The sequence below is a fragment of the Zingiber officinale genome, chromosome 7A (assembly GCF_018446385.1).
Source record: "Zingiber officinale cultivar Zhangliang chromosome 7A, Zo_v1.1, whole genome shotgun sequence".
Lineage (NCBI taxonomy): Eukaryota > Viridiplantae > Streptophyta > Magnoliopsida > Zingiberales > Zingiberaceae > Zingiber > Zingiber officinale.
The window spans coordinates 76,397,654-76,468,508 of record NC_055998.1 but is presented as its reverse complement, the minus strand read 5'-3'; the positions used below and the strand labels follow the sequence as shown (position 1 = coordinate 76,468,508).

Below are 70,855 nucleotides of genomic sequence, written 5' to 3'. Positions count from 1 at the left end.
TCTAAATTCGATCGACGCATACTGTTCCCTCAAACGGGGGACGCGTCATCACCAAGTTACTCTCCTCAGTGACTTACCTTAACTTATCGCTTTGCCAGACATCTGGTCAGCCCGTCGACCTGTTTAGACTTCGTGCCAGCTATCTGGTCGGCCCATTGACATAGCTGGAATTCGTGCCAGATATCCAGTCAGCCCGTCGACCTGTTTAGAATTCATGCCAGCTATCCGATCAGCCCGTTGGCCTAGCTAGACTTCCCTACAACATTGAGTTAGCACAATAGATAAAATAGTAAAGTAAGACAGTGCTAATAGATTTCAAGATTCGCTGGTCCGGTTGACCGCACGGGGTCCGACTTTACTCACTAGGACTTCCATTGCCTGGCTTTACTCACTAGGGCTTCCACCACCTAGCTTCACTCATTAGGGTCCGACTTCACTCACCAGAACTTTCATCACCTAACTTCACTCACCAGGACTTCCACCACCTAGCTTCACTCACTAGGACTTCCACCACCTAGCTTCACTCATTAGGGTCCGGCTTCACTCACCAGGACTTCCACCACCTAGCTTCACTCACTAGGACTTCCACCACCTTTTACAGGGGCAACCTTGGTCAGGTCGACTGGTTGACCGACTAACGAGTGCGTGACTCGAGTTGGATGTTTGACTTGGGAAGATTGGTTGAACCCTTAGGGAGTGCCGACCTGGCTTGTGTTTGTTCGACACTGTGAGAGTTCTATTCTTGATGGGACAAGAATAGATGTTTGGGAGATTATTGGTGCAACCGTAGGTCAACTGTGACACCGAAAAGTCCAAGTATGGAGACTTACGGAAAAGTCAAGCAGGGAGCTTGGCACGGTGAAAAGTCGGTACGGGAAAAGTCCAAGTATGGAGACTGCAGGGAAAGTCTGTGAGTGAAGCAGGAAGTGGGAAAGTCCTGGGATGTTAGCAAAGTCCCGGTGAGTGAAGCTGGTGGGGAAAGTCCTAACGATGTTGGCGGTGTAAATCAGGTGAGTGAAGCCGTGGAAAGTCCCGTGAGTAAACCGGCAAGGGAAAATGGATCGTGGATGATCGACTTACGGTGTTGAAAGTCCAAGTAGGTCGAAGGTTGATGGACACTTGGCGGAGTTCTAGCAGGTCAAGTGACCGGGTGACGTGCTAGGATGATACCATAGGTCAAGGTTGACCGGATATTGGTTCGAAGTCTTGGGCTTGGTTTGGGCAAAATTCGGCTCGATCGATCACCGACCGATCCACTCTGTTTTGCTCGACGGTCGGACCACGATCGGGATGCAAACGAAACTTCTCGGATTCTTGCGATCGAGCCGCGGCTTGACCATCACGAACAGAAAGTGCTAGCGAGCGATCGGTCCGCACGCATCCGATGGTTATCTCTCGGATGCGACCGATCAGACGGACAGCAAGTGCTCAGAGTTGATCGCCACCCATCCAGAGTAGCTGACGTGCTACGGATCGATCGTGCACTGCACGACGAAGATATGGGGACGGGACCGACGCCGCAATGATCGGTGCAGAAGGTTTCTAGCTAGGCGAACGCGACGGGTTTCCATTGTCCTTCGCGGTATAAAGGGAAGGGTACCGCGGCGCGACAACTTCTTCTTCTTCTTTTGTCAAGTGCGTCTTGAGCTTTGTTGAGTTCCGAAGCTGTGAGACTCCGAGTTCCGCTTGTGCTGCTTCCGCTTCATCTCCAATAAGAGAAGCAAGTAAGTGAAGGTTTCTGATTGTATTGTATTTGCTTCTTGCTTTATACTCCTTCTTGTATTGCTTTGCAAAACTGTGGCGAGGTTTCTCCACCCGTAAGGAGTGATTATTAGCCTCTCAGGGACTCATCCACCGACGGTTGATAGGGCTCGACCTTACTTACGGACGCCGAGGAGGGTAGGAGTTTATCTCGAAACTCGTTACATCGACGCGTGGAGGTTTGATCTTCTTGTTTTCGCTTGTTTTATTTCGCGCTAACCCTAGTTTGTAGAAAGAAACGCCAACGATTTGGGCGGTATTCACACCCCTCCAGGGACCATCGATCCCAACAGTGGTATCGAGCGAGGGCCGCTTCTACGGAGATCAACACCCGGGAGCAAAGCTAGAGAATGGATCTCATGGAGAAGATGTCACCATTCCACCTTTCTACGATCTGGCGACTTCGCGTGTATTGGAAGGTAAGGATGAAGTATTTTCTTATGACTAACATAGTGAATTGGTTTTGTGTACAAGAAGGTTTTACTCCTCCGGTGGATGAAGAAGGAAAACCACTTGAGAAGAAGGAGTGGACAAGAGAACAAATTCACAAATCCGAAATCAACGAAGAGGTAACGAGAATAATTGAATTTTCATTGCCTACTAACATTTTGTGTAAGATAGGATACAACAATGTCAAGGAGTTGTGGAACAACTTGGCCAAGTACCATGAGGAGAGCTCCACCTCAAGCCATGAAGAGGAGCCTAGTGAGCCAAGTAGCTCACATCATGGAGGGAGCGAATTGGAAGTTGAGGGCTACTCAATATCCAAGGAAGAAGAGGAGGAGAGTTCCTCTTGTTCAAGTTCGGAGCAAGAAGAAGAAGTTTCCACCTCCGGAAGGGTTGAAGAAGAAAGCTCACACCCATCCCCAAACCTAGGTAACTCAAGCATCTCAATTTCAAATAAGTTACATATAATATGCTTTGAGTGTAGGGAGTGTGGACATTACAAGAGCAAATGTCCAAAGAGAGTTAGGAAGACTCCACCGGCACCAAAGGTCAAGGAAGCCGGAGTCCCAACACGCAAAGGCAAGAAGCACATGGTGTGCTTTCAACAGGGGACACTATAGGAGCCAATGTCCGAAGAGGAGGAAACCTCACAAGGACAAGGGATGCACATCGATAGGGGGAGCTAAGGCAAACCCTAAGGTAACCTCTAAGGTTCATTATTGCAATTCTAATAAAACTCATGCTAGTAGTTTTGTTGCAATTGTTAATAATGATAAGCATGTTAACTTTAGGAACCAATACATGTGCTTAGGAGCTAAACATGTTAGCCTAGATAGGGATACTACTAGGAATGCTAACCCTAGGATTAACACTTCTAAGGTTAAGGAAAACCTAGGTAGAAACCCTAAATCAACTAGACATATGCCTAGGAATACCTCAAGGAAGAGTGATAAATCAAAATTGAGGTATTAGAAAAGGAGAATCAAGTCTTGAGGTCAAGGCTTGATACCTAGAAAAGGCCCTTAAAAGTTTAGAGAAGTCAACTCTAGGGCCTAAGGGTCAAAAGTCCAAGGATAAGAAAGGTTTGAGTCACAAACCTAAGTCCCAAATGGTCAAGCCCACATATCATGATGTTCCATTCGATTATGGAACAAAACCTAGGGCTAGGAAGACCAACAAGGGGAGTCACCCTAGAGTTGATCTTGATGAGTCCCAAATGGCCAAGGCTTTAAAGCCTAAGAGGGTCATTAGAGGGTTGCTAGGGAAGTTATCCCTAGTGAATATTTAGTGAACCCAATGAGCTCAAGTAGGTACTGGGTTCCCAGGAGCATTTTCTACCCCATAGATGGGTTAGAGTCAACTCCAATAAGAAGGGTAGTTAACCCAACTTTGAATTGACACTAGGAGCATTTTCAGGTTTGATAACCTTTGAAAATGAAAAGAAATTATTACTCCTTAAAGAGTAAATTGTGCCATATTTGAAAAATATCGATTTCAATCTTATTTGGCACACTTAAGAAAACCTAGAGAAATACCATAATTGGGATTTTGGTTTTCTCTAAGGGATATATGGGCAATCTAGGGTTAGATTCTAAGTTAGCTAAGGCTAAGGATACTTAGATAGGGAATTTAGGCATTTTATTTGTGCTAACTTCCCATGATTGGTTGCCATATGCCATGCCATGACATCATACTTATTTTATTATCATTTGAAATGTCATGATAATGCTTAGGTTATCTATATGTCATGTGTTAGTTTCGTTTCAAACTTTATGCCATGACATCATGACATTGGCACATGTTTTCATTTATGTTATTTATTTATGCCATGTCATCATCTCTTGCATTAAGAATCAATGAAATTGATTTAAGGATAAAAACACATTTTGGTATTGAGATCAAAGTGTAGTTTAGAAAATGCATGAGAACTTAGCCTAAGTTGACCTTAACCCACATCTCACATCAAATTGACTTGAATGTGGTTTGATACACCTTAAATGTGTGTGAGATATTAGGATCATGAGTTAGGATCAAGGTGCATAGTTTTTGTACCTAGATGAGCCTAATTCAAGAAAAGGAGGATCATAGGGAAAGCTTGTATACAAGTCATGTACATATAGCCCTAAGATTGTGGTCCCAAATTAAAGGGTTTGAAATCATTTCAAAATTGTTTTGAAAAACCTTGATGAAGCTTTCCTAGTGATAGCATTCATCATTGAACATTGTGATACAAAGTTGACTTAACTTTGAATTATTTCAAAGTTTTTGAATTTTGTATCAAGATTTGAAAATAGAAGTTATTCTCATAGAAAACTATTTTTCCATGATAGTATATTTTATTAGGAATGTATCCTCAAAATTTCAATTTTTCAATTTTCGGAGGAATTTTTAGAGTTTCTGGCGGAAATCGAAATTCAGTGTGGATCGGTCAGGATCGATCCGTTCCTCTGATCGGAGTCCGATCCAACGTCGATGCCTGACGATCCGGATCGGTCTGGGCGTGGATCGAGGTCGAGGACCGATCCAGGGACGGTCGAAGCGCGATTGTCCGATTTTTCACCGCGTCTGTCTGAAATTTCAACGAAGTTGGGTTTGTGGATTTCTAAAGGTTCAAACTCGCCAAGACATGAAGTGCAACGTCAAGGGGGAGTTGACCTATCGAAGTTTTACCTAATTGTGGGAGAGTTGACTTTAGGGGAGTTTTACTCAAAAAGACTTTTAAGGATTAGTGATACGGGATTATCACTAAGTTGATTATTTAGTATCATATCAGAATTAAGAGTTTCAAATGAAAGGTATGGGACTTTCATTAGGAAGAAACTCGACCTTGATACTCCTTTTTCTTTTGATGTGTCAAAAGGGGAGAGTGTTCATTGGAGAATGTTGAGCCCAAGGTTATGGTTAACCTAAGCTAGGAAAGAATGTCAAGGAACGTTCAAGGAAGAACATTGGTAATCTTTTTGACGTGTGTCAAAAGGGGAGAATTAGAACCCAAGTTAGGTTATCGGGTTAACCTAAGGAGAATGTCCAGAGAATGTTCAAGGAAGAACATCGACATCGAAGATGGTTGAAAACCTAAGTTAGGTTATCGTTAACCTAACTTGATGGTTTGTCAAACATCAAAGAGATCACAGCAACCTTAGGTCAAGGTTGATCTCGAGTCTTTGGGACGGACTGAGTTGTATTGATGTTTGACTGAAGATTGGCAACCCAAAGTCCGACAAGGTTGCATGCCGAATGTTCGACACTGTGGAGAGAGTTCTATTCTCGGATGGGACAAGAATAGATGCTCGGGAGATTATCACAAGAACCGCAGGTCTGACCGACCGACCGATTCTTAAAAGTCCAAGTATGGAGACTGCGTCGAAAGTCCAAGCAGTGAGGAGCACGTAAAATCCGCGCACCGAAAAGTCCAAGTACGGAGATCAAAGACCGAAAAACGGAGACTTGGACCGGAAAAGTCCTAAGTGAAGTGCCGACTGCAAAGGGAAAGTCCTAACTGGACGTTGTGTACTGGAAAGTCCCGTGAGGAAGTGAAGGAAAGTCCTAACTGTTGGAAATGGAAAGTCCCGTGAGGGAAACTGTGATCAGACGATCGACTTCGGTGTTGGAAAGTCCAAGCAGGTCAGCGTGACCATACTGGCAGGCAGTTCTAGCAGTCGGGCGAGGCACCATGCCAGAGACGGTACCAATAGGGTCAAGTTGACCGGATATTGGTTTAAGTCTTGGGCTTGGTTCGCAAAATTGCTCGACTCCGCTTTACCGCACATCGAACGCGATACTCTGAGCTGCCTCCTCGACGGCCCTGCGACCGATCGACCCCGGTCAAACCTTCAGCCGCGCCACTGCACCCGCCCGCACCGAAAAGTAGTTTAACGAGGCGCGAAAGAGTAGCCGATTCCGGCCCACGCCGCATCGACAAAGATGTCCTCGACGGCCTGGACCATCAGAGACGCTGCTAAGCACAGCTTCAGCCGACGGCTCGACCGATCTGAAGCGAATCATCGGTCTGCAACATCGGTACGCATGTATAGTTTCACAGATCTAACCGACGCACTACCGAACAAGAGTGGGACACCGCCCAGGCCGATTGGGGAGACTTCTAGCTGCTATACCCGCTAGTTTCTTCATTCCTTCGCAGTATAAAGGGAGTCGAGGGCTGCCGCCGCGCGACAACTTTCCTCTTCTTTCACGAGCCGCCATGTTTGAGCTTTCATGGAGTTCAAGCTTCTTACCGAATCGGGTTTCGCGCACAGCGCTCATGCCTAAGAATGAAGCAAGTAAGGAAGGTTTTACGCTTGTATTGTATTTTGTCATTGATACCTTCAGACAGCTAAAACTTCGCGGGCAGCTTCCACCCGTATGAGTGATTATTAATATTCTCCTGACCCATCCACCGACCTGGATTGAGACAGGGTTCACTCCACGAACACACCGAGGAGTAGGAGTTTATCTCCCAACCGCTACATCTAGACGCCGAGGCTCGATCTTCGCTGCTTGTTCTTTTCCCGCACAACCCTAGCTCAGAAAGAACGATCGGGCGCATATTCACCTCTCTGCCGAGGACCATCGATCCCAACAAGTGGTATCGTAGCCGAGGCCGGGCTTCACGATCAACACCGTGGGAGCAAAGCTAGAGAATGGATCTCTATGGAGAAGATGTCACCATTCCACCTTTCTACGAATGCGGCGACTTCGCGTATTGGAAGGTAAGGATGAAGTATTTTCTTATGACTAACATAATGAATTGGTTTTGTGTACAAGAAGGTTTTACTCCTCCGGTGGATGAAGAAGGAAAACCACTTGAGAAGAAGGAGTGGACAAGAGAACAAATTCACAAATCCGAAATCAACGAAGAGGTAACGAGAATAATTGAATTTTCATTGCCTACTAACATTTTGTGTAAGATAGGATACAACAATGCCAAGGAGTTGTGGAACAACTTGGCCAAGTACCATGAGGAGAGCTCCACCTCAAGCCATGAAGAGGAGCCTAGTGAGCCAAGTAGCTCACATCATGGAGGGAGCGAATTGGAAGTTGAGGGCTACTCAATATCCAAGGAAGAAGAGGAGGAGAGTTCCTCTTGTTCAAGTTCGGAGCAAGAAGAAGAAGTTTCCACCTCCGGAAGGGTTGAAGAAGAAAGCTCACACCCATCCCCAAACCTAGGTAACTCAAGCATCTCAATTTCAAATAAGTTACATATAATATGCTTTGAGTGTAGGGAGTGTGGACATTACAAGAGCAAATGTCCAAAGAGAGTTAGGAAGACTCCACCGGCACCAAAGGTCAAGGAAGCCGGAGTCCCAACACGCAAAGGCAAGAAGCACATGGTGTGCTTTCAATGCAAGCAACGGGGACACTATAGGAGCCAATGTCCGAAGAGGAGGAAACCTCACAAGGACAAGGGATGCACATCGATAGGGGGAGCTAAGGCAAACCCTAAGGTAACCTCTAAGGTTCATTATTGCAATTCTAATAAAACTCATGCTAGTAGTTTTGTTGCAATTGTTAATAATGATAAGCATGTTAACTTTAGGAACCAATACATGTGCTTAGGAGCTAAACATGTTAGCCTAGATAGGGATACTACTAGGAATGCTAACCCTAGGATTAACACTTCTAAGGTTAAGAAAAACCTAGGTAGAAACCCTAAATCAACTAGACATATGCCTAGGAATACCTCAAGGAAGAGTGATAAATCAAAAATTGAGGTATTAGAAAAGGAGAATCAAGTCTTGAGGTCAAGGCTTGATACCCTAGAAAAGGCCCTTAAAAGTTTAGAGAAGTCAACTCTAGGGCCTAAGGGTCAAAAGTCCAAGGACAAGAAAGGTTTGAGTCACAAACCTAAGTCCCAAAATCTGGCCATATCATGATGTTCCATTCATGGAACAAAACCTAGGGCTAGGGAAGACCAACACCAAGGTCACAAGGAGTCACCCCTAGAGTTGATCTTGATGAGTCCCAAATGGCCAAGGCTTTAAAGCCTAAGAGGGTCATTAGGAGGGTTGCTAGGGAAGTTATCCCTAGTGAATATTTAGTGAACCCAATGAGCTCAAGTAGGTATTGGGTTCCTAGGAGCATTTTCTCTACCCCATAGATGGGTTAGAGAGTGTCAACTCCAATAAGAAGGGTAGTTAACCCAACTTTGAGGAAATTGACACTCAAGGAGCATTTTCAAGGTTTTGATAACCTTTGAAAATGAAAAAGAATTATTATTTACTCCTTAAAGAGTAAATTGTGCCATATTTGAAAAATATCGATTTCAATCTTATTTGGCACAATTTAAGAAAACCTAGAGAAATACCATAATTGGGATTTTGGTTTTCTCTAAGGGATATATGGGCAATCTAGGGTTAGATTCTAAGTTAGCTAAGGCTAAGGATACTTAGATAGGGAATTTAGGCATTTTATTTGTGCTAACTTCCCATGATTGGTTGCCATATGCCATGCCATGACATCATACTTATTTTATTATCATTTGAAATGTCATGATAATGCTTAGGTTATCTATATGTCATGTGTTAGTTTCGTTTCAAACTTTATGCCATGACATCATGACATTGGCACATGTTTTCATTTATGTTATTAATTTATGTCATGTCATCATCTCTTGCATTAAGAATCAATGAAATTGATTTAAGGATAAAAACACATTTTGGTATTGAGATCAAAGTGTAGTTTAGAAAATGCATGAGAACTTAGCCTAAGTTGACCTTAACCCACATCTCACATCAAATTGACTTGAATGTGGTTTGATACACCTTAGATGTGTGTGAGATATTAGGATCATGAGTTAGGATCAAGGTGCATAGTTTTTGTACCTAGATGAGCCTAATTCAAGAAAAGGAGGATCATAGGGAAAGCTTGTGTACAAGTCATGTACATATAGCCCTAAGATTGTGGTCCCAAATTAAAGGGTTTGAAATCATTTCAAAATTGTTTTGAAAAACCTTGATGAAGCTTTCCTAGTGATAGCATTCATCATTGAACATTGTGATACAAAGTTGACTTAACTTTGAATTATTTCAAAGTTTTAACGTTATTTGTAAAATAAAATTATTCTCATATAAAACTATTTTTCCACGATAGATACGTTATGAGGAACGATCCTCGTAAATTTCACATTTTTTCAAATCTTTCTGGAATTTTAGGAGTTTCTTGAATCTTAGTTGGAACTGTAACTTCCTCGATTTCAGAGTGTGGATCGTCACCTGACCCATCCAGAGTTCTCGACGGCCCGTGACCGATCGCTAACGCATCCAGCGCGCATCGTTGAAGCGTGGATCGTCCGGGGACCGATCTGGGGATTCTCGACGTCAGACCACTGCATGGCCTCGACGCCAGTCAGCAATGAAATTTCAGTCGAAGTCGGGTTTTGTGGATTTCAAAGGTTCGAAACTCCTCGCCAAGACATCACAGCAACGGTCAAGGGGGAGTTGGACCCATTCGGGGAAGCTAACGTAATCACAAGGAGAGTTGACTTTTGCGGGGAGTTTTCATCTAAAGACTTTTAAGATCGCGATACGATTATCACTAAGTCGATTGGTTGAAGTTTAGTATCATAGAAATTAAGAGTTTCAAACGTAAAGGTACGGGACTTTCATTAGAAGAAACTTCGACTGATACTCCTCCTTTTCTTTTCACGTGTGTCAAAAGGAGAGGTTCATCGAGAATTATCGAGAACCCAAGTTGTGTTATCGCTAACCCGCCATAGGAAAGAATGTCAAGAATGTTCAAGGAAGAATATCGCAATCTTTCATGCGTGAGGATCGAGAACGAGTTAGTTAGGGTTAAAAGGGGAGAGTAATGTTGGAAAGAACATCGCATTTGAAGATGGTCGAAACCAAGTTAAGGGTTATCAAGTTAACCTAGTTGTTTCTCATGCTTAGCTACCAAAACAAAAGGTTGTCGTCACTGCAACCCAGTCAAGATTGTCTGTTGACAGTGACCTCAGCCGTATGGGTCCGTTTGACTGAAGATTGTCAGTCACCTTAGTCAAGCACCTTAGTCCCAGTTCAGTTGTTGACCTGATGCTGATGTTCGACACTCGGAGAGAGAGTTCATTCTCATGCGGGACAAGAATAGATGTTCTGAATTATTGGTGCAATTATCGCATTGCAGCAGTCAAGGCCGAATCGGTTGACCTCGATCAGGAAAGTCGCGACGAAAGCACTCAAGTATGGAGACTTGGCGGACGCGACGGAAAATTAGCCAGCGAAGCAGTGGAGTTTGCGACCGCAAGAGTACGAAAGAGTCCAGTGACACGGCATACGAGACTATCCGCACGACTCACGCTGAAAGTCACGTCGCAGGAAGACTGTAAAGCACCAGTGACGCGCTGCGGTTGTAAAGTCCGAGGGGCAGAAGGGCTCTGAGTGGGAAAAGTCTACGGTCGGGACGTGGGAGAGGCTGGGATCCATCCGTCCCGGAAGGGATGAGATCGAAGTGAGAAAGTCCAATGCATCCTAAAAGATTTGAAGACGGGTTGGAGTCAAGGTCGCAGTTCTATGTCTGTGCGAGAGTTGCGACGACCAGTGCTTGAGTATTACTGGCTCGACGTGCCAAGCTCGGCCGCGGGCGTAGATGGCAAAATCGATCTCGAATTAGCCAGATTGCCAGATTCCGCCGATCACTCAAGCCATTCGAGTCTAAACGGCTTCATTCTTGCACGGTTCGTCAAGCGAGCGAAGGCTGAGGCAGGCACTCCCCATTTCCGTGCTCGGGAAGATCCAGGTTGAGGTATGGTTGTGGGATCTCCCGCCGTACCGCAGTGTACACACAGACGGAGATGGCGTGCGGCTAATCAGGCGTGCAGTCGACGAACTGGCCCGACCGTTCGTAGGCCGTAGTTCCGTTCGCTGTGGCATAGTGGCGGCATAGTTTCTTCGCGCGTGAAGGGCTGGCACGCACAACCGCTACGCTACCAGCTAGCCGAGAGTTCTCCAAGTTCGCGGCGCCGCTGCTCGTTTCGTTCTTTAGAATCAAGTTTGTAGTGCGCTTTATACAATATTCTTCTGAAGAGGGCGCAAGGCAAGTATGGATTGTTGGCTATCTATCGATTTCATTCCGGAAAACCACTCTGTACCGCAGAAATCGATTATTTCTGCCTCCGGACATCCCCGATCCAGTTCCACCTGCGACCAACTCTACCTACGAACCCCTGACATTGTGACCTGAGCTGCTCTTACGCGAAAGAAACGCATCCCTCGCTGCGTTTCGGCACAGGCCGCCAGGAATTCGGAAGCGCTTGATCTCTGCGGCTAGCTTCACACCTCTCAGCTCGAAGGACCCGGATCCCAACACAGCTTCACGACACTTCACTCTCACCTACCTAGCTTCTCTCACTAGGGGACTTCCTCACGGTGTCTCACAGGGCTTCCTGAAACCTTGTCGCTCACTTGCGCCTTCACATCACCAGGGGTAGCTCCATACCAAATCTACTGGCCTCGCTCGAAATCAAGACTTCCACTTTCGCTTAGTTATCTAGTCCCACTAGACTTTTTCTTCCAAACATCAAGTCTCCGCGATCAACCCTTGGTCAAATTGGTCAACCATATATTGTCAAACATCGAAACCCTAGAGGTTTTACTACACCAAACAATCTCCTCTTTTCAAGGTTTGACACTTTAAGTTAGGCTTGGGTCTTTAAGGGTTAATTCTCAAAGTTTGAGAGATTAGAAATGTTTTAACTTTTCTAACTTAAGATCACTCTCCCCCTTTGGTACACATCAAAAAGGTTACTCTCGATTTGGTTTTTGCACAAATAATAATATTTGGAAGACATAATTAAGTGTTTCAAAAAATGTAATTTTCAAAGAGGTGGTGCAAACTGATTTTTCCAAGTTTGTTGTAACTTTTGAAAGTTTAAGCAACTTTTGATAGTTAATTTTCAAATCATTTTCTAAAAGAGTATTTCTAAACAAATTTTTAAAGTAGTTTTTAAAAATAAATAGAATGTTAAATGGAGTTTCAAAGATTTGTAAAACTAATTTTTGAAAGACAAAGTTATAGTTAATCTGTAACTTGACACACTCTTAGGAATCCTTGTTAACTACAAGGAAAACTTTCTATGTGTCTAGGGTGTTGAACTAAATCAAAATAAAACTAAGTTTGAGGATGAATTTTCAAAATATTTTTTAAAATACTTGCCAAAAACAAATTTGAAAGTGATATTTGCAATAAGTAGTTTTTAAACATGGTTTTTAAAACAATTTACACAAAGACGTTTGCCAAACCTTTCAAGGAGATTTGTAAAATTAAGGAAATTTTAAAAGGAATTTTCAAAATGAACTTCAAAGGAATTTTTGCAAGAATTTGATAAATCTTTTCAAAACTTGTAAAAAGACTCTTAAATATAGCTTTAAAGATAAATTTTTTAAAAAATTATGTTTAATCTTTTAATCAAGACTCCCCCTCAACTTGACACACTCTTAGGAATCCTTGTTAACTACAAGGTAAACTGGCTATGTGTCTTGGGATTGATTAAAAGAATACCTAAGCTAAAAATATTTTAGAATAACTTTAAAAGGTTGTCAACAATATTTTTCAAGCATTTAGAAGACTTTTTAAAAAAAAAAATTACAAGGTTTTAAAAAAAACATTTTATCAAAAGTTTGAAGATACATTTCAAAATAAGGTATGTAATTAAATTTATTTTTTTCAAGTTTGCCCCTTAAACTGACACTCCCCCTTAACATAATACTTAGAATTTTTATTAACCGCAAGGATTACATACCTATGTGTCTGGAGATCTAGAATTTATAAAAGTGTATATTTTTGAAAACTATAATTTGCTTTTCCTAGCATCTCAACCATTCTAGATGTTTAAGCAAGGTGACCTTATGTGTTTAAAGAGATGCTGAGTATATATTGTCTGAGGTAGTCATTAACATGTATTGATTAAGGTAGTCATAATTCGATTGTTAGAAGCAATGTAACTTAAAAAAAGTTAATCTTGAATTTGATAGAATTTGCTTAAATTTAATTATGGATTTATTAGTTATCCTTAATTTTGAAATTTCAAGTTTAATATCAAGGTATGTTCAAATTAAGTTTAGGATTGTTTTCAGACTAAAAGATTTAGTTAAATGAATCGATTAAGTCAAAATTGAGTTAATAGTTAAATTTTGATTAACTTATTTATTATAATAATTTAATCTTAATTTGAGTTGACCAATAAGTTACAATTATTTTCAGATTAATAGGAAATATTTATTAAAAATACTCCACTTTAGTTGATAATTAGTATTAGATTGATTAATTGACCCGAATGATTAAATTTATGTTTATCAAATGGATTATTAAATTAGGATTAAATAATTAAGGTTTGAGTTAATTTTAAAAAAATGATTGATAATTTTTTTAAAAGTATTTTAAAATGGTTTTTGAAATATTTTTAAATACTTCAAATTTTAATTTATATTTTGAATTTATATTTTATTTTATTAAGTTTAAGTTTTAATATAAGTTTTAAGTTTTAAATTTTAGTTTTAATTTAAGTTTTAAGTTTTAAGTTTAATTTTTAATTTCAGTTTTAAGTTTTAATTTTAAGTTTTAAGTTTTAATTTAAGTTTTAAGTTTAAGTTTTAATTTTTAATTTTAAGCTTTAAGTTTTAAGTTTTAATTTTTAAGTTTAAGTTTTAATTTAAGTTTTAAGTTTAAATTTTAATTTAAGTTTTAATTTAATTTTTTTAATTTTAAGTTTAATTTAATTTTTAATTTTAAGTTTAAAAGAATATTTTTTAAAAAGCAAATGGTTAAGGATTTTAACCGTTTTAAAAACAAATTGATCCTCCCCTAAACTTGATACTCTTCCTTAACTTAATAGTCTCTCTTAATTTGTACTAGAGTTTGGGTATGTTTACTTTCAATACCTTAGTTCATTTTTCAACCTAAGTATTTTAAGGGAATTGGGGTTAGTAACACTCATATTCAGTATACGATTTTAATAAGTATTTCTACATACTTATTATAATTATTCATTTAAGTTTCAAGTTAGATGCAATGTTTGTTACTAACTCAATTTGATTAAAACAACTTAAAATTTATATTAATTGATTGAGTTAATTGATTTAATGAAAGTCTTAATTATAATTTAATTTTTTATTTATATTTTCCTTTTTTATTAGATTTAACTTAGATTAACTAAGTCAGTATTAATTCAGAGTTAAATTTGTTAAAATTATTAAATAAAGTTAAGGTTCAATTTAAGTTAATCTTTAATTGGGATAAATTATGATTTAATTAAAGTAAAGTTAAAATTTTGATTAACGTTTTAATGTATAATCAAGTTTGATTTAAAAATGACTTAGAGTTAATATTTTAATTAGGTTAAATTAAGATATTGATAAGTCAACTAAGTTCTTAAATAAAGTTAGACTAAATAACTAAGTTTTAATTTATTTATTATTTTTTAATTAAGTTTAAAGTTTAGGTTAATTGAATTTTGATTGATTTGATTGTTTATTAATTAGGATTTAAGTTTTAAGTTAAGTGTCTTAGTTTTAAAATGATTTTTAAAGAATTTAAAATAATTTTTTAAAGAATTTTTAAAGTTTTTTTTTAAAGAATAATTTATAAAATGATTTTTAAAGTTTTTAAAAGAATTTTTAAAATTAATTTTAATGTTTTTAAAACAATTTTTAAAATGATTTTTAATGTTATTAAAACAATATTTAAAAGAATTTTTTTAAAAGAATTTTTAAAAGGATTTTTAAAGTTTTTAAATAAATTTTTAAAAGGATTTAAAATAATTTTTAAAAATATTTTTAAAAGATTTTAAAATAATTTTTAAAAGGATTTTTAATGTTTTTAAAATAATTTTTAAAAGAATTTTTAAAGATTTTAAATAATTTTTAAAAAAATAAAAGAATTTTTAAAGTTTTAAAAAGAATTTTTAAAAGAATTATTTTTAAAAAATTAAAAGAATTTTTAAAAGGATTTTTAAAATAATCTTTAAAGTTTTTTTAACATAGTTTTAAAATAATTTTTAAATTAGTTTTAAAAATAATTTTTAAAATAGTTTTTTTTAAGTTAGTTTAATTTTAGTTTAATTTGTTTTATTTTAATTCCATTTTTAATTTAATTTAAATTTAACTCTTAATTTAAATTTAAATTTAAATTTTAATTTTTTTAAATTTAACTCTTTAGTTATCTCATCCGATCTACATTTTCATTCAGGGAATTATATAATTTTATGAGATGAATTAAGTTCAATTTCAAGGTTTGATTTAACTTTTTGTTAGATTTAAGTTTGGCTTTGGGCTCAATAAATAGATATTTTTTGGATAAATTTCTGGGCTATGGTGAGTCACCTGGACATCATTAGAGTAACCATACCTTCGAGATTTTCCAAATAGTCCTATCTACTGAACTTAGTATAAAACCTTGGTCTAACTAGTTTGGATTTGTAAGAGGTAGCTTCAGTTAGTTTCACTAAGCCAAATGCACCAGGTCGAAGTCGTATCTTTCTAGACATACATATACAGAGTTTCTCTAACCTACTATCATCCAAAACTTCACCAATACCGTAGGTCAAATTAAACTTTTATCTCCTTTTAATCTAATCTTAATTACCCTGCCAGATAAGTCATTATTTTGGAGGTGTCAACTAATTTAGAGCCTCTCCTGAATTTTTGCGTTTGATTTTTAAGTTTTGCTTTAAAATGTTTAGGTTAAATATTTTAATTGAGTTTTATGAATTTTAATTTATGTTTCTTATTTAGATTCGGTTTGTTATTACATTTGTTGATTAAGTTCATAATCAAAAGATACTTGATTATATCTTAGTTTTTTGGATTCGTAAGAGGTAGCTTCAGTTAGTTTCACTAAGCCAAATGCACCAGGTCGAAGTCGTATCTTTCTAGACATACATATACAGAGTTTCTCTAACCTACTATCATCCAAAACTTCACCAATACCATAGGTCAAATTAAACTTTTATCTCCTTTTAATCTAATCTTAATTACCCTGCCAGATAAGTCATTATTTTGGAGGTGTCAACTAATTTGGAGCCTCCCTTGAATTGTTGCGTTTGATTTTTAAGTTTTGCTTTAAAATGTTTAGGTTAAATATTTTAATTGAGTTTTATGAATTTTAATTTATGTTTCTTATTTAGATTCGGTTTGTTATTACATTTGTTGATTAAGTTCATAATCAAAAGATACTTGATTATATCTTAGTTTTTTTATTTAGATTTGGTTTAGACTTATAATTCAAGTTTAGATTTAATGATTTAATTATCTTTTCTTGTTCATGAACTTTATTTTTCAAAAGATTGATTTGTTTTTCTAATTTCCTAAACCTTGTATATGAAATTTTAAAGATTAAAGAATTGTTTTCTAAAGTATTGTTTAGATTTTGATTAGTTAATTTATTTGGTTGAGCATGCATATCTGATTGTTGAGGTAAATCCAAATTAGAGCAATAATATTTATCTAATTTACTAACATGTATAGAAAAAATTGGATTGTCATGTACTGTAAACTTACTAACATTTGCTCCCCCTGGATCATTGGGTCTTCTTTCTGGGCATTAAGGTTTGTAGTGACCCATCTTTTTGCAATTAAAGCATTGGATATGCTCCTTCCCTCTTTCACTGCATTTAAAACATATTAAATGATATTTGAATTTTGAATTTACAAATTTACCTTTGGAATCCTTGTTAGGATTTTCCTCCTTGTCTATCGTCATCTAAGATTCAAATTCTAACTTTTGTTCTAACTCTGATTCAGATCCTTTTACCTCCTCTTGTGACATTAAGGCCATAAAGCTGGTTTGGCCTGATTCTAGGGATTCGGACTCAAATTCGAGCCCTATTTCGACTTGATCCTCTAGTTCCATCGACTCCTCGTGAAGCTTAATCAACTAGGTCTAAAGCTCATATGCATTCTCGATCCTTCCTATCCTGCATGTAACTTTGTTAGGTAATAGATCTGAAATTAACTTTATTACCTTTTGGTTTACTTCTGAGTTTTGGGTTGATCGTCTCAATGGCATGCCACCATCAAAGTCATTCATAAAGATGAAACTTTCCATCTGCATCCTCCATAAATTGAATTTGTACCTCTCATATATCTCACATGGTGGTGGTTCGTGGATGCTCCTGTAGGACCGTTGCGGTCGGCTAGAAGGGGGGTTGAATAGCCCTGTAAAAATAAAACACAACCCTTCTCGATTTTTCAAACTAACACTTGCATATAAAATAGAAAAGCAATAAATTAAAATAGAAAAAGGCGAAGCGTAGGAACATTTCTTGGTTACAATAGGGAGGTTGTTAATCGAGAAAATGGTCACCTTCTTGTCTCCTTCGGTGGGCCTCTTTCGTGATGAGCACGAAGAAAAGCTAATCTAAGCAGGTGAGTGCCTGGCGTTGTTACAATTACGAGCGATTAAAAAACTTAGGACCAAGACTATATTTATAGCCTTGGTCAAAAGTTATCTGGAGGGTTCCGAACTTACAGAGAGATGAAACTTTATCCCGAATGTTCGGAGATCGAGTCGATCGCGGTAAAACCGACCCTCGTCGATGATCCGATCCCCGTCATGGCGCCGAGAATCCATGCCACCACCGCGGCGCCGACCATTAAAATCAACATTGTCGATTCGTCAGTCGTGTGCCTGCTGCCCGACTAGTCGCGGGTTTGATCTTCCGCCATCTTCTTGTGCGGGGTGATCAACTGCTTCATGTGATGCATAGGTAAGGTCACTGTCCAACTCGACTTCCGACTCTTCGTTCAGGCCTTAGACTCGCCTTCCTGTACACCGTGTCACCGACACCGCGTCACAGTCTATTTCGAGTCAGCATCTCCAACGTACTGTCTGTTTCCCGATGGATTCGCTCATCGGTTCCGGCACGTCCTCCCCTTCACTTCTTCCCGCAGCCATGCTGTCGCTTTCTTCCGAAGTCTGTTCTTACGCCCTTGCCAACATCGCTGCTAACCTAGTCTCTAGTTGAGCTACAAGGTTGTGCATAGTGTGTCTCTGATTAGCACACCGTGTTGGAGCTTGACAATGACAACCGGGGTTCACGTTTGGCGGAACCCCAAGGTGCTGGTTTACCAAAACAACCTTGTGATCTTGTTGCGGAACTCCGCCTTATGTGTCTATGGAGATGAGCAATTTGTAGTGCTGGAGTGACGCAAGCTAAGGCAGCTAGTGAGATGAAGACGCTCAAGTCATAGTTTCGGTCCGTACGGTCAGCCGAAGCAAGGTATCTTGTGTGAGGCTCTAGCCAGTAACCTTGTGAAGGAGAAGCGCGGACAGGCTTACGGTTGTGGACCCGGGAAGAGTAAGTCGAAAGCCGCTTTGAGGTCGGCGCAAAGCTAAGCAATTGGTTCCGACAGCAACGTGCTGCAGTGCCCGATGGACATACACTGGCATGGGAAGTGAGGCGTGTATGGACGAGGACGGGAGGCTGAGCCGGTCTCGGGCCGGAGTGGGCGAGAAGGTTGGAAAAAGGTCGGCCCTCTACTTCTAGCGGACGAAGATCACCCCGAGCCGGACAATTCTGATCGCGACCGCTAAGACCTGGACCTGATCGCCGGCAGAGTCCGAGACACGACGAGTCAACCTTTGACTTTTTTCGGCGGAGCGGCCGAGAGCAACCCACGGCGCGGAATCACCCTAGCTTCCTTAACGCCTTCCGGGCAGGCTGACTCGCCTCGAAAGCTTTTGACCGGACCAGAGTTTTGACGAAGATCAGTCGGTGATCCGTGATAAAGTTTATCCCCTGTAGTCAATCTTCTGGTGTGCCGGCCAAACTATAAATATATCTGGGTCCGTAAGTTTTTCAACAATCACGAGCACTTCATTTCCAAACACTCAGACGCTTTTAGTTGTAGAAAGGCTTCCTGCTTTCACAGCTCAACGTCAGAAGAGGCTTCTTCACCCGAAGAGTTTTAGTACTTAATCTTCCTGATTAACAAACTACATCTATTGTGAATCAAGTAACATCGTTGCTTCGCTCTTTATGATTTTCTATCATCGCTTTTACTTTATTTACGCAAGGTGTTTTAAAGAGTCCAGGAAGAGTTGTTTCATTTTCAGGTTTACAGACTATCCAACAACTCCCTTCCACCCTACTTCAACCATTCTACAAGTGGTGGTCAGAAAGCAAGACGCTTTCAAGAGGACTAACTGCATCGGGCAACGAGATGGTTGCAGCTACACTTCCACCAAATTCGAGGGGGAGTTCGCATTCTAGAAGCGATGAATGGAGGTTTACTTTAAAACTGATTTCAATATGTTATTACTAATGAAGTATGGTTTTGTAATGCCCAAAAGCAAAGAAGGAGAAGAACTAAAGGAGCATCAATGGACTGACGAGCAACGCGACAAATTCATGGCAAACGGTAAGGCTGAATCCAGTCTTTTGAACGTGTTACCTGCTAGGGATCTCGACAGAGTCGGAACATACAAAAGCGCAAAAGAACTTTGGGAAAGGTTCTTGAAACTCTACGAAGAACAAGTCGAGGCTGAATCCAACACCGATCCGTCATCTGAAGAGTCCGAAACCGAGATAAGTGTCGCAACAACCTCAATAGTCGAATTCCATCCCGAAGCCACTGAAAGCTCATCCCAGATGAGCATTGATGAAGGGCGAGAGACTTCGGAAGAAAGCAACTCGATAGGGGAGAATCAACAACTGGCGAGGTAAGTCAGGTATAGCCTCAACCCTCTGAACAACTGGTTCAATCAATCGAAAAATTACCCGAAGATTTTTGCGAATTAAAAATTGAATCATCGAAAAAGTTTCTCGAATTGCAAAAAGTTTTGATGAAAAATTCTTGTGAATTACAAAATATTTTGTCGACAGATTTTTGTAAATTAGAATTTATGACAAAATACTTCTATGAATTACAAAATATTCTTCTGAAAGAACTTTGCAAGTTAGAAATATTGTCGAAAATTTTCTTCGAATATTCTTTTGGATTACAAATTATATTATCGAAAGAATTTTGTGAAGTAAGAAATAGCTTGTCAATTAAAGTATCTCGACAAACTATTAATAGAAATTAACATGATACAATTTGTTGCATGTTTAATATTTGTCACTCTAAATATGAAAAAGTGTGATTTAAGAAGTCATGATATATTAAAATGGAAATTTAAAACTTTCTGATTAAAACATAAAGAATAAAATATATAAATAAATAAATGCATAGAAAATTTCTCTTTATGTTCTCTTAAATTTTCTTGCATAAAACTTTCTGTTTAGAAACTTCTTAATCTTCATGACGAAAACTTAGAAATTTTCCAAAAATTATTTTTTAACTTAGAAATTTTCTCTGATATTTTGAGATTATTTTTTGTGAAAATTATTGCAAAATTTTCAAAGTTATCAAAATTTTCTAACTTAGAAATTTTTCTTGACTTAGAAATTTTCTTTGACTTAGAAATACTTTCCAGAAAATCATAGAAATAGATCTTTATAAATTTTCTAAGTGTCAACCCTTAGATTTTTCTTGCAACCCCAATTTTTTATGTGATCAAAGGGGGAGAAGAAAAAGTATAAGTCCAGGGGGAGGTAGAAAATTGGAATTTTTTGAAATTTAATTTTTTCTATCTTGTTGCATATTATTGCAAAATATATTATTTCATTATTCATGTCTATTTTTGACCCTACCTTAACTTGGGTTGATCACATCAAAAATGGGGAGATTGTTAGAACCCCAAGACTGCTAAAAGCGATCTTTGGTTAGGCCTGTGTGTTTCTAACTCGCGCCTAAGTGTGTGAGTCGAGCATGTAGTCGAGCCAAAGACGCAATGACTGAAGTAGAAAGACTAGAATCTTGAGGGACGCAGCAAGAGCACACCAAATGGACTGGTCTGAGAGACGAAAGCCTGAGCGGAAGAAGCCTCGGGAGCAAGAGACTAGCTTAATGTAGAAGGACGCAGAGACGCAGCTATGCGTCCGAACCAAGATCACATTTAGCACACGCCGACAACAACAAGAAAACCGCCTGATTCCTAGACTCCGCCGAGTAAGCACGGAAGCCGTGGTTGGGACGGGCAGAGATCACTAGCAGCTGATCCGAGCCCAGATCTGAGGCAGACCTAAAACGAGAGGTCCTGATTAAAAAGTCAACCAGTAGTCGATTTCAGGACCCGGGCGCCCTCCGGGAGGCGCCGGGAATTTTCCTGCGCCCTGACCAACTTTTTCGACTGTGATCAGCTAAGTGACTGATCGCCGGGATAAAGTTTATCTCTAGGCCCTAACCCTTCGAGAAGCCCGACTGTTGGGCTATAACATAAATTTTAGACCAAGTTTTTCAACAATCACGAGCACTTCATTTCAAACATCACTAGACGCTTTTCGCTTTCTTTCAACGCTTACGCTTCTTGTAGTCACCGAAAAGAGTTTTTAGTACATAATCTTCCTTGGATTAACAACCACATCGGTTGTAACCAAGTAAATATTGGTGCCTCGTTCTTTATGATTTTCATTTACTGCTTTACTTTATTTATGCAAGTGTTAGCTTAAAGAATTCGAGAAGGGTTGCTTCGTTTTTGTGTTTACAGGACTATCCAACAACCCCCTTCTAGCCGGCCTCAACAGTCCTACATGAGCAACCCAAGTTAAGCTAGGATAAAAATAGACATGAAATAAACTTAACTAAATTTGCAATTAAGTGGAAAAATAAAACAAGTTAGATTTTGGTCTACCTCCCCCTAGACTTATACTTTTGCTTCTCCCCCTTTGATCACATAAAAAATGGGGTTCTAATAAAAAAAATCTAAGGGTAAAAACTTAAAAAATTTGAGATCTTTTTAAAAAAATTTGCAATAATAAATAGTCTCTGAAAAATTTAAGTAAAATTTTCTAAGTGAAAAAAAAATCTAAAAAACTTAAGCAGAAATTTTCAATTTCAGAACAACTTTTAACTTAAGCAAAAAAAAAAATCTTCTGAAAAATTTTTCTAAGAAAAAAAATATCAAAAAAAAAATTTCTAAGTAAAAAAATATATATATATATATATATATATATATATATATATATATATATGTATTTTTTAAAAAAAATTTAAGTCTTTGCAAAAATTATTAAAAAAATTCTAACTTAGGATTTTTCTAAGTAAGATTTTCTAAAAAAAATTCATGTAAAAGTATTTTTCTAAGCATAAAAGTATTTTGAAAGAAATATTTGAAAAATTTTAAAAGCATTAATTAATTCTAATTTTAATGTTTTGACAGAAAGTTAATTAAACATTTATTTCAATATTTTGGCTTCCAGGTCGTGGCGAGGCACAAGACCTTCTTGGTTATTGGAGCAACAACCACTTCCTTAGTCAAAGCCTTATAGAGAAATTCATTGTTTAATTTTCTTACTGAAAGCGCTAATTTTTATTAATATTTAGACTAAGCAAGATTTAGGAACCCAATAAAGGTTCCAGCCTACTGGATTGATTAAAAAGTTTTTAGGGACATATTTTCTAGAGATATTCCTAATTTGTCCCTAGTGATATTTAAAGTACCAATTTAAATTATTAAATCTTCTAAAATTGATTTTAGTTGAACATGAACATGCATAGTTTTTCAAGTTGTCTATTTGAATTTTCAAATTTTGATTTTCTAATTGTAATTTTTCATTTTCCAATTTTGATTTATCTAATTCTTCTAAAGGACAGGATTTAGCTAAAATTATTTTTAAATTTTTTATTTCCTTTTCTAATTTATAGCAGTCTTTAGTTAATAACTTAACAAACTTAAAAGTTCGGCGGAGGAAGAGAACGCATCGACTTACTGGCTCATTATCCTCTGCTTCTCGAACCGCCGCTGCTTCCGTGGCTCCCCTTCATCGATGCTCGATACTCATTTCGAAGAGCTCGACCGCAGCCGCCTCGACGACTTACGCCATTAGAGCAAGTCCCAGAATGCCTCGACTTCCACTCGTGACGTACGATCATCCCATCGCCGCTTAGCGCTTTTGGATAGGTTTCTTACCCTTCTCCTCGTCGTTGTTCTTCGGCGTTGTCCTTAACGCACGCTCTTCTTCGTTGGTAGCCGATGTGGCGTCCCTTTCTTCTTCTCCAGATGGTTAAGAGATCTGAATTTACAAAGTTTTCGAATCTTCACCATCATTACCATTTCCTCATCGTCGAGAAGATCCGGTTCGGACCTCGACTCTTCGAGGGCGATGTTTTTCTCGAACTCCTTCATTCTCGCATCTCGACTCACTGAATTCAAAAGAAAAGAATTCTTCTAGATTTTTTCTAAATCTTTAGAAATGTAAAAGGCACCTACTAATAATGGCCATTTGGTATTTTGAAAGAAATTCAACGCAGACTGAGTCTCTCATTTATCTTTTCTCAAATTCGAAAGTCAGGTATAATTTCTTTTATTCTCGAGTGTGACGTGATCGCTCGCCTTTTCCCAAGTCGCAGGGTGAGGCGATTAAGCGATCTCTTCTCTCGCAGCTTTAGACGTCCAGACGCCCTGAGGAACTTCTCTCAAAGTTCCTTCAGTGCCCGATCGCTGACTTCGAGATAGAAGCTTAAGTAGATGGTATTCTCGCTTGCTCGCCACGTATTCACCCCGCTCCTTTTTGTCCATCGACATTTTCCTACTGGCTACAAAGCCGCATTCCATGGTTAAACTAATTCAAAATCACAAAAAATACATGCATCAATTTTTCAGGCGAAGTCCCCTTAAGTGGATAGGATGTGGATGGTCTCGGTCATCATTGATCTTCATAGTCCTCCGGCTCTCCTGATACCACCAGTAGGACCTGTCATGACCAGTAAGGGTTGAATAGCCTCGTTACAACCGAGGTTGTTAACCCAAGGAAAATGATTGACTACTATCTCCTTCAAAGTGATAAGCCTTTCAAAGAATGTAGGGCGTAATGAAAGAAGCTAATCTAAAAAAGGAGGCGCATGCTGTTACAATTTACAACCGCGCTTAAAAGCTTCGACCAAGGCTATATTTATAGCCTTGGTCGAGGCGCTGGAGGGTTTGTGTCCTAGGAGGGATAAAACTTTATCCTCAACATTCGAGTCGAAGTCGAAACCTCATCGAGGCTCGTAACTTGCGCGGATGATGCCGGGCGCCAGAATCGCGGCGCCCGACGATCCGGCGCTTAATAAAAGTCAACATTGTTGACTTTTGGTCTCCGCCTCCTTGGTCTTTTTGCTTTTCATTCTCTGCTCGGGGTGATCTTACCATCTGAATAGGCTCACACGAACCCAACTTCCGGCCTTCCGAGTGGCGGCCCGCCCTAATCGCCAGAGCTTCTCGTCTCACGGCTCATCCCATCCGTCCCTCGACGCACTGCTGCGCCATCTCTCTACTCGCATCTCTTGCTCTCCCGAGTAATCTTGCCCGCTTCCCTCGAACCACCACACACTTCCTTCTCGTCCGCCGTTGTACTCTTCCGCAGCACCTCGTCCCTTGGACACACCGCATGCCATCTTTCTCATTAGCTGTGTCTTCCACTCGAGTACCTGTGCTCCTAAGCTCCTGCACACTTAGACACAAGGTTAGAAACACACAGGACCTAACTTAACTTGTTGATCACACCAAAACAACCTTGAGATTCCAACAGCTCCGTCCTTCTTGATGAGATATTGATATACTTGCAAAAATTATAAATACAAAGTGATTTTCAAGACTTTGTCTTAGGGTAAGTACTGCGGGAGATAAAGAATTGAAGGTATTTCACCAATTTTGGAAATAATAATAAAATAATAAAAAATATTAATAAAAAATATTATGATAAATTTTACCAGAAGGGTTATTTCGTTAATTCTAACTAATGGTGAAAAAATTATAGTGAGCTTTTAAAAAAAAATTGGAGGGAAAAAATGAAAGGCGTAAGAATTATTTTTAATCACAAACGATATATAGTTTTTCTTTTAAAAATGACTCTCTTTGCCTGATTGGTGGTTGCACCAATTCAGAACGACACCCGCTCTGATACCACTTATTGGATCGGAAAGAGCGCTAGAGGAGGAGGGTTGAATAGCGATCGACGAAAATCGAGAATTAAATCGAGTATGCAACGGAAGCGAAAAATAAGAGCAATGCTAGCAAACCAAGTTTTACTTGGTTCGGAGTATTTGTCGACTCCTACTCTAAGGTCAACACTCGTCGAGTGCTTTCATTGGGCAATCCACTAATAGTTCGCAAAAAGGGGTTACATGATAAGTAGAAGAACTATAGTATAAAATTACTGACAACAAGGGAAATAAAAAATAGAATCTCAGGTTGTCGGAGAAGCTTCACAGCGTCGCAGGAGTATCTTTGGAGCAGCGCACAAGAAGGCAATTACAGAAGAAAGTTGTGTATTGTGCTCCTGATGGAAGGCTGCTTATATAGGCAGTTCCGGGTGCCTAGATCCCTTCTGGGCGCTTGGACCGTAATGTCGGCCAACCAATCAGCGTACTCCAAGCTGGCGAGTAGATAAGCCTTGGGCATTTTGGATGCCCGAGCCTCCTTTTCCAGTAAATTGTTTTCCTATAAGAAAAGATTAGTCCGAGGTAAATAAAGATTATACTACCCTATAAAACAAAATTAGCATAATATATAACAAGTATAGTAGTAATTAGATTCTGTCTCCTTGAGATCAGAATCTAGTCAAAATCTCAACTTAGATTTTCGAAATGGATCTAAGTTGGATCGATGCCTACTGGTCTCTCAAACAAGGAATGCATCATCACCAAGTCACTCTCCTTCAGTGACTTACCTTAACTTATCGCTTTGCCAGACATCCGGTCAGCCCGTTGACTTATCTAGACTTCGTGTCAGCTATCCGATCGGCCCGTTGACCTAGCTGAACTTCGTGTCAGATATTCAGTCAGCCCGTCAACCTGTTTGGACTTCATGCCAGCTATCTATTCAGCTCGATGACCTAGATGGAGTTCCCTGCAACACTGAGTTAGCACGATAGATAAAACAGTAAAGTAAGACAATGTTAACAGATTTCAAGATTTGCTGGTTCGGTCGACCGTGCGGGGTCGATCGGAAATCAGTCGGTCATATATAACTTAGGGTTACCTCCCCTAGGGTTGCCCAGCTTCACTCACTAGAACTTCCATTGTTTAGCTTCACTCACCAGGACTTCCACCACCTAGCTTCACTCACTAGGACCCGACTTTACTTGCCAAGACTTCCACCACCTAACTTCACTCACTAGGGTCCGGCTTCACTTACCAGGACTTCCACCACCTAGCTTCACTCACTAGGGTCTGACTTCACTTACCAGGACTTCCATTACCTTGTTTCACTCACTAGAGTCTGACTTCACTCACTGGACTTCCATTACCTAGCTTCACTCACTATGGCCCAACTTTACTCACCAAGTGTCATGCCCCGAGAGTAAGGTTGTCCGACGAAAATCGAACAGCACCTCCCCTGTAGCAGTGACATATGAATCCAATATACATAACCAACAGATATACATATGCAAACACAACCAACACCTGCTTGATCCCAAACTGACTATTAAGTATTTGCTTCGCAGTGGACAGCTGCCCCTGCCAATTTCGAATTTCATCCGGCAGCAAAATTCAAGCTCAAAAGAACACTCGCATCACGTATATGCTTAAGACATGCATCAACCAGAGGGGAACATAAAGGGTCCCGAACGAGTACAAAGGGGACCAGCTTGAAAGAAAGAATTCAATTTCTTCGGGGCAGAATGTTTTAAATGTCATTTTCTTTTGTTCGCATCTCTCACAAGTTCCCTTTCTAAAGTTTCCTGAGAGAGAGAGAGTAGAGTAAAATGCGTGAATTTCAAGTTTAAGTAAATGGAAGGGTAGACGAAAGGATAGTATATGCTCATATTGCACGAAACCATATCCTAGGCTAGTAAGGCCTAGGGAATAGTTCGACACCAAGCCAACACCGCTATAACTTAGGTATCATGATACTACCCAATAAGTGGCAATTCAAACACATACCTCGTTATACGTCTCAACCATGTGAGTATATCGGCGTAAGTAAGCTTGATAACATAAATATTCCATAGCGGCAACAACGGTATAAACTAGCATCAACAAAGATAAGTAAGCAACAAAGAGGCCAGACATAATAATAACGAGCAGGATGCATCGGACGGTCACCCCGCCCTCTACTCTACCGCACCCTCGCTCGTGAGTCGAGAGGGGACAACCGACCGGTACCACCCAAAGGTCGCCACTACTCGGTATTTGGATGGACATGTGCATAGTAGCCGAATAGCTAAATCGTGATGGGGTCCCTCGCCGCATGCCGCCTATCACTACCCATGAGGTCGGGTACGAGATGTTGGAACCCCAAGGTGTTTGACGTGATCAAACAAAAGTTAGGTCTCGCTTGTTTAACCCTTATGTACAAGTGAGGAGCTTAGAACACGGAAGTCGAGTCGGAAGATCTTGAAGAAGGGCAAGGAGAGGCAGAGAGCCGACTACTCGGTGCGTCCGAGGGACGAGGTGACAGGAGAGTACACCGGCGAGAAGAACGCACTGCATGTTCGAGGGGATGATCCGAAGGAAGGTCAGTCAAGAAAAGGGTCGAACTTGGGTTCTGGGGTGAGCCACTTGATGGCCGAGATCGCCTAAGACTAGCTGCAAGATGAACCGAGCTAACAAGACCCGGGCAGACGAGATGAACCAGAGAGGCGAAAAAGTCAACATTTCGATTTTACAGGCCAAGGTCGGGCCCGGAGCAAGCGGCCCGCCGGGAACCGCCTTAGGCCCTGCGGGACTAAAATTTTGACCAGATCACGCCAAATGCGATTCGATCGTGGGATAAAATTTTATCCCCTGGATGCCGAACTCATTCGGCGCCGACCAAGCTGCTATAAATATAAATCGATCCGCGATCAATCAACAAATCAACTCACTTGTAATTCATTTTTTTCGTGTTTTATTTTTGTTTGTCAGCTACCCACGTAGGAGAATCGGATAGCAACATCTTTGCTTTGATTAGCAATCCTCCGATTGCAAACTAAGTAAACCCTCTGCGTCTGTTTTATATTCTGCTTATTTAGTCTCCGCTTTTTAATTACAAGTTCCTTAAATTAGTTGAATATCCGAGAAAGGTTTTGTGTTTATTTTTAGGACAATTCCTCCCCTCTTGCGGCCTCCAAAGGGACCTACAAGTGGTATCAAGCAGGCGCCTGTGGAGGACTAACCACCGATTGAAGCAGCGAGATGGTCGGATCAAGTATCGCTTCCACCAATTCGAGGGGCTTTGTAACGGCGGCGTATGGGTATTCCTAAGAACCGATTTTGAAATTTGGTCTATTATGAGTATGATTTTGTAACTCCGTGCATCAAGCAGAAGAAGAAAAGAAGAGAGCCCTTTGACAAAGAAGGAGCAGAATGAGTGCAGGAAGGTAGTGCGAAATATCACTCATCGAAGGCGTGTTGCCACCTCGAGAGGTCAACCGGACGAAGCTATTCATCCGCTAAAGAACTCGGGAGAAGTTCTCGGAACTCCACAAGGCACGTCCAGAAAAGCTCGCTAGAAGAGACATCCTCCGGAACAAGTGATGAACATCTCGAAAAATGTGAGAAGGTAGCCAATTTACAGCGAAGGTAAAAACTAGTTCTTGGGTCTCGAGAACCTCGAGAAACGGTTCAAATCAGGACATACGCCACGCTTTCAGCGCGTTTCCCAAGTAATGTACATCAATCATCGACGCCTACTACATTTGAAAAACACGGAGGTAAGTAGTTTGGAAGAAGTTCTCCACTCTTGAGCATGAAACCGTGTGGTGGAACAAAGGAATCGAGATGATTCGCTAAACGCTTGACAAAGGGATGAACCCGAGTCGGACTCGAGAATGATCGGGAGTGACATGGTAAGAAACTTTAAAAAGTTTTTTAGATCTAATAAATTTAAAGAAATGCAGAGTAAAAAGAATCCAAGAAATAGAAGAAGGATGCGTTGCTACCAGTGTTAAAAGGAAGGACACCTAAAAGAAGATTGCCAAGAACTAAAGAAGGATAAAGGAAAGATTCCCAAGAGGTACAAGAACCTAAAAGCTACTTGGGACGACACTTCTTCATCTGAGTCTGAGATTCAAGAATATGTCGGGCTAGCACTGATGGCAAGCTACGAAGGGCAAAGCACATCGGAACCTAGCATCGATGAAGGGGGAGCCACCTCAGATGAAAGCAGCGAAGTAGGGGGAGATTCAGGCTTCAAGTCTGATATGGTAAGTGAGGTATGCCTCTTACCCCCTGATCAACTTTACTTTGGTATTAAGACAATGGCTAAATCTATGTATAAATTAGAAAATAAAAATACCAAATTAGAAAATGAAATTTTAGAAACAAAAAGAATTTTCGCAAAATCATGTCTTATAAAGGATTTTGATAAGTTGAAAAATGAAAACAAAAAACTAAAAGAAGAAATAGAAAGATTGAAAAAATCTAATGGTTCAAATATTTCTACTTTTAGAAATTATAGAGGTTTAAATTGGTATTATAGATTCCATCAAAGTCAAATTAGAAATATATCAAAAGTCTATGTACCTAGGAAATACTTGGTTAATCCTGTAGGTAGGAACCTCTATTGGGTTCCGAAAATATGTTTAATCTAAAATTAAAATTAGACTTAGCATTTTCAACAAGGAAATTAAACAACTAATTTCATTATGAGGCTTTGTCTAAGGAAGTGGTTGTTGCTCCAATAACCAAGAAGGCTTAGTGTCTCGCCACGACCTGGAAGCCAAGTATCGAAATGAAAAGTTTAAATAACTAACTGAAAAAGTATTAATTTAAGTTACTTAATGCTTTAAAAGAGTTATTCAATTTGTGTTAGAAAATATTTAATTTTTTTTAAAATTGACTTAGAATTTATTTTAAAAAATTGACTTAGAATTGTTTCTTATGAATATTAACTTAGATTTTTTTTTTTCTGAAAATTAGAAAAAAAAATTAGGAAATGTTGAAATAAGTTTCAAGCTTAAAATTTTAGAAAATTTTAGTTATCACTTATGACTGTTTTTTTTCTGAAAAATGTTTTACTTAATTTTTTTTTTTCGAAGAAAAATTCTGAAGAGTGTCTTTACTTAGACATTTTTAAATTTTTTACACTTAAATTTTCTTTAGAATTTACCATTGACTTGTTTATAACCCCAATTTTTATGTGATCAAAGGGGGAGAAGTATGTTAAGTCTAGGGGATATAATTTTTCAATTGAAAAATATTTGGACTTATTTGAATATAAATTATTTTTATTGCATATGTTTACCCTAACTTAAATTGGATTGCTCACATCAAAAAGGGAGAGATTGTTGGAACCCCAAGGTGTTTTGATGTGATCAAACAAGCTAAGTTAGGTTAGTTTTGTTTAACCCTCGTAAGTGGGGAGCTTAGGAACACGGGAAGTCGACGCTAAGGAAGCAATGGAAGGACGACACGGGGAGAGAGCCGACGCGGAGATGGCTCGGGACGAGGTGACCGGAAGAGTATCTGGGGTGGAAGAAGAACACGCTGGCGTCGAGGGACGAAAAGAAGGAAGGTCACCGAGGAAAAGGCTAACTTGGGTTGAGCCCTAGATTCCGGCCGAGATCACCCAAGCTAGCGGAGCCAGAGCGAACAAGACCCAGACCGAGACGAGCTGAACCAGAGATGAAAAAGTCAACGTTGTTGACTTTGGGCTCCAGGGCGCCCGGAGCAGTCCAGGGCGCCTGGAGCAACCCGGGGCGCCCGGAGCAACCCAGGGCACCCGGAACCCTTCCGGGCGCCCGGACCTTGATTTTGACCAGGATCACGTCAAATGCGATCTGATCGTTGGGGGATAAAATCTTATCCCCCCAGGGTGCCCGAAACCCATTCAGGGCGCCTCGACCAGTGCTATAAATATGACACTAATCTGCACAGTCAAATCAACTCACTTGTAATTCATTTTTCTCTATGCTTTATTTTCTTTTATACTGTCAACGTTGTAAGAGACTACTCCGCCCAGAGGAGAATCAGATAGTGCGCCATCTTTGTCTTGGATTAGCAATCCTCTGATTGTAAACCAAGTAAACCCTCTGCGTCTGTTCTAGATTCTGTTTATTTAGTCTCTGTCTTTTTTAATTACAAGTTCCTTAAATTAGTTGAATATCCGAGAAAGGTTTTGTGTTTATTTTTGTAGGGCAATTCACCCCTCCCCTCTTGCCGGCCTCCAAAGGGACCTACAAGGACAAGCGGCACGCTCCAGCTACCACTACCCATGAGTGACCAAGCATGCGGCCCAGGCCAACGACCGTCTCAACCACAAGGGAGCCAGTGTCACCGGCAATGCATGCTGACATGATGCGAACAATGCAACAGTCATTATATATATATATATATATATATATATATATATAAAACAAAAATCAGGTATGCTACATGAAGTCAGCATGCTTAATAAGAAACATGAATAGATAGCAATCAAAACAAGTAAACATGGTATCTGGTATCTATCTATCCAGTATCTAATATCTAGTATCTGGTGTCTGGTATCTGCTAAATAGCATGGATAGCAATGAGATACTGTATAGATACAGAAACAAGTAGTTCAAAGATTGAATGGAAGTATCAAATGCAGGAAGAATAAGAGTGGAGTCAAGATAAACACAGTATCTATTTGAATATAAAGCTCATGCACTACGGTCAAAATACTAAAGAGATTAAGCAAGAAGTACCCGCATTTATACGTAGATCGTGTCAAGTAGTCCCACGTCGAGACGCTCATCTCGAATCAGAGTCCTGCAAATCACATGATGTGCGGTTAAGCTAATCTCATAAGCAGCAACAAACTAAACTCAAAGATCCACATCCATAGGAACAACCCTATTCAAACCGATCATTATTAGTCTCAATTAATGATTAACTTCCACAACTCTTATCCATGAATCCATAATCACAATCTAATCAATCTGCCAACAAGGAACACGAAACCAAACCATTATATTAATCACTACTTTCATTCCACCATATAAAAATCAACATTTACGATTATCAGCTCATCTTCAACTTAACTACCAAATATACCCACCACCACAGGAAATCTGAAATCAAACCTCCATCAACCACACATGAACAAATTGCTTACAATATTCAACTCTATCCATGATTTACAGCTAACCATAGCTTAATCAACTCAAATTCAAATTCCAAACACATACCTCTCTATTGATCCAAAAGTTAATCACTACCAAGAAGAATGGCTGTCAGATCTCTACCACTAGAATTCAGTTACTGACACTGCCAAGGAGCCACTGCCAAGATGTTTCATTCCCAGTAAACACCACATCAGTATTCTCAAACCTCAACAACTCAAGACTCCAAATCACAATCCCGTACCTATGTGCCGGTAGCTTCTTTCCCAAGCAGAAGTCACTGCAAGGGCTGTTGAGGTCGGCAGACAAGGGCTCGTTGGTGGTCGCTCGACTTGCTCACATCGACGGAGAAACAGCAACGACATCAACACAGTATCAGCATCGCTGCTGGAACTTGAAGCCCCTTCGACCGCAGTTGGATCGCGACCCATGAAGGGCGAATGGGTCCTGATGATTGCTGATGGATAGACGAGGAAGGGAGTCAAGGAGGCGGAGGTCGCAGGCGGCATCTTAGGATCGGATCCACCGTAGGCTCAGAGCTCCTCGTCGGTGATCTCCCCGAGCTGGAGAGGCGCGACTCTCGCTTATGATCGGAGAGGGCATGCGGCGATTGGCGATGGATTCGGGTAGATAAGGCTGCGATGGTGCGAAGAGAGGGAATTGGGTGGTCCACGACGATGGAAAGAGGGCGGCGCGTGAGGGAGAGAAGAGGAGAAGGGCGGCGGTGGTGTGTGCGACGCAATGAGAGGAGAGGGAGGAAGGGTTCGGGCGGATGAAAAGGGAAGGAAAATAATAGGTTGTATAATTGCAACTTAGGTTTAGATTAATTAACCATAAGTTAATTCCTCAATCAACTCCCACTTAATTGGTGTTCCAAACGACCTTCAACTAACCCAACCGGTTCATCCCCTCAAAATACGTCATACGAGCTTCGATTAAATCCCAGAAAATTCCCAAAAATTCCTGAGAAATCTAATAATATTATTTGTCAAATAACTTTATTATCTAATTATTATTTGGACATCGTATTTTACACCAAGACTTTCACCTTGCTAGTTATCTAGTCCTGACTAGACTTCTCTCTTCCAAACATCAAGTACTTTTTGGATCAACCCTTGGTCAAATTGACCAAACTTAGATATATTATCAAATATCGAAACCCTAGAGATCGATTGCACTAACAATAATAAATTTAAAATTTTTTTTCCAAATTATTGGATTAATCTATTAAAAAATTATTTTTTAAAATATTAATTTCAGTAAAAAAGTAGATTACTGAAAATTATGTTTCTCGACCTTAGAATTTTTTTAAAGATTTTTTTACTAATTATCTCTATTTTTTTACTTGATCGAAGAGAAGAATAGTAGTTATTCAATCCAGGGAAAGTAATTACAAGTGAATATTGCTTCATTGTTTTTGTACTTAAATGTAATATTCATGTTATAACTTTTTTAAATTTTTTATTTAAAATTATTTTACTTTTTTAATCCTAACTTTGACTTAGGTTGATGCACATAAAAAAATAAGGAAATTATAAGTACCTCGGGTTGATTTTAATGTGATCAACCAAGTTAAGTTGGGTTATGTTTGTTTTTTATGTCTTGTATCTAAGTGTGTAGGAGCTTAGGAACACAAAATGTCGAGTGAAAGATATAGCAAATGAGAAGGATGACATAAGAAGTGAGTCGACAGGCTTGATACATTCGAGGGATGAGATACTACGGAAGAATACACTAGTGGAGCGAGAAGGATGCGTGTGACTATTCAAGGGACGAGAAGTCAAGGAGGAAACTTGCTCGAGGAGAAGATCGGACTTGGGTTCAGGTGAGTTCAACTCCGAACAGTCGAAACCATCACCCACAGGAGCAAAAGTATGGAAAAGTTAACTCAAAGGTTGACCTTGGAATGAAGGGTTCTACCTTAAAGACCCGAGGCACCTCGGTGGACTGAAGATGCCTCGGGTGATTTGGTTTCCATTGTCGTAGAAAGGTGTGGAGGCACCTGCTCGGACTAGAGGCACCTCAACTGAAAAGGTGAGGAGCCACCTCGGTGGAACGAAGGTGCCTCCGCATGAAACTTAGCCACAGTAATGGCTACTTACTGGAGGTGCCTCATATGGAACGGATGCGCCTCCATGCGTCCAGAGTCATTGGACATATCAACCTTGATCGAATAAGTTTTGCTAATTTGGAGGCGCATTGAGCTCAATTGAGACACCTCCAACGCCACATCAACCAATGGTAAAAAGTGTTCTGAATAATATGAAAAGAGGGGATGCCCTCTAGCTCAAAAACAACACTCCTATTCAATTTCTAAGTCTGTTTTGCTACTTTTTGAGTTGTAAATCATTGTACGAGGCTTCTTCGCCTCTGACCTTGTCGAAGAAGAAAATTCTTGTTAGTGTTTACTTCTACCTTAGATTAGTAATCTCTCAAGTTGTGAACCAAGTAAATCGGTAGTCTCGTATTTCTTTTATACATTTGTTTTATCATAATATTCAAGTGTGTGCTAACTAAAGTTTAAAGATCGAGAAAGGTGCAACTTTCTATTACAGGAAATTCACCCTCCTCTTGTTGGTCAACAAAAATCCAATAATTGGTATCAGAGCTAGATCGCTCTAGAAGAACTAACCGCCTGCTAAAGCAAGAAGACGATGGCCGAATCTAACATCCATCCGTCAAAGTTCGAGGGGGGAGTTTGCACTCTAAAAGCGAAAAATGGAGGTATTCTTCAAAATCGATTTTGATATTCTACTTTTTATTAAATATGATTTTCTAGTACCTAAGGATGAGAATTGAGAAGACAAGTAAGTGAAGGATCGAAAAGATACGATAGAGGGGGGATGAATATCATTCATTTTAATACTTTTTATGCGAGTGTTTATTTTGATAAAGCTGTAAGTCGAGAAAAGTCTTTTCGTTTTATTGTGTAGGCTATTCACCCTCCCTCTAGCCAGTCACCAAGGGACCAACAAATACTAGGAAATAGAAAAATAAAACTCGTCATTCCTAAAGAAGGAGACGACAACTGACTTCACAAGATCAACCTCGCTTTGATACCAACTAATGTAGAGGAAATTATCTAATGCAACAGATAATTATTGAATATGTTGATTCATGCACGAATACCAAAAATGATCTTTTAAACCTGATTGATTTTGCATAATATCAGGAGATTGACAACCAAACTCGATGTTTGGAAAGAAACAACTTACTGTAAATTTTTATTAATAAAAAATAATCCCTTATATCAACACTTCAAACTCTAAGACACAAAGAAAGAAAAAAAATTCTGACAAAAATAAAAAATTGTAAACATACTAAAAATTTAAAATACCCTAAATGAACTTAAAATATAAAAGATAGAAATTATCAAAAATATCCTTACTACCAAACTTAACAAAAATAATAATAATAAATAAAATTATTCTTCTTTTTCCGCATCAATTACTATAGAAGGTATAATAGGTGCCTCATTGATTGATCATTTATCAGGTCGATATCGAGAAGTATCACCCCTAAAGCTATGCGCAACAGAGGTAATTTCTGAGGGTCCTTCCAATGGAATAGCTTCCTTCTTCTCTGGTATTCGAGGAGCTCCCTCCGGTCATAGAGTTTCTAGGATCGTTGCCACTAAACGAGATATATTTGTTGGTGCAATATCCCTCAGGTCAAGGTTGACCTGGGTAACCAAGCTGAGTCTTGGTTTGGGTTTAGATGTTTGACAATAAGATATTGATTGAAGAAGCGTCAAGTAGGTCAAGGTTGACCGGATACTTGACTGGGAAGTTCTAACTGGGATGTTAGGCAAAATGAAAGACCTAGTGAGTGAAGCTAGGCAGCATGAAAGTCCTGGTGAGTGAAGCCAGGCAGAAGGAAAGTCCTGGTAAGTGAAGCCAGGCAGAAGAAAAGTCCTGGTGAGTGAAGCCAGGCAGAAGAAAAGTCCTGGTGAGTGAAGCCAGGCAGAAGAAAAGTCCTGGTAAGTGAAGCCAGGCAGATGGAAATCCTGGTGAGTGAAGCCAGGTGAAAGTCCTAGTGAATGAAGCTAGGCGGTGGTGAAGTCCTGGTGAGTGAAGCGGTGAAAGTCCTAGTGAGTGAAGCTAGGCGGATGGAAAACCCTAGTGAGTGAAGCTAGGTGAAAGTCCCGTGAGTGAAGCCGGGCAGGAAAATCCAGATGGATCAGGGATGATCGGACATCCGGTGTCGGGAAGTCCAAGTAGGTCAGGATTGACTGGATACTTGGCATGAAAGAAAAGTCAAGTAGGTCAAAGGATTGACCTGATACGCAGAGAAAAGTCCAAAGTGGGTCAAAGGGATTGACCGGACACTTGGTAAGGGAGTCCTAGCGGTCAAGGGGTGACTAGATGCTAGGCATGACATACCAACAGTCAAGGTTGACCGGATGTTGGTTTGGGAGGTTTGGGACTTGGTTTTGGACAAAATCATCGATCGATGATCGATCCAGCTCAGATCGCGCTGGATCGATCCGCATCCTGCCCGTGCCGGTCAGAGCCTCCGGATCGATCCGTGGATCGATCCGAGGTCCCAATACTCGCTGAACATTGGAGCCGCAGATGGCGAGTAGCAGCCGGGATCGATCCGTGGATCGATCCAGCGTCCCTCGATCAGGCGCTCGGATCGATCCGTGATCGATCCAAAGCCTCGATCGATTGGGAACATTCGAATCGATCGAGATCCGACCGTTGGCGTATAGGCTGCAGGCGTGTGATGGGCTCGACATCTCTTCTCCGATTCACTCCAGATTCTCGCCAGCTCCTCCACACTCACAAAGCTCAGATCGCTGTTTCTTGAAGGATCTTGAAGTTTTCCAAGTCAAGAGGCGGATCAAAGCCAAGAAGAGAAGCTAGGGTTAGGGTTTATACTCATTGTAAGCTTGTAAGCTTGTATTTCTTGTATCCTTTCTCTCTCTTCTTGTATTGAGTCTTGTAGGGCTTCTCCGCCCTTGGTAGTTAGCATAAAGGAGAGTTTTATTAGTGGAGGGTGTGTGTGTTGGTGTGGATCCTTGGATTAGTCACCTCTTGTGAGGTGGATACCAAGTAAAACCAACCGTGTTAGCGTTGTGTGTTTGTTTCAGTATTTCCACTGCACATCTTTGAAGGAACAAGCAACGCCGAGCACCGAGCGAACGCGACGAGCTATTCACCCCCCCTCTAGCTACTTTTGGTCCTAACAAGTGGTATCAGAGCGAGGCCGCTCTTCACCAGAATCATCGCCGGAAGGGTCAAGCATAACAAGAAAAGCTAGAGGGTGAAGAAGTTGGAGCAAATTCTTCAAGTTCAAGATTTTATCAAGCTCAACTTCAAGATGCAATTCCAAGATGGACTTGGATTTGACACAAGGGTGGCTCCACCATATTCATCTACAAGCTTCGATTCTTGGAAATCAAGAATCGAAAATTTTCTTATGATGGAGATAGAGCAATGGTTTGCTCTTATGGAAGGTTTTGAAGCTCCCACAAATTCCAAGGGCAAAGTACTCAAAAGGAGCAAGTGGAGCCAAGAGCAAGTCCAAAGGTGCGAGGCCAATGACAAAGTGACCAAGCTTTTGGTCAATTTATTGCCAAGCACCATCCTTTGCAAAATTGGAGAATTTGAAGATGCAAAGGAACTATGGAGCAAATTGGCCAAGCTTCATGAAGAGATCCCCTCCACTGTACAAGAGCAAGAAGTATCCAGAGAGGGTGACTCTTTGGAGCAAGACCAAGAGGAGGGCTCCGAGGTTGAGAGATGCTCAACCTCCGAAGAAGAGGAGATCCAAGAAGCTTCATCCTCAAGGGAATGCAACGAAGGGAACAAGGAGGGAGCATACTCCTTGTTTCATATTCAAGATGATGAAGCCTCCACCTCTAGGATTGAGGGGGAGCAATCCTTGGTGACGCCGGATCAAGAAGAAGGAGAAGCTTCTACATCCGGGTCAAGAGACGAAGAGGAGGAAGTAGATTCTACCTCCACAAGTCAAGAAAAATCAAATGGAGGAGAATCAAGGTCCGATCAAGAGGAAGCTTCTACCACCGGATCCAAAGAAAAAGATGCCACCCCTACAAGCAAAGGTATAAATATTTCAATTAATAATAAAAATCATATTATATGCTTTGAATGTAGGGAACATGGGCACTACAAGAGCAAGTGCCCTAAATTGGCCAAGAAGAAGGGCCAAATGGTAAAAAAGGGCAAGGAGAAGCTCAAGGAGACCACCCCCGAGACAAAGAAGAGCAAGGAGCACATTGTGTGCTTCTTGTGTCAACAAAAAGGGCATTACCGAAGTCAATGCCCCAAGGGGAAGAAGATGGTCAAGGCTCAAGGAGGCACTAGTCAAGGGGGAGCCTCCAAGGTAAAAAGGAAGGTAACTTTCATTGAGCCTATTCCCTTGCAAAATGGTAAAAAGCATGCTAGGTCAAATTTTTATCATTTTAATGCGATTTACCATAAGAATAGGAAGCATGAGGGCTTTAAGGAAAAGCATGTGGCCCTACATGCCAAAACTACTATCCCTAAGGCTAGGAATGTAGGTAAAAACCTAGGCGATAACTCTAAGGATGTAAGATACAAGCCTAGAAACAAAAATGCTCATGGATCAAATACTAAGGACTTAGTGAGAGAAAATCAAGTCTTGAGGTCAAGACTTGATAAAATGGAGAAGACCCTAAAAATGATGGAAAATATCCTATTAGGGCAAAGTGAGCATAACTTAGGTTTAGGAAAATCAAAGTCATCCAATGGCCATAAAGGTTTGGGATACAAACCAAAAGCTAAGAAGGATGTGCCTAGTTATCATAGGGTTCCATATAGTTATGGAACGAATCCTAAGTCTAGAGGTCAAGTCAAGGATACAAGGGAAGATATCCCTAGAAGTATCTTTGCAACCAAAGTGATTAAGACTTCTAAGAAGTCTAAGAAAGTCACGAACAAGGTTACAAGGGAGGCTATCCCTAGAGTTGACCTAGAAAATGTGACCAAGGCTTCTAAGAAGCCCAACAAGGTCACTAGGAAGGTATCTAGGGAAGTTATCCCTAGTGAGTACCTAGAGCATCCAAGGAGCACCAATAGGTGTTGGGTTCCTAGGAGCATCTTCTCTACCCCATAGATGGGTTAGAGAGTGTCAACTCCGATTAAAAGGGTAGTTAACCCAACTTTGAGGAAATTGACACTCAAGGAGCATTTTCAAGGTTTTAGTTAACCTTTGAAAATGAAATGGACCTATTGATTACTCCCTGAAAGAGTAAAATGTGCCTAATGGTAAAAAAAAACTGTTTTTATCTTAAAATGGCACAAATTGGGAAAACCTTGAGAAATACCAAGTTGGGATTTTGGTATTCTCTTGGAAATTTAAGGCAATCCGGGCCTTGATTTATGTAATCACTCTTGAGGAAAAATGGAATATGCCAACATTTGAGGACATGTTTATTTTCAATTGGCATACATTAAATCAAGGAAATTAGAAATGTCAATTTAGGTTTTGGCATTCTCTTGAAGCACTTTAGGGCAATCTAGGTTTAAGGTGTAAGTTTAGCTAAGATTTTAAGGATACTTAGATAGTTAATCTAGGTATATTTTATTTATGCTAAATCTTGTCATGATTATTTGCCCATCATATGTCATGACATCATGTCTATTTTTACATTCATGTTTTATTATGAAAAATCCAAAAAAAATACCATGTCATGACATTCATACATCATGTAGCAATAGGATATTTTCTTTTGAAAATTATTTTCTTTTGATGTATGCCATAACATAATCATGCATTAAGTTTAATTCCTTGTAATTAAGGATAAATGGCATTTAACGACACTTTTTGACAAGTGACATCCTAGGTGGATGTCTAATATTTCTAAAATGCCTAGATAAATATGCATGATCCCTAGATTAGGGCAAAAACCAAAATCTACATCTCACAAAGACTATAAGGTGACTTGTATGTGTTTTAGTGCATATTATATACAAGTGAGATGTTAGGATGATGAACAAAGCTCAAGATGTTGATTTAGTGCATTCCTTTGAGTTTTAAATTCATCAAAACACATAGTTATGTGTTTTCCCATCATTGGGAAAGCTAATGTACAAGTCATGTGCATTATGCCCAAGGAAAATGATGGGATATTGGTTTTGAAAATGTTTTCAAAATGATTTTGGAAAACCTTGGTGAAGGCTATCTTTTGATAGTAATCACCATTGAATAGTTAGACACAAACTTGAAGAAAACACTAAAGTTTTTGCAAGTTCTCAAGTTTGTGTCAATCTTTGAAAATATGAAGTATTTTCATAGAAAACTATTTTCCGTGATAGTAAACGCCCTAAATAATGTCTACACGAAATTTCATAATTTTGGATTTTGTAGAATTTTCTAGGGTTTCGAGTTGACTGAAATGGAATTTCAGCAACTATCAGGTCTCGATCGATCCATGGATCGATTGAGTTCTGAATCGATCCATGGATCGATTCAAGCACTCCAATCGAGCCATGGATCGATCGATCGGCCAATCAATTGGGAGTCTGAATCGATCAGTGGATCGATTCATAAAGGTTCAATCGATTGGAACCCAACTTCAATCGATCCAAGTTGCTGGTTTTGGCTGGGAAGGCCTGATTTCAGCATCTTTGAACCTATTTTAGTCTAGGTAACCATTCCAAACCCCTAAAATACATTTGTATCCATAAAAAGGGTGTTTTCATATGAAAACAAGGATGGGTTGGTTAAGGAAGACTAAGTTGAAGTTTAGGTTGAGGTGTGTTTCAAATTTTGAATATTTGAACCTCAAAACTTCTAAATTTGGGTTTCCTAATGTTTTAGGGATTCCAAGTCATTGTTGGTGCAATGATAGAAGTTACCACCATGTCTTTAGGGGGAGGGACTCTTTAAAGACATGAAAATTATTTTTTTTCATGAACCTTGGAAGGTGGTTAACCTTCTGTTGTGAACTTGCTCAAGGTTGAGCATTTAAACTTGAAATGGGGAGAAATGGGGAGTGGATATCCTCATTATTTCAAGTGGACACTCAAGTGGTAGATAATGCTCAAGGTTGGGTAGTTGTCTACATTGAGGGAGAAGTTAAGGATAAATGAAGGGTATGAGACCTTCATTATCGTGTTGATCACAACGAGTGATGTTGTGAACAACGATGAGCAACTCTTCAGGGGAAGAGTCTTCAATAAATGGATTTGTTGAAGTGTGCCCAGAATTGGAGCATAGGTTGATGTGTGTCCAACGATGGGTTGATGTGTGCCAATAGGGGGAGAATGTATGGTTAAGCTTAGGCCTTCATTACCTATGGGAAGGTCATAGGGGGAGAATGAAAGGACTCATGAAAGGGAGTAAGTTAGGCTTTCATTACCTAGAGGGAGTTTGCCCTCTTAGGGGGAGAATGAAGAGCTTAATTTATGCTTTCATTACCTAGTGGCATGAAGAAGGAGGCTATGAGATTAGCCTAACTTACATATGGGTTTGTAAGTGTTATTGTGGTATTGTCAAACATCAAAAAGGGGGAGATTGTTGGTATCAGGTCAAGGTTGACTGGGTAACCAAGCCGAGTCTTGGTTTGGGTTTAGATGTTTGACAATAAGATATTGATTGAAGAAGAGTCAAGTAGGTCAAGGTTGACCGGATACTTGATCGGGAAGTCCTAACTGATGTTAGGCAAAATGCCTAGTGAGTGAAGCTAGGCGATATGAAAGTCCCGTGAGTGAAGCCAGGAGGAAAGGAAAGTCCGTAAGTGAAGCAAGAAAAGTCCCGTGAGTGAAGCCAGGTAGAAAAAAGTCCTGTAAGTGAAGCAGCGGATGGAAATCTGGTGAGTGAAGCCGTGAAAGTCCTAGTGAGTGAAGCTAGGCGGATGGAAGTCCCGTGAGTGAAGCCGGGTGAAAGTCCTAGTGAGTGAAGCTAGGCGAGATGGAAAACCCTAGTGAGTGAAGCTAGGTGAAAGTCCTAGTGAGTGAAGCCGGGAGGAAAATCCAGATGGATCAGGATGATCGGACATCCGGTGTCGGGAAGTCCAAGTACGCCAAAGGATTGACTTGGATACTTGGCATGAAAGTCCAAGTAGGTCAAAGGATTGGATACTTGGCAGAGAAAGTCCAAGTGGGTCAAAGGGATTGACCGGACACTTGGTAAGGGAGTCCTAGCGGTCAAGGGAGTGACTAGATGCTAGGCATGACATACCAACAGTCAAGGTTGACCGGATGTTGGTTTGGGAGGTTTGGGACTTGGTTTTGGACAAAATCAAGCTGGATCGATCGATGGATCGATCCAGCTGGATCGATCGGTGGATCGATCCGACTGGACCCTAAGCGCTCGATCGATCCGTGGATCGATCCAGAGGTCCCAATCGATCGTGGATCGATTGGACGCGGCTGCCGCGCGATAAGCGCCGGATCGATCCGTGGATCGATCAGTGGCTTCCGCGCTCGGATCGATCCGTGGATCGATCCAAAGTCTCCCGATCGATTGGGAACATTCGAATCGATCGGGATCCGACCGTTGGCGTCGTTTATAGCTGCTGGCGTGCGTGATGGTCACGATCTCTTCTCCGATTCACTCCAGATTTCTCGTCAGCTCCTCCATAGCACTCACAAAGCTCAGATCGCCAGTTCTTGAAGGATCTTGGAAGTTTTCCAAGTCAAGAGGCGGATCAAAGCCAAGAAGAGAAGCTAGGGTTAGGGTTTATACTCATTGTAAGCTTGTAAGCTTGTATTTCTTGTATCCTTTCCCTCTCTTCTTGTATTGAGTCTTGTAGGGCTTCTCCGCCCTTGGTAGTTACCATAAAGGAGAGTTTTATTTAGTGGAGGGTGTGTGTGTTGGTGTGGATCCTTGGATTAGTCACCTCTTGTGAGGTGGATACCAAGTAAAACCAACCGTGTTAGCGTTGTGTGTTTGTTTCTGTATTTTCCGCTGCACATCTTTGAAGGAACAAGCAACGCCGAGCAACGAGCGAACGCGACGAGCTATTCACCCCCCCTCTAGCTACTTTTGGTCCTAACAATATTTTCTCGGAACATTGTGTATTCGCTATCCCCATTGATTTTTGGCAACAGGGCTTGCGATAATCCCGCAAAATACTCTAGTTGCTACTCCATTACCATTTTCCCATATCAAGTCATAGTAACTTTTTATAGGATGCTCCTATAAATGGTGTCAATTTGATAATATCTTTTTTCTACCTACTCGGGCTCTTCCTCTCCAAAAAATTGGATCAGCTTCTAATCTCCCAAAATCCAATACCTTGAGAGATAACACAAGTTAGGGCTTCGGTCGGCTTAGCAGTGCAACCCCTACGACGATCAAGTTATTCACTGATAAGAGAGGAGAAAGATGAAGAAAAAGAAGAAGAAGAGATTTTAGAGGAGAAAAGTTACCTCCACTTGCAAGAATAAGAAAATCATCATGCCTATGACTTACCCCTCCTGGTACTTATATAGTTGCCTATAAACTATCTGCACATCAGATACTCCATGTTCATTCACTTATTCTCATATGAATAGTGAAGGAATTGCTTCTGACAGTTGTTAATCGCTTCTTCATTTATTGATCGCCATGTATTAAAGGAAAGACTTCTAAGGAACCAGAATCCACTACTAACTAGAGGTGATCACGGATCGGTTTGATTCGGTTATTGGAGTAAAAAATTATCCGGCCCTACTAGATCAGATAATGCAAAATTGGGACCTACATCCGACCCTATATCCAACGGTTCTTATGTTTCAGATATCCGACGGATTATCAGTTATTTGGATATCCGATCCTATATCCAATGAAATATAAAATATAAATATAACAAAAAAAATAATTTTTTTAAAAATGATAATAGACATTACTCATTACACGTTATAGCAGCTAATCAGAAATAACTATTACAACGTGTAGCAGCTTATCGGCAGTAGTTACTACAATGTGTAACAGCTTATCAACATTAGTTGCTACAAGTAGGGGTGATCGGATTGGGTTGGTTCAGTTATTGGGATAAAACACTATCCGACCCTACTAGATCAGATAATGCAATATTAGGATCCTACATCCGACCCTATATCCGGCAGATCATTTTTTTTTGTTCGGTTCGCGTCGATATAAGCAGGTTGGTCGGTTTGACGGATTGACTGCTCACCCCTACTACTAACTTCTCCATTCATTACTTATCACATATTAGAGAGATGACATTCGAGGGCCTAGATATGATATCCACTACTAACTTCTTCATTTAGAAATGTCATGTATTAGACAGAAAACATCTGGGACTATATTTGATAACCACTACCCTTCTATCCACTCGGAAAGCATCATATATTCCCAACTAGAAGCTTCAAAGCCTAAACATTTGGTGGGAACTAATTCACGGTGGAACTTAAGCTCGGTGGAATTTAATCTTGATATTTAGTGGAACTCAATTCTGATACTCAATAAATACTGATGGCTAAAATATGAGGAAAGACATTTTCGGAGGTGTCAAATTTTGATCATAAAATTTTATATGACAATATTTTATATTTCAACTACGCCTAACTAACTGTTTTAGTGGTCTAACTAATGTGAGATTTAATTTGACTTAATTCAGTTAATTTATTCAACAAACTTTAATAATATAGTCTGATTCGAGTTGGATATGAGAGATTCGATCGGGCGGCTCAATCGGCTTAGCTTCTTGAACCGGTTCGACTCTAAGGCGTTCGGCCGACTCGCGGTGGTTGGTCGGCGATTGACGCCGGGTCGCCTATCGATCTCATCTTTCCAGTTTAAAGAAGGCGTCGATGCGCGAAAAGCGAAGGCGTCGCTTCGCCGATTAGGGTTGTAGAAGAGCAGGGATCCCGTCGATGGACGACTCCGACGACGATGCCGCCAATTCCTGTCCCCCTAAGCCTAGTATCTACCTTTCCTCCTTGAATCGGCCCAAACCCCCCTTCGGCGACACCTCCCCCCCTCCTCAGTTCGGCCGTCGTTACGCCGAGCCGGATGACAACGACGACGAAGAGGAGCAGCAGCAGAACTACCCAAATCGGCTTTCGGAAGACGAAGATGAAGATGCAGTCGGTGGCTACCGCCGCGCCAGGGATTCCTGCGGCGAGGAGGATGATTCCTCGTCCGAAAGCCGTGCGAAGCGGCGGAGGATCGATAAGCTCGCTTTGGGGTTCGAATTTGCCCCGAGACTGCCCCCGCCGTCCGCGGCGCCCCCAACCAAAGCTCCCACTCGGACCTTGCCCCCTGAATGGTCGGAAGATTCGACCTTTGTGCTCTTGGATGCCTGGGGTGACCGCTACGTTCAGAATGGACGGAAGAGTCTCCGGGCGGATCAGTGGAGCGAGGTGGGCAAGAAGGTTTTGCAGGCCTCCAAGATTCACCGGACGGACGCACAGTGCCGGAACCGGATTGATACCCTGAAGAAGAAGTACAAAAAGGAGAAGGCAATTTTGACATCGCATGGGAAATTTGGAAGCAAGTGGGTTTATTTCAAAAAGATGGATGCCTTGATGCCGCCACCATCGCCAGTACCATCAACAGGGAAGCAGTCGCTTCAGCTGCCTCCACGACCAAAGCTACCTTATGGTGTTGATGCAGGAGAATATGTGTTTGCTAGCTCAAGTGCCTTTCAAGATCATTGTAATGGTAACGGTAAGATGAGGAACAGTCCAGATAACAGTGGAAGTGAGGATTACTCTGATGGGTTCCCGCTAAAGAGGGAGAATGTCTCAGAGAGCTCAGATTCTTCCTTTAGAATGCTTGCTGTGTCGATTAAGAAATTCGGGGAGATTTATGAAAAGATGGAAAATTACAAGAGGCAGCAGATGTCAGAGATTGAAAGATTGAGGAAGGAATTCCAGAGGGATTTGGAGGTGCAAAAAAGACAGATTTTAGAAAGAGCACAAGCAGAAATTGCTAAATTAAGTGAGGAACAGGGTGAAGAAGATGACGCTGAACACAGGGAGGATGACGAGGATGACGATGATGGCTCTGCTGAGAATTTGAGCGGGTAGTGTGGCGTAATTTCTGTTGAGTTAATTTTCTTTTCCTGATTGGTTTTATTGCATCGGTTCTTGTTTAATTTTCTGACAATACTTATTGCTGACCATCAACATTTTTTTTACTATGTTGCAACATACATACATATGTTTTAGTCCACAATGAAATGAGAACTTTATCCCGAAACTAGAACTATACTTCCAGCCAAATGGAAGTTCCAACACTTTTTAATATTACTACATTCATTTGGACTAGAATGTTCAATGTAGCATGGAATTCAAGTTTCAATGGGTGTATTAACATTAAATGTGGTTCGTAATATGCTGCTGAAGGGATTGATTCATTTGTTCAAATTTTGGTAGTTTAGTTGTATCATATTCATGTCAATTAACTAATTATCATCCATGAACCATAGAGTTCTATCTCCAACATATTAGCATATGAGAAGTAAGTTCATCCATATAAGGCATATAGCTAACCCTTCACATGAATCCTGTGGTTATATATTGTAAATTGGTAATGCACATACTTCTATAGTTATGACTATTTGTCATGGCATTTAATAATTGCATAAGCTAATTTTAAGCATAACTAGGATATGAGATCATGAAATTGCATGAATCTGGATTTTAGAAATGGAAATAGCTTCTTCTTAGTTATGTCTTTTCTGAGACCAGAAGCTGATTTTCCTCCTTGAAGAAGTTATGTTCAAGTTTCAGGCATGTTTAGTTAATCGAATTGTGTAGGACTTGGACAGTTTGTGATTTTCTTTAGAACTCATTAACTTTCAATTTTCTTTAAGCTTTTAATCTTCAATTTTCTTTAACACTATTCGTTGGCAACGTTTAAGGTACACATTGTTCAAGGCTTCTGATCCGTTTTCTTCTTGTAGGGTTATCTCTGCTTCCCTCTACCTTACTGCCTTTGTATGATAGATGAAGTGATTGCTTAGCTGCGATAGGCTATTTGGGTTGGCTCTGTGTATCTACAAGTAAAGACGTACGACCAGATTTTTATTCTTAGAGTTGTTGTGGAATGTATTTTTATTTGGAAATAATTTAATCAAATGCCAAGAATGGAGAACCGCTCAGCCTTTGTATTTCTATCGTGTTGTTAGCTAACTTAAGGCAATTTTAGAGCGTATGGCAAGATGCCTGTAAACTTCTACATTTGCATTATTAACTTTATCATCTCTCCTTGCATGCTGATGAAGGTTGAGTTCATAACTCTGTATTTTGTTTATTCTCAATAACATGTTGCATGATCTCCTCATGAAATAATTTTCTGATTCTTTCTTCGAGTATAACAGTGACAATGTATATTTGGAATTTAGCTTCTCCGGTAAAAAGTATAATCTCGGAAAATCGTTCTGTCAAAAGGATTTTAAGAGCCTGATTCCTGCATGTGGCCATATCTATGATATTGTTATAGCTCTTAGTAGCATAGTAAAGCTTTCATTTTGTTTGACTCATTTGCAACCTCAGTCCCAGAAACAGCGATGGAGAGTGATGATTTTATCTCCAGGGCTACTGTTGGTTTGTTGCGAGCCCGATGACCGCATCAAAGGATTAAGTATCTGTGGCAAGTAGCTGAATTACTACCAGGAAGGATGTGAAGGTGAAAATGAAAGTGAACTGTGCTTTGAAATGACACAATTCTAGCAACTTCAACAAACTAGCATCGCACTTGACCCCAGTAAGTAGCCGAGAAGAAGTTATTACATTTGCCCTGTTTATTCTGCCACCAAGCATTTCTTGCACTGGTAGATGCTTGACCAGATGTTCTTGAAGTTGTCATGTGCTAGAAATCATGCAAAATTTCGCCTTCAATATGATATTACGATATTTGAATGTATTATTCAGTGTTTTCGAGTTCATGTGTGTCAATAGGCAAGAGTGAGTTCATGTGTGCCAATAGGCAAGAGGGCAACCGAAATGGTCGATCAGTCTACTGAAATTATAATGTGATTTCCCTCTCTTCTCTGTGTACATAACTACTAAAAAGGGAACGTGTTCGTTAAAAGCAAAGCTGGGAAAAGGGCAAAGAGTGTCTGTCGCAGTCGGCTGTTAGCTTTCACCAGCAAAGGTCACATTACAAATAGTAGCAAAAGGTGAATACGTTCACAAGTATCCTTATCAATTCGTCTCAAGATTAATACGGAGGAGATAAATCATGAACGGCCAAGAGGAAGCGTCTGTAATTAGTTCTCTTTTTCTCTCCTTTCCTTTCCTCCCAACCTTCTTTCCTTCCATTTCCGCGGTGGTAAACAGAGCCTAAAAGGTCTTATAAAGCTCTAAGACTCTGTTTACTTGGGAGAGTGAAAAGTAAAATTAAGGAAAAGTTTTCACGATGGAAAAGTTTTCGTTGTTTACTTCATTAAAAGTTTTCAAAGGAAAAGTAACACAATCCATCCGCGGATAATTTTGGAGCCAAAATCGATCACATCAAAATCGGACGGAAAACAGCGGATGAAAAAAAATGTTGCATGTACCCCTTTTACATTCACAAAATTACACCATATACAAAAAAAAATGACTCATATAATCTTTTTAACTCATAAAATTACACTATGTACCAAAAAATGACGCATGCACCCTTTTTTATTTACAAAATTACATCATAAGTATTTACCTTACTCTATCAAGATAAATAATAAAACAAATATGTAAAGAAAAAGATTTCTTCATCCTTTTTTTTCTCTTCCTCCAAAAATAACTTTCTATAGTTGATTTTTTTTTCCTCATCCACACTCTAGAGTAAACATAACATAAAACCGCTGCTCGCTATTCCCACTCCTCCGCTGGCTTCGCCGAAGTTCCTTCCTCTCTATTCCATTCCTCGCGCGGAGCCACGCCTTTCCTCCAAATCTTCTTTCCTTCCATTTCCGCGGTGGTAAACAGAGCTTAAAAGGTCTTACAAGACTCTAAAACCGCTGCTCGCTATTCCCACTCCTCCGCTGGCTTCGCCGAAGTTCCTTCCTCGCTATTCCATTCCTCCCGCGGAGCCACGCCGATGCCCAAATTGGGCGTCGGAATATCATCGTCGACCTCTTCCTCCTTTTCCGGCGATCCCGAGCTCCTCTTCCGGTTGCTAATCTGCTGCTTCTCTCGCCGCATATTCCAAACCCTAACCCTAACTCTCCACCCCATGCCCTCCCCAGCTGCTCGCTCGCTCAATGCGTCGCCGTGATAATGGTCCTGGCATATCTATTCACTCAGGTGATTCCTTGCCCCATTGTTAGAATGGAATTTTTCCAGTGGTGTACTTGCTCTTACATCCTTGCTCTAACTCCACGAACAGTGTGTTCTCTTGGTATGATTCTTCTGCATTTGTTCGGCGAAAGCCGTCAGTTCTCTGGCGCTATGCTGGTTTGGCGGGTATTAAGCTTGTCTGAAAGCTAGGGTTTGCAAACGGCAAGAAAGGGGTTTCCTCTATGCCTAAGCATACATTTGCAGGATCGAATTTTCGATTATAAGACTACTCCTTCAATATGCTGAAGGGTGAGAGTGATGGCAACCACAACTTGATCGAGATGACGAGGTTGAGATCCCTAAACCCTATGAAGTCTGATCTGCGTCTTGAACAGCACGCTGAAATTTGATCCCTTTGTTGATTGCACGCATTGGTTCTGTTCCTACAATTCCTTGTTACTTTGTAAGGTCCCTGCACTTCCTATCTTTGTTTGATGTTCTTGTCTTCTGCAAACTTGAAGAAATAAGAATGACAAAAAGCTCATTGAAGAACAATGGCTGCCTTACACCAAGGCAGTGTTGTCCATGTGGAGATGAGCAGTGTTACATAAGAGCCGACAAGGAAGACGAAGACATCTCGGCGGAATCAGCAGCTATTGCAGAGTCAAACCTCGTTCAGATAAGGGAGTATACTACTTCTGATGCTGCTACGGTGAAGATGCCTTATGTAGGACAGTCTTTTCGAACCGATGATGAAGCTCAGGAATATTATACCAACTTTGCCAGGAAGAGTGGCTTTGCTATCCGGCGAGAGCGGTCAAAGGGAAATCAGGCACATCCACTAGGAGTTTATAAGCGCGAACTTGTCTGCCATCGTGCCGGAGTTTCTCTTCCCCGAAAAACCGCAGAGCTCAAACGTCAGAGGAACAAGAAATCGTCACGCTGCAAGTGTGAAGCACAGATGATTATCAAGAAGAATGTTTCTAAGGGTACGAGCTGTTGGATAGTCATCCAATTTAGTAATGACCATAACCATGAGTTGTTGGACTGTGAGGAAGTTCGGCATCTTCCTGCCTACCGGACAATACCTCCCGCTGTTCGTGAGCGCATTTTGGTTCTAGCAAAGGCCGGTTGCACTGTGAATCTTATGATGAAGGCACTGGAGATGGAAAGAGGAGTAAAGCCGGGTCAGTTATCCTTCACGGAAAGGGACTTGAGAAACTTTCTTCAAGCCTCAAAGAACATCGATCGTGATACCGAAGGATCAGAACTTCTTCAGGCCTGCGCAAATATGAAAGACAAGAACCAAAATTTTCGTTACAAGTACACTTTGGATACGAATAACAAGCTCGAGCATATTGCCTGGTCATATCCTGATGCTATTCATGCATACAAGGTCTTTGGTGATGTGGTTATTTTCGACATAACCTACCGATTGTATGCTTACGATAGGCCTTTTGGAGTATGGTTTGGTGTCGACAATTATGGTAATCTCATATTTTTTGGTTGTGTTCTATTGCAAGACGAAAGGTCATCTTCACTGAGATGGGCCTTCCAGGTGTGTTCTGCTACTCAATTTGTTATTTCTCTTTGCTATCTGTTAACATGTTAATGCTTTTATTTTGTAGTCGTTCTTTAGCCTTATGGACGGTAAATTACCGCAAACAATATTGACGGATTTCGACTTGGCATTGAGAGAGGCTGTGATGAATGAATTGCCAAACATCAAACATGTTTTCGGTGTATGGTATATCTCACAAAGATTAGCGTGCTGGTTTTCTACACTACTTGGATCGCAATACAACTCTTTTACAAATGCCTTTCATCGAGTTTATAACTTGGAAACTGAGACTGAATTCATGCACCAGTGGGCTCACATGGTTAATGAGTTTGGATTAGCATCCGACCGACATATAGCCATGCTATCGCTTTATCAGTCTTACTGGGCATTGTCATGCTTGCGCGGTTGGTTTCTTGGGAGTTTGTCGACTGGTTCTTCTTCAGCATCATTTATTAAGTCATTCTTCAAAGCATTTCTGAATGCACAGGCGCGTCTAAAAGATTTTGTGGATCAGGTATTGCGGTGTCATCTTCATCGTCATGCCATTCATTTTTGAAAACTCTGATAACGTGCTGCTCTTTTGTAGGTGAGCATTGCGATCCAATTGCTAGATCAAGCCGGAGAAGAAGCCACAATGAGGCAGAATTATCAAAACATCAAGATTAAAACATGCATGCCCATTGAAGAACATGCTCTCGGCGTCCTCACACCTTATGCATTCAATATGTTTCAAAAGGAACTAGTATCGTCGACACAGTTTGCAGTTTATGAGTCGCAGCGGGAGACGTACTTCGTTCGCCATCGATTGAAGACGGATGGAGGCCATATAGTGCACTCTTTTCCCTCGGAGCAACAGTTACACTGCAGTTGCAAAGAGTTCGAATCCTCTGGGATTTTATGCAAGCATGCTCTTCGAGTGCTCTCTTTGAAGAACTGTTTCATGCTGCCCGATAAGTATCTGCTGATGCGGTGGCGACGCGAAAGCTCCTTGTTTCCAAAGAGCACGGGCTACCGATACCGGTCCCAAGCTTTGCGCTCCCTTTCATCTATCATAATACAAGAGTCATCCGCGACGAAAGAACGCTTCACTTACGTGCAATGGCACATGAGCAAGCTCCTTACCCATGTGAGGAACATGGCGACATTCGATGAAGCTACCTCAGATATGGAAACCGTGGAATCGATCGATACAACAGTGAACTATCAAAGGTCTGGAGCGAGGCCAAGACGAGCAAAGACTGCCGTCGAAATGCCAAAGGATACGCGAGAACTATTGGATTCGCAAGCATTCCCTGAAACATTCGACTTGTCAGAATTGCCTTAGCCATGGGTCACATACTACTAGTCAATTGGTAATGGATGTTCAATTTGTTGGCGAGTCTATATTGTTAGTTACATATTTATTAATAAATTTAAAGAGAAAAAAATAAAAGAGTTTTAATATATATAATATAATAATTATAAATAGTATTTTAAAAATAAATTGTTTAATATTCGAATTCGAATGGTTGGCGTCGAATTTGAAGGAGCGATGACGTGTGCTCAATTCCTCGTCCACACGATCCCCATCGAGAAGCTTCGAGAGAATTCCACCGCCATCGACCGGCCTATTTAATTCGATCGATCGCGTTCGGCTTCACCTTGACGAGTAATGGCCGCTGCGAGCTCCTTTCTCTCTCTGTTCCCCAGATCGAGCCCTCCTTCCGAATTGCCAGCCCGTTTCTCGTCTCATCTGCAGAGGAAGCTTTCCTTGATCCCTCGCGCGGCGATTCCCTCCTCGAACCCCTCGTCGCCGGTGACGGTGGAGCCTCTTCCCCAGATCGAGCTCGAGTTTTTCGGAGTAAGTCCAACTTCGCCTCCCTCTACTCCTCCCCGAGTTTCCTTCTTTGATTTTTAACCTAAATCCGTAATGATTGGTTTGCTTGCATCTGTTTGATGTTGTTCGCAGCCAAAACCCAGGCCCGATGGAGCATACCCAGTCGAGAGGGCGACCGCGATCAGTGGAGAGAAGCTTCTCCGCAACATTATGCTCGACAATAAGATCGAGCTCTACGCCGCCTATGTACGTGTCCGGATCTTGCTTACCACCATCGATTGATCAATAAATTCTACCATTGACAAAAGATTATCTAAATTGGTGACTTCTCTAGGGGAAGGTGATGAACTGCGGAGGCGGTGGGAGCTGCGGTACTTGCATTGTGGAGGTAACGACCTACACAATGTCGTCATTCTCCTCGTATTCTTACGCAGAGATGTTCGAATGTTGGTGTGAATTAATCAAATAAACTGGATTAGGATACAACTCTAACCGTTACATTTCAACTTCAAAGGGATGATTGACTAGCCAAAATAACTTTTCTTTCCATTTCAACTCAGGATAAACTGGATTAGCCTACCATATGTGATACAATCATGCATTGTTCACACTTGTGCTTAAATTTAGAATTCTAATAATGTTGTTCATGGAATCGTTTGGATGCCTTGTAGTAGAGGCTATTCTGCATTTTAGTAGCATCATTAGATTCGCAAGTGGAGGCGCTTACATGATTCCAACATGAATGAATCTCATCCTAATTCTCCATTCATACAAAGAGCCAGCAAAATTACTTTCGTCGAAGTTTTACTAGATCATACAAATTTTCACTAAGAATCTAGTCAAATTTGTGACGCACAAGAAAACACCAGTCTCAATCTAATAATAATACATATGAAGTATTTTGTGCTGCTATACACACTTAGCTTGCGTTTGATCACCATTCTGGTTTTGAACAATCCTGCAGATTCTTGATGGCGAGGAGCTTCTTAATGAGAGAACAAACACTGAAAAGCGATATCTGAAGAATGTGAGTCGTCATTTTACCATTCTCATTGATTCTCAATCCTCTATTTTGTAATGTTATATTGCTTTTTTTTGGTTTTGTACATTATGTTTTCTTGAGCAGTTTGTAGTAACTCCACGAATCGATCTTAACATTTCTTATTATATCGTCAAGCGATAATAAAAAAAAGTATCGCAATAATATTTGCGAATTTTTAAAGGGAACAATCTGAAGCCTGCGAAACATTGTGTAAAATGCTCGTGGGTGGATTTCTTTCTCTTTTATTTAAGTATTTGAAATAATAATTCAAGGATTAACATATTATTATGTTCTTATGATAACCACAGAAACCTGAATCTTGGAGGCTCGCCTGTCAAACTATTGTTGGGAACAAGGAGAACTCGGGCAAGGTATGCTGCATGATAAATACCAATGCTTCAACTTTTACTGTGTGTGTATATATATATGGGGTTTCATTTCGTTCCAAGTTAAACAATCAAATCAAGATAAAAGAGTTTAATTGGGTTCCACGAAGGAGGGAGGTCCTTCATTTCTGCCAAGAAGCGGCTCCTTTTAAACTTTTTTTTTTTAGTTTTTAGTTTTAAAAAAATTTAAAATAATAAAATATTATAAAATAATAATTTTTGAGAGAATGTGATATTGAGAGGGTTTTTTTTTTTTTTTTTAAATAGTGGATAGATTTATGAGATTTTTTTTTTCAATGTGACATATAGGGATTGTGGATGTCCTAAGAGCATCCATCATCATTGTTGGAGCTTTTAGAAAAAGATAGATTTGTTATCTTAGTAGCTTTCTTAGTATTGGTCCCATGAATATGGAGGGAAGTAAATACAGATATATAGGTTATAGGTGTATGGTGGGATAAATTTCATATCGTTAGTTCCTGAGAATTGATCTTTGGTTATTATGTCAAAGAGATCATGTGCCTATTGTTTGTACTGTCTACTGTTTGTACTACGTCCTGAGGATATCATTAGAACATCCGTCCATTTTATATGTAATAAGTGATGGAGTTTCTTACCTGGTCAGAGAGGGAGCTCTTCATTTATGATAAAAAGTTGCTCTCCTTCTTAGTTTTTTTTAAAATAATTTTTTAATATTTTTAAGTTTAACTTTTTTTAAAGAAATAAAAATAATAAAATATTAAAAATAATAATTTATAAGAAAATATGAGACTTACCAAGAAGTTGAAGTGATGGTAAGTTTTTTTTATTATCGTAGACAGATAGATAAGGTTTTTTATTTTTAATGCGGTATTGATATGATATCGAAAGAGCTCTTGGAGAGTTGTGACGCATGTATTTATTATGGAAAAATCTCTAAATATTTTCTTCATGGTCTCCATGTTGCCACGTTGAGTTCCCACTGCCTTAATATTCATTTCGTTCCAAGCTAAGCAATCACATAAGATTAAAAAAAAAGCTTAATTGGGTTTTGCAAATTATAATAATATTTGAGTCGAATCCGGATTTTGATTGGCAAGTCGTAAACCAAACCACACTGAAAAATCGAAATTATCTACTTTAAATAATAAGGTGTATATTTGCAATTTGAAATCTGTTGTGACTAAATTAATATTCATGATTTTATGCGTTAAAAATAAAAAAACAATTCAGTTTAGTGATGATTTTTGAAATCGCGGTTTGAAATAATGTAAAATATGATGTTGGAGACAGATTTTACTTCAAATTATACTTCGTTAAAATTCTTTAAAAATGTGATGTTAATTTTTTTCGATTTATAAATTGTCATTTGATTTAACTTGGTAGGCCGCATAGGGGAAACCATACGTAAGTGAATTTCTGGCCTTTTTTATTCTTTGGAGAGCTTATGCTCGATGATTCTGACCTAATTCGTCTAACGTTCATTAGTTTTTGCGTTCAGGTTGCTGTTCAAAGAATTCCCCAGAGGAAAAAGTAATTTTGGATAGAGCACCTGATTTTTAGTTTTTTTTTTTTAGTTTTTTCAAGTAACTTTGTATCCTTTTCAGGTAAAATTGCACAGCGTCTGAATGTGCATATATTGTTTATTGAAAATGAAATTTTAAATAAATTATTCAACCATATTAATTAATTGATATATTTTATCTGAAGTTACTTTTAAGTTTTGATACCGTTTTTAGTAATAGAAATTATGCAATCAAATTTCAAAATGTAACCCATAATATTCATACAAAGTATTTTTTTTTAACAAAAATAATAGTAAACAAAATGCTACCTCGAAACGTCTAACTAGAGCAATATCGTAACCATAATAAACTGCCCATTCAAAAGAACGCAATTACATTCTTTACACCACTGAAACTGGTATGTATATAATAACTCAAAACATTTGTTACTACCTGAAAAAACATCGATCAATGCTGGCATTAAATGCAAGCCAGGAAAAAATTTGTCATGGAATAAACGCCAAGAATTATCAAAAGAAAACTCAATACAGAGACTCGTCATAAATTTAAGATAATGAATATTTCAAAATGCAAACTTATTTGGTTGAGGAAGCTTAAATGCTAATTCGCACGCCAAGGCAACATGATCGCTTCCCCATTTCTAAAAACGATTAACAAATAATTAGTGCTCTATGTCCAATAGATTCACTGGAAAATGGTCAAATAGGATCCAACTTACCTTGGTCGGGAAACCATGTGTCTGTCGTAGTACATGTTTAGGGAGTGTATCAAGCACTTTGGCTGTCTGAAGTGCTTCAGAAGACCTGTGGATCGTTATCCATTTGCAAAATGAAAACATTCCATATAGTTTGCTTATCGGATATAGAGAAAGAGAGATATCATGGTCCTAAAAGAAAGCTACAATGCATAACTAGTATTATATGTACATTACAATTATATAAATCAATAAATGAAAACATTCCATATGTTATGGGTACTGGATATAGAGAATGAGAGATCATAGTTCTAAGAATGTCACAATGCATAACTAGTACCATATGTACATAACAATTATGTAAATCGATAAGTACTAATAGATGAAATTGCTATGAGCTAATTAGATATTGACATAAAACAAGAAACTTGTCATTTGGAGACATAAAATGGTCTTATCACTTCAACGCACATAAATATAATAGGTGCTAATAAATTCCATAGTGATTTAGAAGTTGTTGTATGACAATGATTTTTGTTATGCTTTCCTTCCTATTCCTCATTTTATTTCAATTTTTAATGGATTGGCTTAGAAATGAACCTATTACATTAATCACATCCAACTCACTCGAATTGTATTGTGATGATGACAAATGGAATATTATGTTATTTTGCAGATTTTCGGATATCAAAACTATTTCAGATAAACTATTTTTTAAACAATTTATCATTTTTTTCATAATTTGAAAATTCACCAAATCAATTAATATTATAAACACAACTATGTACTAGTGTTATGGACTAAGAACATGTTTGCCAAATCCAACGATGTATCAAAAGCTTCGGCACCCAGGTGACTAAATTCTCTACCAAGATTTTTACCACATTATTATGCTTATATTAATAAAGTGAAAAAAAAACACAGAGAGAGAGAGAGAGAGAGGACACTTGGGTAGAAATGTAAATATCCTTTGTTATGTAAAAATTGGCAAACGTGGTAAGAGAAACACACAAAAAAAAGATGATTACCATATATAGTCTACTGTGCCCATAAATTGCCTGTTGTAACTGGTTACCTGGGGTTCTCTGGAGGGTCCCTTTGTACCTGCATAATCCTATCAAAAAGAAAAGAAAAAGAAGAATTTTATTCACTTTAACTTGAACAAAAGTATATCGATGGACCGAAACTTGCATTTGCATGTATCCGAAGTAGATCCATATTTTCAAAACTATATTAGAAACATTGTTTGTAGTGGAGTCAGAGTGTTTCGTGGCCCTTATATGCTGGAAAGAGATTAAAGAAAAAATATCGAGTGATTGAAATGGAAAGGAGCTTCTGGATTACTTGATCGTTATAGGTCTGTTAAACCTGCCTAATTTCGGACCCAAGAACAAAAACTTTAGCTAATGTGATAAACTGTAATTCAAGTGTTCCTTCATAAAATTCATCAAGCTGAAGCACAAATAGTAGAAATTATTGAATCATTTGAGTCTCTAGAAGATTAGAAATGGGGGGAAAAAATCCATTAGCAAGAGATAAGTGTGTCAAAGGGTTCTAGCAAAAGAAACAGCAAAAGGTTACAATGAGCATGGCCTGAAAACATATGGTGAGAAGCAAACAACCAAACTACACTAATATTTCGGCAATGACCCAATTTAAGTAGAAGAGTTAAAATGCCAAAGAAAGAGTAAACCATTTACCTCTACCTCAGTGTACACACTCCTCAGTTTCAAATTGTGCTCAAGATAAGTGCAATCTGTACTTCCTGATGCAATCTCAATTTCCACAGGGGTCCATGAATATGGATCATAAGAATACTTAGCAGAATCATCAACCGATGAACATGAATTATCAGCAGATTCTTTCCAAACTTCAATCCTTGATGGATCCGACACTGGATCATCACCAAAATGGCTTACCTCATCAGTCCCCAAAAGTTCTCTGAAAAAGTTTGGGTCAGAATTAACCTCTAAATCACCTACAGTGTTGTGATTTTCTAAATCATTGCCACCAAGATTCACTTTAGAATCAAAATCTCCTGACAGATTGACCGTTTCTGACAGTGATTGTTTAGGTTGACAACATGCACTGATCACATCTGGTGAGGATACCTTCACTGAAACATCATCATTGGGTACATTTTTAGAACAATGAGGTCTCTGGATGTTAATGTCACTACATGCAGCTACACTGTGGTTACAATCCTCTCGTATTTTGTTATGATCAAAGGCATCATGAAAGGAAGTACCAGCTGCAGCAGCTATTTGCTTTCGCGAATTGAATGGCTCTTCATTTTGAAATGATGACAATTCAGAGCCACCATCCGAATGATGGGTCAGAATTTGTTCCGAACGAGGGAACTCTGAAGACCTTCCACCTGACTGAACACCAGCAGCTGATGGATTAATGTTGGAAACTTCTGATGCAGATCCTTGACTATATTGCTCAATGCATCGGTGAATATCAGTATCAAGTTGTACATTACTAGAATCAATAGAACAAGAGTCAGTGCAAAAGGTTTCTCCTTGGCCTATTTGGTTTGCAGCTACTTCAGGTGTTCTGTTTGTCCTATAAAACATTTGATTGTCAGAGCAAAGCTGAGATACATTTAGTGGGTTAGTGTCATTTTGAGGCAGGCTTTCAGTAAGTCCATTTTCTGCTTTAGTTTGAGGTTGGCTATTACCCTCAGTACCTAGCTCATAAAGGGCGGAGCCCTGTAACAGATTATCAACATTTTGATTCACTAGCAAAGTTAAAAAGTATGACTTAATAGAATGTCAGTTACCTAGAGGGTGGTGGACCAGTATATAACCTTGAAGAAGAAATATGTGCAGAATATTGTCCAGATACCTGATCCTTGGCTAGTCCAGAAAGATTTAGCTGCAAATTGGATAATCAAAATGGAAAAAATTAATAATAGAGTATTGACACTTTAGCTCCTGGTAGATATCTGCTATAAAAGGTACCTTTTGCTCCGCTATAAAGTTATAAAGTGGACTCTGAAAAAGAACAAAAAGGACAAGAATGGAATAAAAATCAGCAAAAAAGAAACACATCTACACTAATCAAGGAAAAGCACTCTCATTAAGGATGAGAGTAGAAGGATAATTAAGCAACAAACCTCAGGTGTAGAATTGAAATCTCCACAAACAACAACAGGCGCATCATTCCAGTTCTTAGAAATGGCATGAGCTCGACGGAGAAGCGTCCTTACCTGTATAAAGAGGAATCAACCAACACCAGAAGGTTTATTCTGAGCTCTTTATGATATGAAGAAGAGTTAAATATTCCATAAAATGCCTGAACAAATCAAAATAGCTTTTGAATTAAAACTACAGTTATGTTAGTTCCATCAACTACAATCAAATAAAGTTTGCCTTAATTTGCACAAGCAAAAATCCGGTGTGTAAATGAGCATAACTGGAAATGAAAAAAATTAACTAAACTACACAATGTTAATTTCTGTCCTTTAATAGAAGTAATATTGTGATAAAAATGGATAGATACGTGTGCAGATGAACATAACTGGATGATGGATGAAAAAATTTCACTAAATAAATAATGTTATTATCTGTTCCTCGCTACAAGTATTGTGATGAAAATCGATAGATATGAAATGCATTAATTAATAATAACTGAAAATAAATTTGACAGGAGAAAAAAAGATGAAAATATCTTTACGAGAGATTTTACAGTCTCACAGTGCCAGATTTATGTTCTTAATTAAACTATTTAAGATGGATAGAGGATATACAATATACCTGACCGAGTTTGATCTCTCCTCTCTTGGGATTGTAAAGAACATGGATATTACATACCACAACTAGATTAGCTCCACTTGATTGCTCTGAGCTGCAAAAACAGAAAAATATTATATGCACCGATCAATACATAGTAAAAGCAACTAGAAATAGGTAAATAAATGTTCAACCATGAAAAGAAGAAAGTATATATAAAGTGGAACATCATTCACTGGACTACCAAGAACCCACAGCATGTTCCAACAGATATTTATCAGAAAGAAGACAAAGGAAAATCATTTCATGAATTTGAGCAGGGAATAAAAAACACACAGACAAAAACTGGTTGTAAAGAATAGTTAGAGTACAGCTGCATGAGGCTATAGTGCTCAAAAGATCAGTCAAGTGTGAAGGGCTTGAATTTGTTCGGGTTCACATTCTGATATGAGCAGCCTTACCATTTCACCAAAGTTGTACACTTCATGGTAAAGAATGATGAATCAGAATACAAAACCGAAAGAAAAATAAAAAACATGTGCAACACTGCCAAATGCCAATGAGTATAACAGTCCTAACAATTATGAAAATAATACATTTAAGCAAACTATGCCAGAAGAAATATACAATAAGGCTAGCTAAGTAAATGATACCTTTCAGAAAAAGATGCAGTTTCATTATCAGCATGGTTTATGATCCTTGACTGGCCAATAAAAAAAAGATAATTAAACATAATTGAATATTAATATCAACTGAAAATCAAAATCAGTAAACAGACTATAAACGTGAATCTTAATTAAACCATTAGGACCTACTTCCAGTACACAAATTTGAGCAACGTTATCTCTAAGCCCAAGTTTATTGAACTCAATTGTCTCCTGATACTTCAACAAAAATCTGATTCAGTAAAAACAATAAGGTAAGTGAATACTAATACGATGTTCCAAATACCAAATAAGTATTAACAGCATAATGAAGTATTTAGAAGATGGATACTGTGTATGAGCAGCAAATTAAAACTATGTATATCTATCTGATACAAAGGAAAAAAAACTCATTAACCATATGTAGACAATTGGAAAAAAAAAAAAGATTCCAATTGAACAATAGATCCTAGATCAGGCATTAAAGATTAGCGTAGATGAAGAAACACATGATTAATTGGTTGTTGGTTAATATTGGCTTAGAAGCTACTCCATAGAAGTTCACATTATTAAGTTCTAACTTGATGAAGAATCCATTTTGATCACAAAAGCCCATCCTACTACTATATGTCCTGTTGCAAAGCTAGAATTAGCATTAATCGTATACAGTAATACAGCAATGAAAAAGGGAAGGAGATATCAACTAGGATATTGAATATTTTTTTTTCATACTTTCATTTCAAGGCCAAGTGTGCCCATTGATCACACCATAAAAAAGAAGAGGTGACAAGAAGACAAGTAAAGAAGTATTGTAAAAGTGCAATTGCAAGATCATCAGATGCTCTATGCAAGAAAAACATCTCCCTTGTCTTTCATAAACTAGAGTGGTTGGTATTCCAATCCCCACATCTCCCTTGCAGGACAAAAAAATATAATAATTGCAAAAAATAGTTTAAATGTGTGACAAAAACAATGAAACGAAGAATTACAAGTGATCATGCCTGTTAGTTCTCCAAAATATGGCACATCCATCTACTGCATTTCCAGTTCGCATCTGATAATCAATCAAAACATCATTAAAATTGCTAGAAACCATAATCAGAATCTCTCTTCATTTTTTTACATGCACTCTTTGTATTTCTAGGATGACCAGCCATGTAGTACAATCACTCCAAAAAATCAAAAAATTAAAATAATATACTATGCATCAATGCACGATGAGTTGTGATACCAAAGCAAAATTTTATGCAAAACCACGGTAAGACAAGCATAACAACCTTCCAAATACCAGTATAGCCTTGAGTTGAAAGTTGTTCTTCCAGATCATGAAATCTGTCAACTTCCTGAAAAGGATATTGAAATAAGTTACACGTACATTAGAGCATACTTATGTGTGTCATAAGAAAAGAAGGTGAAAGTGATTCAAACAAACATTAATCAAGCCCAATCCAAGAATAACTCGAGCAGTTTAAAGAAAAAGAATTACATTCTTAAATGTAGTATTTATCAAACCAGGTATTTTTAATACTTCATGACGTCTGATTCACATATCCACATGAAAAAAACAAAACCAATCAAAGAAAGTAAGCGGCAACACAAAAAAAAACAAAGAAGAAGATGCTGAAAAGTTCTGCCAACACATTGTATAACCATCTATCAGGTATATGTCACATACAGAAACAGGAAATAAAGAACATCTAAAGAACTTCAAAGCTAGAGATTGCAAAACCATTTCAAAAGACATCTGATAGCGAGATAAGAAATAAGTTAATAACCAATAAGAATTAATGATAATGCAGTTGAAGACAGATGTATACATATTTAAAAGTTAACTATAATAGATGGTTATATGACATCCTTTCAGAGATGATATATGACTAACTTTTTCCAAAAGTTAATGTTGTTTATATTAGCCATATGATGTTATGCAACTCCGTCAAGACCCACCCCCTAACCCAGCCAGATTGAGGCTCTTTAGCCAAGACATATAGCATGAACGGACATTGATTGAACCAAAAAGTCACAATGCAGATGTGGGAAAGAATTTGTATGCCTTGTCCCATCCCACCTTGCTTATGCAGCCTATATTTAATTTATGATATATATTTTCCAAATAATAATATTTTTTTATCATGTATTTTACTATTATGCCCTCAATCTGGCTAGCATGTGAAGTGAGGTCAGGGATGATAGAAACCCAGTTCCAGATGTGAACCTAGGTTATGGGGGAAATATGCTGGATCATCTGGATCATGGGGGAAACAAGCCCAAAACATGGATTGTATATTCTAGGAGAGCTAAAACACAAAAGGGGCAAACCAACATTAATATATAGTAGACCGTCTATATTGTATGTTTTCATGTTTTAGATTATGTGTGAGGTTATAAGTTGGTGGGAAGTTAGTGGGGAAGGGATCTAGAATTATTATCAAAAGAGAGTAGTTTTTCTATCAAATTTGAGTGTTCTTGTTGTACTATTTGTGTTTAACCCTAATAATTATGTGCGCTTCTTTATACTGGTTTTGGGACTCTAACATTGGTCTGACATGCTAGATGTAAGAGGGGTTGTATGCTTAAAAGGAATGATGCCAAAGATGTCAAATAGGGTTAATGTTTTGGAAGAGAGAATCCCAACACAAGAAGTAGGGATGAAATTAGAGATATTATGCAACGATTGATGTTTGAAGTAGAACAACATGGTTCTCTTTAACAAGGGATCAACAAGCAATTAGGAACAAGGGTTGAAGCAACACCATTGAAGGGGGCATCCATTTCTGTCTAATTCAAAATCTGATAGAAATCCTTTTTTATCCGTAGCCTCTACGTCACGAAAAGGAGAAGGAGATAAGCGAGTTCATGGGAAAATTCAAAGGAATTCATTCCATTTCTTACCAAAAATTAATGGAACGAAGGGCAACGGGATTTGCTTCAAATGTGGTGAAAAATTCCAACCACTTCACCAATGTGCAGAGAAACAATTGAAGTTATTAGTGTCAGAAGAAAATGAAAGATTAAATTCAGATGGAGAGATAGTGGGTCTTGAGGCAAGGGCATTCTCTTCTATTGATGGGTTTTTATGGGCAGCAGAGGGAGTTCCTTCTCGAACAACAGTACTAGAATCAGAATTGAATGCATCACAACAACTGGAATTATTGCAGTTATTGGAAAGATTTTCTGCGGTCTTCAAAGAAGGGAGCAAGTTACCACCTCAGCGAAGTCAACAACATGCTATAGTGTTGCAGGAAGGGCAGAGTCCTATTTGTGTGCGTCCATACCAATAGGTTCAAGAAATGTTACAATTAGGGGTCATTCGGCCTAGTGTAAGTTCTTTCTCTAGTCTTGTTTTATTAATTAAAAAAAAAAGGATTCATCATGGAGAATGTGTGTTGATTATAGAGCATTAAATAAGGTCACAATTCTAGATAAGTATCCTATCCTTGTGGTAGATGAATTGCTTGATAACTCATTTGGAGCTATGATTTTTTCAAAAATTTACTTGAAATCAAGGTATCATCAAATTAGAGTAGAGGAGGAAGACATTCATAAGACTGCATTTCGCACTCACAATGGACATTATGAGTTCTTAGTTATACCTTTTGGGCTCACTAATGTTAACCTTTCAAGCATCAATGAATGATTTATTTAGAATGTTCCTTCGTAAGTTTGTATTGGTTTTCTTTGATGATATTTTAGTGTTCCGTGTTGATTGGCCTACATATTTGTCTTACCTTTTTATGGTGTTGGAAGTTCTTCTTAAGAATTAGTTTATGGCTAACTCTAAGAAGTGTAGTTTTGGCACCACATCAGTGGAATATTTGGGTCATATCATTTCCGGACAAGGTGTTTTAGTCGATCCTTCTAAAATTCAATGTATTTTGGATTGGCTGATTCCAAAGAATGTCAAAGGAGTAAGAGGTATTTTAGGTTTGACAGATTACTATCAGAAATTTATAGAAAATTATTGTAAAAGCCTTTGATAAAATTGACTAAGAAGGATAATTTTCACGAGGGATCAACTTCTTTAGAGTCTTTCTTGGAACTCAAAAACTCTTTGACTAATCCGTCAGTTCTTGCATTTCCGGATTTTTTCCAAGCCTTTTGAGATTGAGTGTGACGCCTCTAGAAGAGGGATTGGCACTGTATTAATGCAAAAAAGAAGACCAATAGCTTATAAAAACTTTATCAGAAGAGAATTTGTCAAAATCTGCATATGAAAAAGAATTGATGGCTTTGGTTTTGTCTGTGCAACATTGGTGTCCCTATCTTCTTGGGAGACATTTATAGTGTATACTGATCAAAAGAGCCTTAAACATTTACTACAATCACAACAATAGATCAACAATGTTGGATGACCAAGTTATTGGGTTACCAATGAAGTTATTTACAAATCAGGTTTGGAAAATAAAGTTGTTGATTCATTATCCAAAATATATGAAGGTGAATATCACGCTTTAGTGTCTTACCCTGCATGGGAGGAAGGTGAAAATCTTATTGAAGAAGCTAAACAACATCAATTGCAGAAAATTATGACTCATTTAACCAACAATTCAGATTCTCATCTAGGTTTTGAGATGCAACAAGGAGTTCTATACTAACAATAAACTTGATATATTTGCTTCATTGCCTTCGATACAATTACTCCTAAAGGAATTTCATTCTTCCCCATTAGGAGGACATTCCGATTTCTTGAAAACTTATAGAAGGTTGGCAGGTAATCTTTATTGAATAGGTATGAAGTGTTGTGTACAAGAGTTTGTGCAATCTTATGATGTGTGTGTCAAAGACACAAATATGTTGCAACCATTCCTGGAGGACTAGTCCAACCTTTGTGGATTCCGAATCTAACATCTCTATGGATTTTATCACCGGGCTTCCTCGATCAAGAGGGCATGAATCTATTTTTGTTGTGGTGGATCGGTTATCTAAATATGCACATTTTATTTTGTTGAAACATCCTTATACAACCAAGACAGTACCTGAATTGTTTGCTAGAGAAATTATACGACTCCATGGAGTTCTTAAATCCATTATTAGTGACTGAGATCCATTATTCGTTAGTTACTTTTGGAAAGAAATCTTTCGGCTGTTGGGCACTATGCTTAAGATGAGCTATTCCTATCATCCTGAAACAAATGGGCAAACTAAAGTCTTGAATAGATGTTTAGGGGGATATTTACGTTATTTTGCTTCTGAAAATCCCCAGAAATTGGGCTTTTTGGATACCATGGGAAAAATTCTGATATAATACTTCTTTTCATATATCAATTGGTAAAACTCCTTTTGAAGTAGTTTATGGTCGAAAGCCTCCTACTTTAACTCGTTTCTTAACAAATGAAACTAAAGATGAGGTAGTGGCAAGGGAGTTATTTGACAGCGATGAAGCTCTCCTTCAACTTAAATATAATCCTTCCAGGGCACAAGAATATATAAAGAGATATGTTAATAAAAAAAGGAAGCGACTACAATTTGCAGTAGGAGAATGGGTGTTCCTGAAATTAAGACCCCACAAGCACACGGTTTCTAGGAGGATTAATCAAAAATTGGCAGCAAGATATTATGGAGCTTTCCAGGTTATTGAAAAATATGAAGAGGTGCATATAAGCTCAAACTTCCCCCTCATTCTAGAGTCCATCCCGTCTTTCATGTATGATTACTTAAGAAAGCTATTGGAGAGTATAATGTACAAGTAGATTTACCCAGTGGAGTGGAGGTAACACTTGAAGATGATGTGGAACCCGAATATGTGATTGCTAGTAGATACATTGTTCATAATGGCAAAGTGATTCGTCAATGGCTAGTGAAATGGAAGGGCATGGACATGATTGACACAACGTGGGAGGATGATTTCACTTTTAGAATTCAATTTTCTCATTTTAACCTTGAGGACAAGGCTAAAGTTGTAGCAGGTGGTAATGATAGAAACCCAATTTCAGATGTGAACCTCGGGAAACATGCTGGATCATCTGGATCATGGGGGAAACAAGTCCAAAACATAGATTGTATATTCCAAGAAGGCTAAAACACAAAAGCTAGATCATCTAGATCATGGGGGAAACAAACCCAAAACATGGATTATATATTCCAAGAGGGCTAAAACACAAAAAGGACAGACCAACATTAACATATAGTAGGCAGCTTATATTGTAGAGTCAGTTATATCTATGTGGCAATTATGTTTTTATGTTTTAGAGTATGTGTGTGTGGTTATAAATTGGTGGGAAGTTAGTGGGGAAGGGATATGAGCATTATTGTCAAAAGAAAGTATTGTCTTCGGATGGTGGAGAGAGTTTCTCTATCAGATTTGACTATTTGAGTGTTCTTGTTGTACTATTTGTGTTAACCCTAATTATTCTATCTGTTTCTTTATTCTGATTTTGGGACTCTAACAGAGAATGGGGCCCCTCTAATTATATGAGAGAGAAGGAAATTGAAAAACTCAATCCACCCCACCCTGCCGCTTATCTCTAATCGTTGGCCTCACAAAAGTGAAATGGCCTGTAGTGGTTTCTCTCAAGAAAAGCAAGCAAGTAGTTCATAGCAAATTAGTTTCTGTTGTCCAAGTATAATAAGGAGAACAATCACCAAAAACTAAACCTTTATGAGCAATTGAGCATAGAAAGGTAAAAAAAAATTGCAACATAAAACCCTCTTAATCTAAACATGATTTAGAGTCAACAATGTACCTGAAGACACATTATGTCAGGGGTCCATAGTCGAAATTCTATAAGTAATCTTCTCTTTCGCCATTCCCAATCCAAAATGTATTGTGGTATATGAAAATAAAGCTTGGACCAATGATCTCTAGCAAGGTAATCCGCAAGGATATTATAAGAGAGCACTACAAACCGTTCTGGTAGAATAACAAATTTAGTAAGAGAATACAGCAAACCAAAGGTTAACTTGAACCCCCAGAAAAAGAAATGCAGAATTGTAGATACAACAAATCTTAAAACCAACATACTTTCTTAGTACAAGCATATATAGAGGATTTTAGAATGATTTCATGGATGGAAAATATTTCAAATGATGAATTGAAGCAAAGGTTTTGAGTAGGTAATGATTAGTATCTTTAAGAACAGATCGAAGTATCAACCGACAGATTTTGCGGCCATTCAAGTTTGAGGTATGGGAATTTGATGCAAAAGTTCATCATCTTCGATATCTCATTGAAGATTAAACTCTCAGCACAAATTAAAACTATTTTGCATATATCTAGCACTGAATTTTGGATATGCACATGTTATTCCACAAGTATCAGCATAAAACATGAAGAAAAAAATAGCTGGAAAATTAATTGCCGAAGAATATGTCTTTTTTATATAATATGCGTTCTTATTCATGTTTATACTTAGAAAATAAGTCTATTTAATGAATTGATTTTGGTGCAAACTCTGCAAAGGCATACATATAAAAATTTTCTAGAGTCGATGAATAACTAGAAATTGCAATTGACTCCTTTGGTTGAGACTCACATCAACCTACTCATAGGATCAAGCAAAATAAACATGAAACATAAAAAATAAAATCAAGCAAAAGTTAAACGCATAGGATCTGCACAACAAAGAAAGGAATTGAACTACCACATTCAGGAGGTGGTTGTGAGGAGCAGAAACTCCATGTCCTATAATCTACCGGCCTATAAGACGGAGCTGCTTGGTATGCCTGTGCAGGATAGGCAAGAGGAGAAGTGTTGAAAGACGATTGAGGACCAAACGGGGTGGAAAGAGGATTGTGAGACGGCGGAGGATGACCATAAAATGGAGCAGGAGTCCTTGTTATCTGCGAAGGATTGCAAGAAGGATGGGGAGGACCATAGTAAGGCACAGAAGGGAACGCCGGATGGCGATGCAATGGATGATGATGTCCATAGGACGGCGGCTGCCACTGCCCATGGGATTGCGACCGAGCACCACGAGGGCGCCAAGAGCCACTAGCGCCGCTCCGCCAACTCCGCAGATGCTCATTAGCTTCCCTCACGGTCCCGACGGGAGAATCCCCAGTGGCGAACGAGGACCCAGCGGCACCTTCCTCGGCCACAGCAGCAGCTGCATCAAGAGTCGGAGGCGGTGGGTCACAATAACCGCGTTGCCACTGGTTGCGCCCCGGAACCTGCGCCAAGCAAAGAACTGGATCGGGATTCTATTCGAACACGAAGTAACTCTTCCACAACCTAGATCGGCGGGCAGATCCTCGGGTTGGATGGGCAGGAAGGGTTTGCTTACCTTCTTAAAGCGGGAGGAGGAAGACATGGCGCTGCAGGTGTTGGTGGCTTGAAGAGGAAGAGGAAATCGCATCGCTACCGTCTCCGGCACTTGCTCGCGGGGCTGCAGCTACGTATGGTGATGCTGGTGGAGAAGACGAGACGCATGGTCCGCACCGCTAGTGAACCGTCGCCCATCGATCGGCCTCTTGTTGCTGGTTTCCCAAACGGCCCCGATGAACCTGGCTTTTCAGCTGAGCCGGGTTCGAATCCCTATGTATGGTATCTTTGGTTAGTCGCGAGTAACGACTTGAACATGCTCGCTCCTAGTTGGATTCAACGATCATATTTCGAGAAGGCGGGGATTCAAATTTTGAGACATCTTGAATGTTTAGGGGCCTTAGCTGGTGATCCGGATTATTTCATGATGAAGCTTATTCCCTATTATTTCACTGGTTGATCTTGATCCTTCCTTTTTTGGGGCTCATATATTGTTGTAAGAAATTCGTACGAAATAAAAATTTATAATGCTTTTTTGGAGAATAAATCGAAGATGGGATGGAAAACTTGTTTAAATCAACACTGAGAAGATTACAATGAAGTTCACAAATCAAATCCCTTCTAGTATTCTTGTACAAACCAACCTTTTTATTTGTTCTTACTTTTCCTCTCTTTATCCAATTGCCTTGGATGCTTATATAGGGATAGAAGATAGTCTCTTCCCCTACCTTCTTAATGGAGGAATGTGAGTGGGAGGGTCTCTTCCCCTACCTTCTTAATGGAGGGAGATGAGTGGCCAAGTAACACTTATTCACTATGCACTCATCAACATCTTTTATTTGTCCAAGTCAATCTATAAAAATTATCTACTCACAAAGACCACGTAAGAACATTCAATTATATTTCAGGAAAAATAGTTCATACGACAACAAACACACTGAGTAATGACTGCTAAAAAAGTTATTACACTTAACTTAGTTACTCTATCAAATGAATCAAAGACATAAATAATTTACATTTACCCCAAATTAAATCATTTACATCAACATGAACATCTATAATTACTTACAATAACTAATATATCGAGAGCATGTTCATTATCTCCAATCAATATAATTATTCACAATTACATTTTAAGTACCTAATGAAAAATGTAATTGGTCGACCAGTAAATAAATGCTAAAGATATAAATTAATTTTATTTTATTTTTAGTTAGAATCTATTTATTCTAATCAGTCATTTTTCTAATTATGCTCCATAGACTATGATGTAGGGTTAGAAATGTCATGCAAGGGTATTTTTATATTTTCCTTTGAGGAAAAACCCTAAAGAGGAGAAAAGGGAGGAGACAAGAAAAAGGAGTTTTTTTCTACTCACGCCACCAACTCTCCGTCTCCTCCACGTTCTCTATGACTCTCCCTCTCCTCCACATTTTCCACAAGAGTCTCCCTCTCCCTTATGTGAAGTAGCCCTCTCCTTCTCCCTCTCCCTCTCTCGGACATTCTTGGGGATTTCCTCTCAAGGATCGCCTCTACCCCCTTCCCCTCTCATGTCGCCCCACCATCCGGCACCGCCTCGTCGGAGGCCTCACTGTCTCCTCCCCTCACGTGAGCATCCGCCCTCGCCAACCACCTCGAACGTCGATTGCCCCTTTTCCTCCTTGCATGAACCACGTTGTTGTCGCAAGAGCACGCCTCTTCCACAGGTCGTGCCTCCTCTGGCTGCCTCCGTTAGCCACCCCTTGCTTTCATGTACGATGCCCGACGGACACCATCTGTAGGACCGTTGGGCCGGCTAGAAGGGGGGTTGAATAGTCTGTCAAAAAAAATAACAAAGACCCTTCTCGAACTTTCAACAGAACACTTGCATAAAGTAAATTAGCAGTA

At 39.2% G+C, this 70,855-nt stretch overlaps 4 protein-coding genes and 1 long non-coding RNA gene across 17 annotated transcripts; 3 read left to right on the top strand and 2 right to left on the bottom strand.

Annotated features, from left to right (window-relative positions):
• Positions 1–25,077: 25,077 nt before the first annotated feature.
• On the bottom strand, positions 25,078–33,007 carry LOC122001571. Its single transcript, XR_006117401.1, has 5 exons — positions 32,478–33,007; positions 32,300–32,392; positions 31,817–31,880; positions 25,892–26,070; positions 25,078–25,662 (listed from the first exon to the last, which is right to left on the bottom strand). It is a non-coding gene; the product is annotated as an uncharacterized LOC122001571 (long non-coding RNA).
• Positions 33,008–44,918: 11,911 nt separating this feature from the next.
• Positions 44,919–47,477, top strand: LOC122001570 (trihelix transcription factor ASIL1-like). Its single transcript, XM_042556397.1, has 2 exons — positions 44,919–46,202; positions 47,085–47,477. The coding sequence occupies exons 1-2, from the start codon at positions 45,049–45,051 to the stop codon at positions 47,122–47,124; spliced, it is 1,194 nt and encodes a 397-aa protein (XP_042412331.1). The 5' UTR covers positions 44,919–45,048; the 3' UTR covers positions 47,125–47,477.
• Positions 47,478–49,004: 1,527 nt separating this feature from the next.
• Positions 49,005–52,322, top strand: LOC122001567 (protein FAR1-RELATED SEQUENCE 11-like). The gene is made up of 4 exons (XM_042556392.1): positions 49,005–49,410; positions 49,493–50,941; positions 51,012–51,458; positions 51,531–52,322. Exons 2-4 carry the CDS (start codon positions 49,913–49,915, stop codon positions 52,266–52,268), a joined length of 2,214 nt encoding a protein of 737 aa, XP_042412326.1. The 5' UTR covers positions 49,005–49,410; positions 49,493–49,912; the 3' UTR covers positions 52,269–52,322.
• Positions 52,323–52,564: 242 nt separating this feature from the next.
• LOC122001568 (photosynthetic NDH subunit of subcomplex B 3, chloroplastic-like) lies at positions 52,565–55,863 on the top strand. Of its 4 annotated transcripts, none has more exons than XM_042556395.1 (6): positions 52,565–52,784; positions 52,893–53,006; positions 53,095–53,148; positions 53,725–53,787; positions 54,111–54,173; positions 55,669–55,863. In XM_042556395.1, the coding sequence occupies exons 1-6, from the start codon at positions 52,596–52,598 to the stop codon at positions 55,702–55,704; spliced, it is 519 nt and encodes a 172-aa protein (XP_042412329.1). In that variant the 5' UTR covers positions 52,565–52,595; the 3' UTR covers positions 55,705–55,863. The 4 variants fall into 4 exon arrangements, with proteins under 4 accessions (XP_042412329.1, XP_042412328.1, XP_042412330.1 ...); XM_042556394.1 differs by having other exon boundaries at positions 55,656–55,863; XM_042556396.1 differs by having other exon boundaries at positions 54,498–55,694.
• A 166-nt stretch (positions 55,864–56,029) lies between these two features.
• LOC122001565 (carbon catabolite repressor protein 4 homolog 6-like) lies at positions 56,030–69,243 on the bottom strand. 10 transcript variants are annotated; one of them, XM_042556382.1, is made up of 15 exons: positions 68,991–69,240; positions 68,349–68,877; positions 67,452–67,618; positions 62,046–62,111; positions 61,758–61,822; positions 60,940–61,021; positions 60,778–60,827; positions 60,149–60,239; positions 59,509–59,601; positions 59,354–59,386; positions 59,238–59,267; positions 58,088–59,101; positions 57,416–57,501; positions 56,412–56,496; positions 56,030–56,333 (listed from the first exon to the last, which is right to left on the bottom strand). In XM_042556382.1, the coding sequence occupies exons 1-15, from the start codon at positions 69,060–69,062 to the stop codon at positions 56,256–56,258; spliced, it is 2,541 nt and encodes an 846-aa protein (XP_042412316.1). In that variant the 5' UTR covers positions 69,063–69,240; the 3' UTR covers positions 56,030–56,255. The 10 variants fall into 10 exon arrangements, 9 of the variants coding, with proteins under 9 accessions (XP_042412316.1, XP_042412318.1, XP_042412317.1 ...); XM_042556384.1 differs by having other exon boundaries at positions 58,088–58,955; positions 59,173–59,267; positions 68,991–69,238; XM_042556383.1 differs by having other exon boundaries at positions 61,770–61,822; positions 68,991–69,238.
• Between the last annotated feature and the right edge of the window lie 1,612 nt (positions 69,244–70,855).

Bases quoted from the DNA above. Each gene is read 5' to 3' on its own strand.
- LOC122001565 (XM_042556382.1), bottom strand. From the start codon at position 69,062: ATGCGATTTCCTCTTCCTCTTCAAGCCACCAACACCTGCAGCGCCATG. The intron at 59,387-59,508 runs GTTTGTTGCTTA...GTTCTTTTTCAG, and splicing joins ATTTCAATTCTACACCTGAG to AGTCCACTTTATAACTTTAT. The intron at 56,497-57,415 runs GTAATCATCTTT...AACGATCCACAG, and splicing joins GGCACAGTAGACTATATATG to GTCTTCTGAAGCACTTCAGA.
- LOC122001567 (XM_042556392.1), top strand. From the start codon at position 49,913: ATGACAAAAAGCTCATTGAAGAACAATGGCTGCCTTACACCAAGGCAG. The intron at 50,942-51,011 runs GTGTGTTCTGCT...TTTATTTTGTAG, and splicing joins CACTGAGATGGGCCTTCCAG to TCGTTCTTTAGCCTTATGGA. The intron at 51,459-51,530 runs GTATTGCGGTGT...GCTCTTTTGTAG, and splicing joins TAAAAGATTTTGTGGATCAG to GTGAGCATTGCGATCCAATT.
- LOC122001570 (XM_042556397.1), top strand. From the start codon at position 45,049: ATGGACGACTCCGACGACGATGCCGCCAATTCCTGTCCCCCTAAGCCT. The intron at 46,203-47,084 runs GTAGTGTGGCGT...TTCTTCTTGTAG, and splicing joins TCTGCTGAGAATTTGAGCGG to GGTTATCTCTGCTTCCCTCT.
- LOC122001568 (XM_042556393.1), top strand. From the start codon at position 52,596: ATGGCCGCTGCGAGCTCCTTTCTCTCTCTGTTCCCCAGATCGAGCCCT. The intron at 52,785-52,892 runs GTAAGTCCAACT...TGTTGTTCGCAG, and splicing joins TCGAGCTCGAGTTTTTCGGA to CCAAAACCCAGGCCCGATGG. The intron at 53,007-53,094 runs GTACGTGTCCGG...TGACTTCTCTAG, and splicing joins TCGAGCTCTACGCCGCCTAT to GGGAAGGTGATGAACTGCGG.